This window comes from Rhinolophus sinicus, chromosome 18 (genome assembly GCF_057876585.1).
Source record: "Rhinolophus sinicus isolate RSI-liver-muscle chromosome 18, RSI-T2T, whole genome shotgun sequence".
Classification (NCBI taxonomy): domain Eukaryota; kingdom Metazoa; phylum Chordata; class Mammalia; order Chiroptera; family Rhinolophidae; genus Rhinolophus; species Rhinolophus sinicus.
The window spans coordinates 2,157,780-2,229,868 of NC_142518.1; positions in this window are offsets into that span (position 1 = coordinate 2,157,780).

The window sequence follows — 72,089 nt, forward strand, 5'->3', positions numbered from 1 at the left end:
TCTCTCGGGCACCTAATGCCAGTTGTATATCTGAACGCACTGCAGTGCCTCATATGGTGAAGTCACTCGTATTGCGCCAGGCATTTCCCACAACAATGCTTTGAGTACATCCATTGAGCAATGTGTCCACATCACAAAACACAGCATGATCAGAACTGGGAGTGTGGCCGGCACATAGTCGATGGATCATGACATTAAAGGCAGGCAGAGAACAGCTGGAGGGGACATTTTCGACTCAGCACCATCCATTCTCCAGTGAGACTCTCTCTGGAGAACAGAGAACCAGAATACAGAGGCTATAGTTTGAACATAAAGAGATGGTGACTGGAAATGACGCCACTGGAAGGAGACCCTGGTAACAAGGCTTTCAAACGCCACAATCTGTGTCATTTGATAAAATGACGCCCGTTCCGGCAGTTCAAGTGGGGTAAGCCTGAGTACAAGCTATTTTGGTAAAGAAGGAATTCTATGACACTTTGTCACTGCGCAGTTTGTAAAGGAAAAGGGGAGCCCTCTGGGTTTAAAGCCCAAAGCCTCTCATTTCCGATGTGCACACCTCTGCTTTGGGATGGGATAACGCGTGGTGCTCTTGTTCATTTCCCTGATATCCCGCGATACAATAAAAATACCTCCTTCTGCATGTCTTCACTGCTTATAACAGAGCATGCGCTCAACGGCCCACTCTGTTCCCATTTTGTTACTTTATTCTCACAAGTACCTTTGGATGTAAGTTCTAATGCCTGCACCTTCTACGTAAAGTAAATGAAGGCTTTAGTCAAAGGCTATTCCTCAAACTTCATAAGGCCTTATTGTCCAGGCAGTCGACGTACAATATTTCCACAGAATTTAATTCTACATAATTTATACAGTTACTTCTCAGATAAGTAGCACGTAGGCGACACGTGTTAAAACAGAGACAAATGCCATCATGGGTGAGAGAACCTCACAACTAATGGACACCAGGGAGGGAAAGAGAGTTCAGTGAAGAAAGTCAACTACGTCGAGTCAGAACGTAATAAAGATGCAGCGGTCCTCTGACAATGGATCCATCTACACACACAGACAGTGCGGACAGCTCTGGTCATCTAAGTAAGTGCTGGGGTCCAGCGCTCAGTGTTTGACCATATGAAAAAAATCTAAGACCAAACCCTCGGCAAGCCTAAGAAATTACTGCACCAATTTCACAGATATTTTTTTAAAAAATTGCCCATAGAAGAATGGCTTCTTCTGAAGTTTCAATCATGCCTAGTATTTTTTGTGTTCCAATTTATTATTAATGCATTTACTGTGTATCTATAGCAACACGGAAATAAAAATGCACACTCCATAAATTATCTAAAATTATGTTACATGTCCCCCTACTGACAACACTCCAAATGAAGCCAAGCTCTTTCCTTTCTAGGATAAGCTGCAGTTGTCTAACTCTCCTATGATGTCTTTGCCAGGATAAGTTGTCTCTTTAGGAATTCTTCACTGAGTGCTTTCTTTAAGAAACTGATTCTTTCTTTACTTCTCTCAATTAAATGGATTTTTTAAAAAAAGAAAAAGTTTGTTCTTTAGTTTCCTCTCTTAATTAAAAAAAAGGGGGGGGTTATTATAAAGATAAATGGCTCAATTCTAAAGGCAGTAAATAAATGCAGAGAATAAATTTGAGTTCATCATTCCAAATTAGAGAATTTTTGAAAAGTGAAATGCAAAAAAATAATGCAACAGAAAAAGGAAGACACTCACCATGTCAGTCTCTGGCTAACGTTTGAACTGACCACTCTGATATTTTTAATCGAGATGAGAAAGTAAGAGACTGATCCCTGTCAAAGGTTTGTGCTGTCAAAAGTGACTTTGGATTTTCTAGCCGTAATCCGCTGACACTGGATCCTGTACACTGGCTCTTAAACTTTCACTGTAGCACAGTGTCTATTCCGCCATTAGGTCCTGTGTCTCCCTTCTAAAGCTTGGGACAAGACAGCCAGACACTGTAATTATCTACATGTCCTTGCTCCGGACCTAAAAATACTCCTTTAACGTTGCACTTCTTCACCAGTCATGGATAACCCTATAACTTTGGTTGTTCTGTTTTTCTCTATTCTATTCTTAAAGTTAATACAATTCTGATCCATTTTTGTTTACCGGTGCGTCGGCACGAAGAGCACAGCACTTGAATGGCTTGCCCCTTTCAGTACAGAAAACAATTTACACAGTCATTAAATTTTTTCATCACAACTTCAATGAAAAATTGCATTTTTCATGAATTTAAGTATTTTTAGAGAACGCAGGGGAAGGCATTCCCAGCCAAAGTATGATTCCATCTCTCACTCCAGAGAATAAACATCATTATTTACTGGGGTTGGATGGTAACAGCATTAGCAACATTACCTGATGTGTTACATTCAATCAATTTGCTGTTGACAGCAAATTAACAGAGGCTCTGAAACTCAGTTCCAGTCATAGCGTTCTCGTTTTATTTTGTTCTGTTTTAATTTCATGATGTCTTTTTAGATACTGGTTGTGTGACTGGATGTTTGTGCTGTGAACAGTGGGAAATAATGTCAGGATTCAGTTAGGAAAAGCAATCTAGGTTTGGGAACAGCCTAGATTTATTGCCATTAGTTTGGTGGACACTTTTTGAGTAAAGATAAAGGGGTCTGAACCAGACGGTAATAGGTCAGGATTCACAGAAGACTCATAGTGATAGCCTTTTAAAAATAGAATAGTTTTACTTAATGTGCTTGTTTCCTCGTTTTCTGACTTTTCCACTAAAACAGAATCTCCAGGATTGATGGAACTTGTCTGATTCACTTTTTTGACCCTTGTTCCTAAGACCACAACTGAGAGAACTGAGACTCCGTGAACATTTGTAAGGTGAATGAATAAATCACTAAAATCACAATTTACAAAATACAAACTACACTAAAGGGTTAACGACCTGAAAAATGAGGAAGATTTGTGTCAGGACCAGAACCCAGCACGTGCAAAGGCCGTCCCCTAAGGCACAGGCGGTTTAACACCCCCCAAATTTCAGTCTGGCTGAAGCAGCAATGAGGTATCCCCAGGGCTACGTGGGTGCTGAAGAGAGACCGTGAAGGGGCCAGGGGACGAGACAGACTGTCACATATTTCAGGTCGCACATTCCCCAGATGCCAAGAGAAAGCATGAGTGTAAGCAGCAGACAACGCCCCACGTTAGATGGGCTCTGAGAACAGATGCAGAGCCCCCACCAGGAAGGCAGGACCGTAACACCTGAGCTGCCTCGCATGTGAAACAGAAACCCCACCATGACGCTGGGTGCAGGGACCCCGCATTTAAGGAAATGGCAGAGACGTTTCTCTCTGTGTCTCCAGAGAGAAAGCATTGCTTTCTGTCCTGTTTTAAAAATGTACTTGCTGGGGACTTGTGGTCAAGATGGCGGAGGAGGTAGACGCTGTGCTCACCTGCTCCCATGACCACGTCAATCACAACTAAACCACACAACAACCATCACTGAGAATCACCTGACGTCCAGCTGAACTAAAGCCCTACAACTATGAACAAACATAAGAGCCAACTTGAGACTGGTAGGTGGGGTGGAGACGCAGAATATGCTGGTCCCACACCCATGTGTGACCATTAAAAATTGGGAGGGCTACCTCAGCTGCGAGGTCCTCCCTGAGGAGTGAGGGCTCCCAGCCCCTCCCCAGCCCAGGGTTCCAGTGCCGGGGAGAGACGTCCCGTAATTTCTGGCTGTGAAAACCCACGGAGATTGTGGCTGAGTGAGACCAGGGTGGCTGGAGCCCTCTTCCTAAAGGGTCCGTGCACGGACTTACCCACAGATGGAATCACTCGCTCTGAGCTCCAGCGCTGGGCCAGCAGCGGGAGAGGCGCCAGGGACACGCGGGGAGGAACTGAGTGGTCTGGCCTCAGGGTGACGGCTGGAGAAGCGGCTTTCTCCCGGAAGGAGGAGCTGATTGCGGAAGCTGTTTCTCTGTGCAGACACAGGTGGGTGCTATATCTCAGTCTCCATCAAGCTGCCCAGGTGATTCAAGAGCCAGCCCCACCCAACTTTCAGGCACAGCCAAGCTGCTTCCAGTGGCTTTTTCGTACACACACCCTGCCTTGGCTCATGCTGCAGACTTTCCTAAAATCTCCAAAGGTTCCTGGAACCCAGACAAGAGCATCTGGCTTCAGCCTGTCCCATACCTCTGACTAAGCTGCCCTTAGGTCGGCACTAGCGGCAGCCGGCCTTGGTTCACGGCTTGGCCTCCGGAGGCACTTCAAAGCCCAGCATGGGTGGCAGCCATCTGCGGATTTCTCTGTGGCTCCTGCTGGGTGACCCTGGGTGGGGCACAGGCTGTGGCTGAAGCCTTCCTACCGCTGGGATGAAAGTGCAGAATGCAAAGCAGGGACCAGCTTTCTTGATGAAAAGCTAAATTGTAGCACTAAACAGAAGATGCTTTCCTCTGAACTAGAAAGGTCTACCGTGTATATAGTCTGCATTTCAGAAAACCATTTTGATTCCTCTGCATTTAAAAAAATGATTAAATGATGCAATGATTAGCTTAAATTTAAAATGAGATGCGACAGAGGGGTTCCTCATGTTCTGAAATCTTCTTGCGGAAATGAACTTAGGAAGAAAGCAAGCTTCCCGATGACACTGGAACCACTGGAGGCTACACTTCAGGAAACACCTTAGGTGAGCTACCCTGCACTCACGCCCAGGTGCTGTAGTGTTGGAATGAACTTCAACTGCAGTTTAATTGTCATGTCACGCATGCATGGGCATTTATTTACTTAGCAACAAGCTTGGACTGATGTTGTTTTGATTTGGTTTTCACACTTTTCTCTTTATAATGGACACCAAAAAACACTCTTTGTCCTAATGTGTTTTCCATTAGGGACTGACTGCTGTTTGATTTCATAACAATCGAAGGTCGTCACGTGTGTGTGTGTGTGTGTGTGTGTGTGTTAGCAATTTTCTTAAAATAAGACACAGCACAAATTAATATTTCAATTGTCGTTCAGAGGGCTTACTTGATGGATATTATTTAATATGTTTAATGTGTTTAGTAATGCTTCCTGAGGCAAAACAAAATCAATGTGTGAGGATACTGTTTTCATTTAGTTGTCATTAAGAAATTACCCAAGTTAGGCAGATAATCTTGGGGACAAATTCATACGTTTTGTTTTTTTACATCAAATGTCATTTTTTTACTTTAAAAATGATTCAAAATTTAGACTTCCCCATTTATTCATCCCGGGGTTCTCAATGTATGGTCCCTGGACCAGAATGGTCTGCCTCACCAGGAAATGTGTCAGAAATGCAAATTCTTGGGCACCACCCCAGAACAACTGGATTATATTGCCCTGGAAAAGGTACACCTAGTCCGATGAAATTTAGAAAATATTAGGAACGTATCAGGTGGTGGATTCTATGTCTGATGCTATCCTGAGTTTGCTGCTGCAAATATCCTGCTGGCCTGAGTGGAGGGCTTTCTCTACTGGATACCTGAGTACAGGTAATGGGAGTCCGGATGCTAAATGGCAGCACCCAGGCCACCCCAGGGAGCAACCTGCACATGGAACGGCAGCACTGCACCTTTTAGATACATTAGAGACCAGCTTTGTCACCCGGCGTCACTCACGGGGATCAGGAACCTCCTCGAATCCGCAGACCGGGAAAGGGAACGTGGACGTGGAGGTAATGATTTGAGAACTGTCGTGGTTTGTGATTTTTCAGAAGCAGCTTCTTGGTTATGTTTGTCTCAGAAACAGCCAGGCGACCGCCTGGTGCGGTGGAACTGCCTTCTTGTTACATCAGCGCAGAAATGTGAAGGGACAGCACTGTCTTTTACACTCGTGGACTCCATGGGCCGGCAGAGTTCAGCACTGCGGCTCCTGGACAGCAGACACGGATGTCCCCTTATTGCACCTTCCAGAATGGGCTGTCATTGCTTCCAGGGTAAGTTGGGGGCGCGCACACACTCACACACACACTCGTGCACACACGCGCGCACGGACACACACTCTGGGACAACATGCACTCGCCAGTGCCCCCATCTGCACGTCTTCGGGACGTGGGAGGAAACGAGTGCTGGCAGCAAACCACGCAGACTCCGGGAGGAAGTGCAGATGCCATGTGCACAGGGCCCGGGGCCAGGGAGCTGCCTTTTGTTTTTGTTTTGTTTTTTTTCCTCATCAACGTTACAACAAGGGACTTCGAACGGCGTTGTTCGAAGACCCGACAGGGACTATCGTCCCACAGATGCACAGCCTCGGTCAAGGTCCTGAGCCAAGGCCAGCTTAAAGAAGGCCCCGCTCCCTCTGGGGTGCACACCACTGCTGGGCCTACCCCTTCCCGTGGGACGAACTCCTCCCGTGGGAAGCGTGGTCCAAAGATGCTGCCTCCCCAAATCGTGTGCTCCTTGGGCAGCGCATGCCCACAATGACCAGTTATCCTCCCTCGGTAAGATGCTTCCCATGTGTGCACACCTGAGCCTTCTGCATCCTACTTCCCTTGTGTGCACACCTGAGCCTTGTCCATCCTACTTCCCATGTGTGCACACCTGAGCCTTCTGCATCCTACAATAACACCTCCACCTACAACAGTACCAGCTCCTGCGGGTGAGCAAAGCATCATCCATCGTGCAAGCCGACTGGAGGAAGTATTGCGATTTCCATTGTTTCTAGGAATTGAGTTGCTATCGACTGCAGTGTTAGTACAACTGGTGTCAGTGAGGCCCAACGAGGGGGCAGCGGCTCTCTGCCAGAATTGTCCAATTCTGTTCATCTTTCGGAGGCCTAATTTCAACAGCTCCCTTAGCATCTAATGGATTCAGTGGGATAGTTTACAGAGGATTAAACATGAATTAGGTGCTCTGCCAGAATTACGGATTATTTTGGTTTTATATTACAATGCTGATAAAATAGCATTTTAAATCCTTTCCCTTTTGAATGCCAATTTATATTCCATTTCCTATTGCTTGTAACAATTACAGGATTAGATGCTATATTTTGAAACTCTTCTCTTTTGTGGTAAATGTGTGTGATATCTAATTGAAACTGACAGGTTCAAAGGTTCATACTGATTAAAAGTTTTAAAATGATTAACAGTGGGTATGCAGAGCATTAAGGAACTTATTTGCCTTTTGGAAAGCAACTACTTCTTCTGTGCCAATATTTCACTTCATCAAACATTTACTAAATTCGATATTTCCTATTTTGGTGGTTTTAATAATGGTTATGAAGCAATGGCAAGAATTTATGGAAGCAATTCAAATTGAGGGTGTGGATTCGCCAAAACAAATGCTGTTGCTCACCTGGGAGATACCTCACTTCACACACACACACACACACACACACACACACACACACACACGTGTATCCTGGGCATCATGTTCGTGGATGGTTATTGTCATAATTAACCACTGTTTTGAGAGGGAGTGTGTTGCACGTGCCAGGAGTACTAGCATTATACAAATACAAGGCCGAGACAATGCTCAAATGTCTTTTTCATCATTAAGTTGTAAGACAGTGAAATTACACGTTAGAAACACCTGGGTCCGCTTCATGACTCTCACGAGACAGTTGCTTGACACAGCTGAGCTGCATACTCCTCAGACAAGAGTATGCATGTTGGTTTATGGATTTACAGGTCTCGAAACATTTTCACACACACCATCTCGTTTGATTCCAAACACATTCGAGTGCACACACACACACACACACACACACACACCGACACACACCACAGATTACAATGATGTATTTAAAAATAGAATACATTATGAGAAGTACAAATATGCATGCATGATTATTAAATTGAGAAAAACTATCTTCACAGAGAACAGTTAATTTCACTTTAGAGCATACAGATATTGATAGATGTCTGCAAAGATGTGAATGGGGGACCAGAGAGGAAACGGGTATTGATATATAGTCACCAGCAATATGTATCTATCATGGAAAGCTTTTCGTATAAAAGTCTGTGACACACTGTGTCTGAATACATTCAATTGTGCACATGGGAAGTTGACAGAAAGTCTCTATTAAAATCGCACTGTATGTGACTTATTTTCATTTCCAGCAACCCAATTTCCTCACTTTACTTTCAGGAAGTTTACAGGAAAGTCTCTATTAAAATCATGCTACATATCACACATTTTCTTTTCTACCCCGTGAATTTCTTCATTTTACTTGCAGATTTAAGGTTTAACTTGACTGTCTCTACATGGCTGCAGCTAACCTGAGTCAGTTCTTTTGATTGTTGGTTTTGTTTCAGATTTGGGGGTATCTGTAAGAATTATGGAGATGCCAATCTTGGCAGGTCACTGAAATTCTCAGTTGTTTTCTTTGATCATGAGGGTTACAGACTGATATTGGCTATGACTCTATAGCCCGTGTCACTGTTACCTGATGGAATTGTGGTAGCACTACTGAACCAGACACTTAAGAATGGTTAGGATGCCAAATTCAGTGGTTTTTCACCGTATTTAAAAAATAATTAAGCTTTAGGGAAAAATTAAAAAGAAAGCAGTCAAACAAAACTTTGGAAATAGAATATACTCCCTTTTACATTCCTGTTAAATGCAGGTATCAAGTTTACAGACATAATTATCATACACATAAAATACAAAGGATACAAATTATCCTTATGGGACCATTTTCAAGGACATTCCTTCAAAACATACTATCCAGGCACATATAAGGCGGTTATAGGTCTCTATTATAGTTTATTAAGATTGCCAAAGCAATAGGCAGAACATCAGAGAATAAAATATTCAGTAAAATTTCTTTCTTATGAATAGCCTGGCTCAATATAGTAATGTCAAAATGAAGTACTAACTGGTTTATAGGGCTATTAAAATAGTTGCATTGTTCCACTAAAACACAATCATGATATTAAATTGGCTACTAACAGATATTAAATTTTGCTTTTTGATTACTGCTGACTGAGCTAATTCACTAAAATAATTTGCTCTCAAGAGGACATTGATTTACATACATATTTCATTGTCCCACTTGTTCTAAAATCTTTCACATACCTTTAATTCTTAAGGCTACTCTCCTATCACAAATCTATTCCATAGCAGGGAGAGAAACAACCAAACACACATATACATACATATGTGTGAGTGTGTACTGGAGGTGTGAGTTATATAATTAGACACATTTCAGCACTGATTCATTGTGCTTTGCACTCTTTAAATAATCACTGGGGTACATGTTACAAGAATGTACAGAATACAAAGACAGAATTACTGAATCATCAAACACCTTGTGATATGTGAGTCCCTACTTTGTTATGTACAAAATGTCAACACCCCATGTTTCGGTAGCAGACATAAAATCATGAGCAATAAACTCAGCAAGGACAGTAAAAATTAAAGTAAAGCAAAATAAACATCTGTTTGCTGTTGTTTGGTGTTAGGTTAAGACATGTCTTGGGAAATCATAGAATCCAGTGACCCCAAAATTAATGTCCGTTTCATGAGGAGCCATCTCAGTGTCGAATGGTAGGCAGTCATTTGATTACACGTTAATCTTTCCTATTTTTTTTTAAACGACAGATTTTGGTGAGGTTCCTAAAACCAACGTATGTTTGCTAAGTCTCTGTTAGCTTTTAAATTTCAAAGTACAATTCTATAGTTGGTTTTATCCATTTAACCAAGAGGGAGCTTTGCTGTAGGTAAGCTAAATGGCTTTTTACTGAAATCTCCAGTGAGTGGTACCACCAGCACTGCAGCCACACCATCTGTATAAAGTCCAAAACCTAGAAATCAAGTAACTTTGCTATAGCTCAGTGTCATTAAATGCCCTCTACAGAGAAAGAATTAAATTGGTAGACATTTTGAAAAGAAACGTAATAGAGATTGAGTACTTAAGTGGATATTAACTTATAAAAGGTGCCTTGGATACTCAGGCAAAAACATAGAGAAGCTCAGAGACACCCAGAGTTTGAACAAGGAATGCTCTGACACAGGGGATGTCTGTACTCCCTGGCTTTCCATGACACAAAGAAAGACAGGCATGTGACAGGAAGCCCGAGCTTGAAGAAGAGAGACCAATTCAGGAGCTAATCACTTCTACTGAGAGACAGGGCGAGGGGCCAAAATTTTGCCACCCCAAAATGTGCCTTTTGGGATATTGATTTTAGGCTGGTTATTAAGAAGCAGAAGACTCAGAAAGAACCTTTGACCCAACCCCCTTTCCTGCCCAAAAGATTCCGATGGAAAGAACTGCTGCAGGGAGGGGATCTCAGCAGAGTCAGCTGAGCCTAAACTGAACTGAGGGGTGATACTGGGGGGGCTGCAGGCAGGGGCCTGGTGACTGGATCACCCCAAGTCGCGCTGAAGCAAGAATGTATCTGCCACGTGTGCCCTGCTCTCCGCCACTACCTGTCTGTTGGCCATTTTCACTTTCACAGTCTAAGACCCTGTTCTTCCCTTTTCTCCTTCGTCCAACATGACGCATAGACCAATTGCACCTCTTTCCCTGTGGAACTTTCCTGCTTATGTGACTTCCCCAAGTGCACGTATTAAAATTTGATTTTCTCCTGTGCATCTGTCTCTGCTAATCTGATTACGAGCCCAGCCAGAGGAACTTAGAAGGTGGGAGGAAAAGTATAGTTTTAGCCTACATAATAGAATGGATAAAATGCACAGATTGGAGCTCTAAAGATATAATTTAAAATGCTCAGGAGTCATGTTTCGAGAATGTCATTTTTAAATACAGTGCTCTAAATAACAAGCAGCGATAGAGATTTATGATCAGGAAAATGGACATGACAGCAAACCTGAATATTCTGGATGACCGAAGCCAGGAAGTATCGTATAACACAAGAGAAATACATAAAATGAACAACAACAGCATTTAAGGAAGTTCAGCCCTGAAGTTATTTTCTCAGAGAATTAAAAATATTAAAAAAAGAAAAAAATTGAATTCACTGAAAGGAATTCCATTGTTTATACCTGATTTAATGACCTGCACAATCATATGTGGACATATCTCTCCATACAGAGAAAATAAAACAGTGGAAAATGATCAATCTAAACAGATAAGGTTACAACCTATGAAAGAGTTACGAATTTTTAAAAGCAGGAACAGCACCATAAGGGAAATTATGATAATGGAGGGACTTTAACGCCTAAAACCAACTCAGTGAAAATTTAGGATTGGCAGGGCAAGAAGTTAATAATGATAAGACTAATTTTATCAATGGAAGAGAGAGTAGGGGTTGACACTTTTAGAGAAATTCCAAGGATAATAAGTAACTGCAATATTATTTGTAAACAGTACTTTAAAATGTAATTGCAGAAGGTAGGGGGGTTATTTCAAGAAAGAGAGAAGAATGGGGACATTTACAAATAGGCAAGGAGGAATATGGAATAAATAGAGACTGAACCAAACCAGCAAAGTAGAGAGAAAATAAATGACAGAATTTCAGGTTAACTCTGGCAGATTACTCTCATCACCAAAACTCCAAAAAAGCAAAAATTACAATAAAGGAATCAGTAAAAGCATTACACCACACGGGCAAAATATAATCTCTAACATCAGACAGACTAGGTCCAAAAATTTGCAAGCATGACATAAGAAATAACACCTTTAAATAAACAATTCTGTGATCTTTCCTAGAAATGCAAGACAGGCTATCCAGGAAAAAAAACAAAAACGTTTTAAATCCCCAGCATGTTAAATAAAATTGAGCCACACCAATATATGCTGACGAATGTTTGAGACCAAGATCATTACAGCTAGCAGGGGGAAAACTGGTGACCTCAAACAGCTTTGTGGTTCTGAAGGACAACGCAGGAAGTCAGAAAGCAGAAGAACTTACCTTTCTGAGGACTTTAATTGTTGACCTAGAAATGTTTACCTACCTCAAAGGACACTAATAACACAATGGCTGATTAGGACATTCTTTATTCAGAAATCTAGTGAGTATGCCTTAATATTTTAAAAATAATTAGAATACTAGGTATCAATCTAAATCAATCTCCTTTATTAGCTCTGAAAAATAAGGATCTCAGCCCAAAGATTTATTGTTACATTTCTTGAAAAGGCTTCCAACAGCCAGTAAGAGAAAACAAAGCTAAACGTAGAAGTAGCTCCAAATAATATGTTCCTGGGTGATATGTTCTCCTGTTGTGGCCACTTCTTATAAAAAGATGAGCTAAATTACTACTTATTACACTGATGAAGACATGATCAAGTGTATTTTAAATCTGATGCTCTGCATGTAATACTATCTATCTTCTAAAAAAGACGACTTGAATTAATGGTGAACGCTGTTTCAGTAATGGACCTGTAGTCCACTTTCTAAAAAATGTCCGAAACATAAATTGTAAGAGGCAGTCATGGCAACAATCTTTTCAAATGTATGTACAAAATAGTTGAACAGACGAGCATATGACTCAATTCATAGTGGCATTTCAGTTTAGAAATTCATATAATATCGATCTATCTGGGTTGAACAAAGAAACACAAATCCATTTTGCACCATAGGACTCAATTAAATACAGACTATTTTGTTGTCTGTGGTTGTGAAGAGGTAAAAGACATTTCCTCCAGTGAAATTAATATACTACTGCAAGAAGCCACATAAAGCAAACTCGTAAACATGCATTATGTGGACATCCCTTCAACAAATGCCATCTCCAAGTTCATTGCGCACAGTGCTTTCCATGTTTCTAGGTAATCTGCAAGGTGTTTTCTATTTCCTCATCTTCATCGAAGAGCCGTGTTTTACCTTTTCGTAAGATACCATTCCGTTATTACATTATTTTTTCCAAATGGAATATTAAAATTCTCAAACATTCAGGAAAGTTGAAAGGACTGGATAATGATCGCACATATAACACCAACAGAAAGGTACCTTTTACTCTAGTAGGTTTATAACACAGCTGCCCACCTGTTCTTTCAACTCTCCATGTATTGTCTTTTTTAGATATACAGAGGGTGCCAAAAAATGTATACACATTTTAAGAATGTAAAACACTGTATTAAAATTGTAATACTTGTTAGAAATAAAATCGATCATTTCCAAAAACATCTTTTGTGTGATATACTACACATTGCTACCGTAATTAAATTCAACTTGGAAAAGTAATGCATAGATAACATCTCTGAAAATGTGTATACTTGTTTTGTACCCCCAGTATATTTAAAGCTAAGTGGCTGACAGCGCACCCTCCGGCTCTCTGCCTTAGCACGCGCATGGCTGACATTTCCTGCTGGTTGCTTTGTATTGTTTTAGGTAAACTGTGCATACCTAAGTGAAGTGCATTATCCTGAGTGTACCTGCCTGAATCTGGACAAAGGCGTACGCACCTGTGTGACCTGAATCTCCACCAACACGCAGACTCACTGTCACTCAGCTCCTTTACGAAATTCCCGGTCAATAAACACCTCCCCCCAGATACGTAGGTGAAAGCATTCTGACCCTTTTCATCATATGTTTATTTTGTTTTTTTTGTTTTTGTTTTTTTCTCTAATTGCATATAAACAGAAGAATAATTCGTATGTTTGTATCTGGCTTCCTTCAGCTTCTCTTTTCTAAAGTTTCATCAATGTGATTGTATCAGTAGTTCAAAGCTTTTGTTACTGAGTAGAAATAGTCCTTTTTATGAATATATCACTGCTCTTTCACTATCCTACTGATAAAAACATGGATTTTTTTCTAATATTGGCCAATTATTAATAAACCTGCTATGAGCATTGTTGTACAAATACATTGTGAATATATTTCCATGTTTTCTGGTGAATTTTTAGGAGTAGGGCTGCTTGGTCTTGGATACGTATCTTTGCAGCATTATAGGTAACTGCCAGTTCCTCTCATTAAAATGTGGCGGTTATTTCATAATTTTATGTGTTCATGTAACTTTCTTAATGTGCACACAGAGTTCTTTCAAGTTAAACATTGCAAAATCTATTATTACCTTTTTAATGTCCACAATCTTCTTTGTTTTTCCTTGGAAATTCACTGTGACAGCTTGCTGGCCACTTCACAACCCGCATATATTATAATTAACTTTCTGCATTGTTTATACGTTTCAGCCTATTTTATTTCATGTGACACAGTTTTCTATACCAGCCAGTTAGTGTTCAATATATCAGGGGACAGATCAAGTGCATTTTGATACTGAAAAAGGATATTACGCTTTCTTACTTAGTAGACACAGGGTCACTCGCCTTCTCTTCTGTGATAGCACTTATGGAATCATCTAAGTCTCAAGAATATTATAATATAACCGAATTTAAAAGCAGTCATCCTACTGAGCTACTCAGTTTGGTCCCCGATTCTGGAGGTACAGCTTTTACAAGACACGACTTTGGAATACTGTCAGCTGGAGAACCAGATCGCGTGTGAAATGTGTGTGGCACTGCATGCGTGTGTAAGACACAGAGACATGGGGAAGCAGATTCCATCTGAGAGAATGGTGACGGCGCCCTGAGGTGAGAAAGTGCCTCTCACACCTCGTTGTATTTCCAAAGCTTTGCCATGTGTCTGACTGGGTCCACACTGCTTACAACTGTAGGCGAGTGTGTCACGACTGCACCTTCCAACCAGTGTGTTCTTGAAAGACAACTGCATCGCCATGACCCATCAGCTCAGAAGCTCCCAGAAGCAGTCCTGCCAGCCTCTGCCCCTTGCTCTCTGCTTCCTCCCCGCCTCTCTTCCTTTCCACCTTCACCTCCTCTTTCTTTCCCACGTACGATGTGGAAGACGGTGTCAGCAGCTGGTTTGCAACCTTTCCTCTAATTGCATGGAGCCCTGAAGCTGTGACCCTTGATCAATATTCCTGTATCGTTAACGCCAGGAATTTGGGGGGTTTGTGTACAATGAACCCAAGATAAATGAGAGTCCAGCTGAGGACAATGGAGCAGTTCATGACATCACGGATGACACCCAGTCAGTGTGGGGGGGCTGACCCTGCAATGGGGGGCTATCTCTTCCACCTGAGGGGACTGCTGGGCGGGCTACACACATAGATCCAGGTACCCAACAACTGATTCCTTACCGGAGTTGAGGTTGCCTTTCCCTGTTCAGCCTGGGAAAATGAATTCATGAGAGCCCTGATCCAATAGGACTGCGTCCTTATAAGGAGAGGAGGACACAGACACACACAGAGGGACGGCCATGTGAGGACACGGGGAGCAGACGGCCGTCCACACACCCAGGAGAGAGGCCTCAGGGGGGACGAGCCCTGGGACACCTGGATCTCAGCCTCCAGCCTCCAGGACGGGGAGAGATAATGACTGTTTAAGCTGGCAAACTGTGGTGTGTGCTCTGTGAGCCCTAGCAAATGAGTACAGCCAGATCCTATAATTTTCCTTATTACTTTATCACCAGCGTTTGACAGATGTCGCTATACCACTGATGGCTGCCTGCGGCCAGTCTAATGGAATGTGGCGAATGCAAGGACCCACACAAAACAGTCCCCAAAGAGAATCCAACCACTTTCACAAGCCTCCCAAGACTGCATCCCCACCCCGCACCCTTTTCCTGCTTAGGCTCGGTGGATTTAAAGCAAGCATTCAGCTGACCAAACTTTCCTTCTTTCTTTTGGTTTAATAAATGAATTCAGCACAAGAATTTATCAGTAGGAGACTCAGGAACTTGTGAACTCGTGTATACACGTGTGTGTTTGCATTATATGTGTTGAAACCATATTGATGATTTTTACTTCCTCAAGGCACATTTGAAAGATTTCTATGGGTATAGGTCGATTTTTTTTTTCCTGCAGCCACACCACACTGGGACCTAGACAAATGCCAAACCAGACAGATGAGGCCATTATTGTTTATTGTTTATTGGACATAAACAACTCAGACTATAACAATGTTAAATTCTTTATCAAATTTAAACCGTGAACACCAAATTTCAATGTGTTTCTACAGTATGTGGAGAAAAGTTAATATTAATGAGAGACTATCAGAAACTCTAGATAATCAAAAATAAGACAGAGAACTAAATCCTACTTTTTAAAGCTTTTGAAACCTTCCAAATGGGTGAATAACCTGACACTTTTAATACTATGCCCCACATCAATATACACATCATGTCAAAATTCTTACCTTTGGAAAAAGGTTAAGAAAAATATTTTTCAAAAAGAATGCCTAATTATATACAGAAATGATTTTCATGGTCCTACACAATCACACCTGGTATATCAAAGTCATAAACTTTCCATTGTATTATTCTTTTTTAATAGCTTTAAAGTCTTACCTACAAATGAGGTCATCAAATAAAGACACATCATGCTTTTTTTTTAGCATATGCACTCCTTATTTTTTTCTTTTGGTTTTTCTCTCTTCATTGTAAATGCATCCATTGTATCATGACCCAAACATGTGCAAATAATGTGAGTGAAATAAAAATATTAACAAAGATAACTTTTACTCAGTGTCCATAGAATTAACAAGCTGATTTATTTGTGTAGCCGAATAAGCTAATATGTGTGGCATTTTCCCCACTAATTATCTCTAGGGATGAACTTTTTTGTTTGTTTGTTTGTTTATCTGTTTTGTTTTTGGTTTTTTGGTGTGTGTTTTTTTAACGTGTTCCATAGCGCTGTGTTAACCCATGTAGGGTCATCAGCTCAGTAGATAAAATAAATGTGGGGGTGGATTACAAATTAAATTGTATGGACCACACACTGGAGCTTTGAATCAGCAGGTTTTGCAGGAATCTGTGCCGTAACAAGCTTCCCATACAATTTGTACCTACATAAAGTCTAAGAACCACTGTTCTAGCTGGTTATATTAGAACAGAGAGGGTATATACAAACGGATAACTTAAGAAAAAACGCTGTAGATAAGAGAAGGAAACTTTCAGACATGGCAAGGCTTTCCCCAGAAACGTCCATCAAATTGGAGACACACTATGTTCTCAGGCATTAACTGGGTGAAAGAAGGAAAGTAACTTAATTAATGCACAAGAGAGAAAACTAAATTTTTGGAATTATAGGTTGCCCGTGTAACCACAGCATCCTTCAAAATACTACGTATTCTTACTTACAGCGTGTTTGGTAAGGTAACTGTGCACATGGAGGAAATATTGGCAGTGCATATTGCACAGGGAATTAACTCTGGAGACAGTCAGGGGCATATTGTTCGTTACACACTCATGTACACTCTGCAAACTAAAAAATGAGTAAAAGTTAGGAGGAAATGCAGGGAGACAGCTTGCTTGTTCGTTTGCCTTATTCTGGGGTAAAGGTAACAAAACAGTGCTTTGACTGTTTGGTGAAAATCCTCCCACAGGAGCTGTGGGAAGGTTAATAGTAGAACGGTTTGCACATTTGGAAACTACACCGGAGGGCATACAGGCACATACCTGCATCCCCACACATTCGTGGTTCTCTATTTCATGCCGAAGATGGCAGTACATCTTAGAATTAGGAATGAAGCATTTGTGAATGGACAGGCAATTCAGAAAATAGACAAGTGACTATTATTTGTAAAAACTGTACACAGGGACTTGCATCCCTCTTGCATAATTGCCATGTGCAGATGTAGAAAAGGTATTTGAACTCAAATAAAAGCAGGTGGAACTACCGGAAGAACATAAAATGTCTCATGGTGAAAGGACGAATATAAAGTTAAAGTATTTGGCGAGCTAAACTAGCTCAGTGCATTTACCAGTTTGCACATGTAAATCCTCGACTATATGTTGTCATGTGTTTTAAGGACTAAGGCATAGATGTGGAGTTATGTCGCCTATTGTCTTTCAATCTCTTTTAACATATGGATCTATAGCCATGTGGATGCATCATGAAAAGCCACGAGGCTGATCTCCAGATGGATTAAGTAATCATCAGTAAACGTGCATTAGGTAACCATCTTGTCAATCACAGAGAACATTACAATCTGGCACGTAGATTAATGAAAGGCTTGTAAGAAATCTAGGCACACATTCTACATGGACAGTTTCATATTTGAGATGAGAATTGAAGATTTATATATAGATATATGTATATATGTGTATATATATATATATGACATTTGTATTCATAGCTCCTTGATTTGACTGATTCTTGGCCAACTCTTGAAAAAGAGTCCTGACATGATAACATTCCTTATTACATAGGCACTCAACACATGGATGCTGCTTGACAATATATGAAAAATTCATATCTCAGTGAACTGCGTTGCTCACAATAAAAAACAGAGAATGAAAAGAACCACTTATGTTGAAAGAAGGCTCGAGAAGAAAAAGTTACGTTAATTATGTCTCACATGAATGTGTTACTGTACTAATGAAGCTGGAAATCAGGTGTCCTGCGTGAGAACGGTTTCTTTAACTTCCAGATTTCTACAATTGGCAGGCACCTGAAGCAACCTGGTGTGTGCAGATAATAAAATGTTAACATCAGGACATGATTTTCACACTCAGCTGCTTTTAGTTCCTGAAATTTATAGCATCTCACGGGCTCCATTACGTGTATTTCTTCTCAAGAAGTATAGCTGCACTCCTGCTGCAAGCGACCACGGAGACCATCTTATTTTCCAGGACAATGAGGCATGCAAAAGGAAAAAGACTTGGTTGAGGTCATCCATTCGGCATGGTAGCATTATGACCAACCTGTGCGCTCGCGATGAGGCTTCTTTAGCTAAAAGGCTCTAAGCTTGTTTTCCCTTTTCAAGCACGATTGTAAAATCTCATCATTTTGAGAATGAGTTTAGAAAAAATAATGATTATTTCCAAGATTCCATTCCTACTGGCGTTTAGGTAAAAATCCGTATCTTATATTGATTTGCGATAAATGTTTTTCAAATGATACGTGGGATGAAAAATTGCTGATTGTTGTATTTTATATGGGATATGCCTAAAATTCATTCAGTGAAAATGATGATAGCAACCCAATGAATAATAAAATTGTTCAAATGCATACCTTCCTTTACATGAATATTTTTTAATGAGATGCTCCGGGTAGAACTTATGTTAGGATGAGGTAGTTCCAACAAACCCAAGACAAGAAAATAATCCTATATAATCCCCAAATTGCTGAGCATTACAGAAATCACAAAAACCGTTACATACTACCCAGACTTTGCAAAGCACTGGACACTCCAATAGGTAGAGAGTGGGCATGTCTTAACCTTAAGAATTCTACAATCTTATGGGTTGAGACAAGGTTGCTCATAAGCTGAGAAAGTAGGACAAACCTTGTGATTTTTAGATGCGTTGCAATGACTATGGTATTGTTGTTAATTATTGTTACATTAACTTACTAACAGATACAGTTGGTTCTCAAGAAATATTTGCTAAGTACGTGAATAAATCATGATGGGACAAACTTGCAGTGGATATTTCTAACCCCAAACTGTGCTTCTCACGCTTCGAAGAAAGTAGGTTGACATAGATATTCTGACATGTTTGCTGAGGCACTCATTAAAACATTGCGAGAATTAAACATCTTACTTTCTGGCGTACACCACAGTGATTAGACATTTATATAAGTCACAAAGTGATCCCCACAAAACGTCTAGTACCTACCTGGGAGTATATGTAGTTATGTAAGGGTGATGTAGTTTTCAAGATTTAACAATCTAGTTTATTTTCCTTTTTTGTTATTTTCTTTTCTTCCCTCCTCCCAGATTCAATGGCTCTGTGTTTCTCAAGGTTACATGCATACCTCGCTAATCTGGTTAATCTTCAGAACACTGACGTGAAAGAAACTGTTTCAGCCCTTAGACCTCTGGATACTGATAACCAGCTGCAACTCCCTTGCATTTTTCACCAGATGATGCATGAACCACTCCTATGACCGGGTCCAAGAAAACACCATCTTGAAGCAAACCAGACCCCCAGGAGGCATTATTTTCTGACGTTTCTCTGGACATCAGCACCCACGATTGGCCTGACTAACTTCCCCTTTTCCTTTGTTCTGCTTCTTCTTACATGCCTATAGAACCTTGTGGCCATTCTCGGAACTGGAACATGGCCTTTGACACGGCAATCTGCTATTTTCCCAAAATCCCGGCATTTTGAAAAAAAACATACTTTTCTTTCCACCCTCCCTTGTCCCTCAATCATTTCCTCATGAGTTGCAATAAGCAGAACCTGAGTTCTGTAACAGTTATTGCAACATTATTGACTATGTTCCCTATGCTGTTCCATCCCTGTGATAATTTTGTAACTACCGATTTCTACTTTTTAATTTCTTCCCTTTTCTCACCCATCCCCCCAACTGCCCTCCTATCTGGCAATCATCAAAATGTTCTCTGTATCAATATAATGCTGTATGTCAACTATAGTTGAAAAAAAAAATAACAATTTTCCATGGTCCATTTCCCAAAGACAATTATTATTGACGTGTTTTTTTCTATATATTTATGCTATTTTTTCCTCAGAACATATCATACAATATATTTTTAACTATTTCTCGTACAACACCATCATAAGCATTTTACCTCTCTCCTTTAAGTAACTATTAAATACATAACAGTATCTCATTGAAATAAATAAAAGAATTAAACATCTTGAGAACATCTGTCATAACATGAAAGACTCATGTCTCTTTCAACAACAGAAACTACAAAAAGGACACCAGAAAAATTTACAATTGCAATGTGAGACCCAGGAAAAAGACAGCACGTGTAAAAGTAACCCAGTGGTCAAAAAGTTACTGATCCGATTCTAATTTGGGCTTCTACTTTAAATTTCCTAAAGATATTATTTCATAAAGATATAACTTAGTCTTTACTTGCCTGTAGGAAATAGTTGGATTTTTTTTGAGCTATATTTTACATAAAACATGGAAGCTGTGTCACGTGTTGATTACATGCTATACCGCATTGCAATGAGTGTGGCATTAGCTAATGCCTCTACCATGTTCCATAATTGTCATTTCTTCTAGCGTTGGGAACCATTATATTCTTCTCATTTTAACTGCTTACGTTGGTCACAGATAAAATATTGACCGGGGTACTATTTTGAAGAATAATGCCTGAAGATAATAAACGATGTAATAATATCTAACTCATTGGTACACACTGACACTTAAATAATGCCATCAACTCAAAATGATGGTTCAAAGCACTAGTCTTGATTTTTCCCCTACCTTTCCACAGTGTCCTTACCCTAGGTTTTCATATTTTAGTAAGTGACTCTCACTTGCGTGATTGATCAGCTAAGTGACACAATGTCCTACTTACTCCTGAATCACCAATTCAGTTTCTCTCCACTCTCACTGTGCCAATCGCTCCACGTTACTACAGCTGCCAGAAGGACCACTTTGAAATGTAAATAAGAGCATGAAAACGCATACTTAAAGCTCTGAGTGCCTTTCCATCGCACTTTAAAAATTCCAAACTCTCAGTGTGCTTTATTAACCCTGAAATAATAATAACAGTGTACTTCTGTTACCCCAACACTTAACACATCTTATGGACTTTTTTTCATTTCTTTAAGTTACCATTGCCTGCTCTCAAAGCCATTTTTCTCAAATGTTCTTTTTCCTCCATTGGTTATTATGCTCTTCTGCTAGGACGGTGTGGGGATAACCCCATCTCTTCTTTTGGGGCTCAGCAAAGAGGTTCCCATGTAGACACTGCATCCGTTGCTAATTGTCACATGTATTAAGTCAGACCTCTCCTCAAATGTGCCTGGCTATTGGAACTCAAAGATCTTGGCTTTGAGACATTCACAGAAGCAACACGTTGACATCTGGTCTTATGGGCACCGACCAAACTATCAGCTTAATTTGTAAACAGAAGTTCATTCTTTTCTACTTTGTTTAACACTCTGAAAGCAATGGTGATGAGAATTGAAAGATGTAAATTATAGAATATAATTTATTGAAACATCAATTGGAATTTTGAACTACATGACTGATAAAAAACAAAACAAAACAGCGAGATCTCAGAAACCAAAGTATTACAAATGAATTGTGCGAAAGTTAAAGATTCTCTAGTTATATGATAGATGGTTGGATGGATGACTACATGGATGGATGGATGGATAGATAGATAGATAGATAGATAGATAGATAGATAGATAGACAGATAAACAGATAAATGACAGATTGATTGATAGGTAGATAGAAAGATACAATGCAGAAAAATACTTAAATAGATACATGCAAACAGATACATAGATAGAGGTATAGAGAGGATTCATGTTTGGACTGACAGGTGGGTGAATAGCTGCATGGATGGATGAGAGAGCGAGAAGACATAGGAAATAAATCTGTGTATCTGTGAAAATCAGAACACTGCAAGATGTATCATATTCTCTTATTTCAACACTCAAATCCAGAGAAGGCTAATTCAGATGTCAATTATTATTGATTTGAACAGACTGACAGTATATGTCATACTTTTCAACTCATTTTGTAACATGCATTTCAGTGTCCACCCTATCTTTCCGTGGCTTCAAAGCTTATTTCTTGGTAGCACTGAACAATATTCCATTTGCTGGAGGGCTCACAGTTTGTTTATACGTCACCTACTATAAAACATCATGGTTGTTCCTGAGCTTTGGCAATTATGACAAAAGCTGCTGTGGAAGCTACGTGCTGTATGATTCCAACTCTATGACATCCTGGAAAAGGCAGAACTATGGAGACAGTGAAAAGATGAGGGGTTGCGAGGGGTTAGGGGGGCGGGTGAACAGGTGGAGCACAGAGGATTTGAGGGCAGTGACACTACTCCGTGTGACACCACAATGGTGGACTCATGTCACCCAGTGTGACCCCACTGTAAACCATGTCCTCAGGTCATCATGACGCACCCATGAGGGCTCATTGTGGTAACATATATACCTTGTGCAGGGGATGTGGATGGGTGGTTACACATGGGGAGGGTCAGGGTACTGGGTAATCTCTGGATCTTCCTCCTCACAGTTTTCCTGTGAACCGAAAACTCTTCTAGAGAATGAAGTCTAAAAAGAAACTCAAATAAAATGATTGCACCATCCAACCGAGAAATCCCACGCCTACAGAGTCTCTCAGAGACATGACACCCAACAGACACACAAATATTAGACCAGTACATTCAAGTCAGTCCAATTGGAGAGAACTTGGACATTCGCCAAACTGTGACTAATGAAAACTGTCGTCCCCACAGCCAATGGAATGGGACCTATCTTTTGCAATGATTGACACTCAAAAGTCCACGACGTTCTCAATAAATAAACACAAAGATTTATATGCTACCTGGCCTCATATATTTGACATTATCAAAGAACAATCTAACTTATGATGCAGAAAATACCTCACAGGTGGCCTGGGGGAGGAACAGAAAGACACGGCACTGCAAAAGTCATGAGGGAAGGTTCTGGGGTTACTGGAATGTTCTATGCTTTCTTTGCGGGAAGCTCGTGGTGATGCTCATATAGACCTTCCATTCAGACTCACTGAACGGTGCCCTTTTTTTTGGTTGGGAATATTTTGTTTTCATTTTTCCATTTCAATGACAGTTGACAGTCAATATTATACTAGTTTCATCTATACAGCGCAGTGGTGAGGCATTCATACAACGTACGCAATGATACCCCTCCATAAGCAGAGCACTCACGCAGTACCATACCGTTATTACAGTATTATTGATTAGATTCCCTAAGCTGTACTTTACACCCTGTGACTATATATGTGGAAGGTGAGGACCAAATTAATGAACACCCAAGATGGAAACAACTCACAGATACAGAGAACAACTTGATGGATGACCTGTACGTTTTAAATACATGCTCTTCACCGTGTATCATACTTCAACAAAGTATATGAAAGTTAGAAAGGACTTAATCACATCATACATCTGTGTAATTAAGAGAGCTCATAAAAATTAAAATACAACAAGATATTATAGGAGATGTATATTCATTATAAGAATCCCTCAAGTTCAAAATAATCAGATGGGAGGATATGAAAACACTGGTCCTACGGTAGCAGAAGAAACTGGAGTAAAATCTGTCACAGTAGACTCAGGAATACAGGAGGACCCGTGATAATACAGGACATTCCCGAAGGACACAGGGGCCAAATCATCCACATACTTTGTACTTATTGACAGTGTATGTACACGATAACATCGAATCAACTAGACAGAGCAGGATTCAGGCAGATCTAAAAGCAAAAACAGACAAACCCATAATTACAGATTCAGATTTCAACCCTTGCCTGTCAGGAATTGGTATAACAGATTGAACAGAAGAAGAGGAGACATGATGTGGGCATCCAGCCAAACCACTGGAAAGAAGGAACATTGCAAAAATTCATCCAAAATATAGAATACACCTACCTAATCTTCAGTTACACATGGAAGAAAGATCAACCATATGCTGAGACAGAATAATAATCCATTTTCAAAAATTGAAGTTATTGAGTATATTCTTTGATCAAACAGAATAAAATTAAAATCAATAAAAACAATTATCTGGATAATCCTCGAACATTTGGCAATCTAAACTAAATATCTATTTCTGTGTAGCCCATGGGTCATAGAGAAAAGTTCAAAAAGTATTAAAACCCAACCTAGTCAAATGGGTGGTGTGTAGCTCAGGTAGCAGGTACGTGGATTTTTACAGCATTATATGTTGATAGTATATTTTTAAGGACTACCAGCAACGTGTTTCTTTCTAAGAAGCAAGAAAAAGAATGCAAGTTAACCCCAACATGTAAAAATGAAGAAAGGAAATGGAAAATACAGTTGCCCTGTGAATACCGTGAAGTTTACGGGCACCAACCCTCACATGCAGTTGAACATCCATGTATAAATTTTCCCTCCGCACCAATTAGCTACGAATAGCCTACTACGGACCAGAAGTCTTACAGATCACAGAAAGGGTCAATGAATACGCATTTTGTATGTTATATGTTATAAACTGTAGACTCACAATAAAATACACTACAGAAAAGTTATTAAAAATCATAACACAAGTATATTTATATTACTGTCGGTATTTATTGAAAATATTCCACGTATAGTAGACCCATGTCATTCAAGGGTCAACTATAAATGAATATAGGAAATAAGATATCACTGAAACAAATCAATGATGATACAGGTGGTTACCGAGTCACTTTTTAAGTCTTCTACGCTTTCGGAAAAAGCCTGAGACCTTGGAAATGATTCTGAATTTCAGTAGAAAATAAGCTGTGTGAGGAAGGAATGAGGAGAGAGCCCCGGGATAAATGGGCAGGATGAAGGGATAAGAGATAAGACTGGAGACACTGACATGGTCCTTCTCAGTGACCCACAGCACCATGGGTGAAGTTGCTGAAAGCCGACAGCAGTGGCCTCGTGTGGACCTGTGAGGGGCAGGCTTCTGCATCCAGACGGCCCTGTCACACAGCATCGTGCCTGTCTGGGTACCTGAGAAGCTCACACCGTAGATCTTTGTTCTTCTACACAGAGTAAAGAGGAGACATGTCGGGGGCTACAAGGTGCTTTCCTGGAAAGGTATCTAAGAAAATGGGGAGACGGGTGTTTTCCCAGGAATGTGTGGGCGTGGAAGACGTGATGTTACAGGAGACATGCTACAGGACACATGCAGGTGGGCTCCACACAAATGCACAGCCCCCGGGACAGAATGTCTTTTCTGGAAGCAGGAGGAAAGTCAGTCCTGTGCCCCAGGCCTGAAAGACCTTCAGGAAACGGTCCTGCCAAGCAGGATGTTTACTGTCGGTGTCGCAAAGGATCTGGTGATGGATGAGCAGGGATTCAGCAAGCGCCACCCTCACAGGCGGACATATATAAGGAGGCACCTTCACAGTTCCCAACAGACAAGCCATCTGCACAAGCGAGAAGGGGACCAGGCCACACCTGGAAATGAGGACTTTGCTGGTGACTCTCCTCCTCGGTCTGGCGTGTGCTGACCTGAAAAATATGGACGTCTCAATGGTAGGGGAAGAGGATGGCATGTGCGTGTGTATGTGTGTGTGAGGGTGTGTATGAGTGAGTGTGTACGTTTCTGTATGGCTGTATGTGTGTGCATGTGTGTGTGTGCTTTGTTGTCTGTGGGCTTGTATGTGAGACTGTATCTCTTTACATGGTGTTTGCTTATGTGTGTATGAGTTTGTGTGCACGTGGTGTGTGTATGCATGTGTGTACGTGGTCATGTGCATATGAATGTGTGTTTCTGTGCGTGTGTGCATGTGTGTATCAGTGAGTGGTTGCATGTGTGTGCATGTGCGTACGTGCGTGTACATCTCTGTGTGTATGACTGTGTGTGTACATGTGCTGTGCGTGTGCTTGCGTGACTACGTGTGCCTGTGCATGCAGACTGAGTCCCGTGGGGTTATATGTGCGTCCCAAATTCTGAGCACCTAACGCTAGCGGTCGACCTCCAACTCAGAATCGCGCTACTAATTGGCACTGTACTGATACCCATCATATGTGACTGATTTTGTCCATACGAACAATTAATGGCCCCTCCAACATTTCTACTGTAATTGTGAGAGAAGGTGCTTCAGATAAAGGACTGTGGGGTTGCAGTTCCTGCACTTGACAACATGCTCTAGCTTTTTAAAGAATATCTGTTTCCACTTGCACCACAGACTGCGTATTCCCATTGATTTATAAATTCGGGCTTTTTCAGTAGAGGCAAATATGGAGGGAAATTCATGATGAACCGTATCAGAGAAAATATAAAGGAGATGGGCTGTAAGTTCTGAGAGGAACTTTGTCTTTAGCTCTCAGGAGAATGGAAGACCCTTTATGAAGCATCCAGTGACCTAGAGAAGATAAGTGAGACTGGTCCATTCAGAGGTTTTCTCCGTAAATTAGAATTTGACTTGGAACACGACACTTTAACAGTTGATTTTTTTCTCAAGTAAGTACAAATAACAGAGAATGAAACATACAGATGCCCAACCGTAAGACAGGGTCTGACTTCTGTGTTTGCAGGGAAGTAACTGATTTAAGTTCACAAGCGTGAGTCCCTGATTTGTAGCTTAAAAGGGTCCTTGGATTTGTGACCTCAGCTGCAATCCTCTGGAGAAGGTTCTGGAGCATTTGCTAGAAAGAATCACAGGAGCTGCGCTAGGCAGAAGTGCCCTTACAGAAGAACAAACAGGAGAAGGGACAGACTCCTTCAGCCTTACAGCTCCTCACCACAACATAAATCGTGCACAGAGAAGGGCTGAAAGGTGATTTCCACTCAGGGGACTGTTCCTGAAGAGAGTGAGTGGGTGTGACATACAATGAGCTGCACCCGGGACAGCTTCCTCATAGCAATTTCTACCCAATAATGGAATCGTTCAAGCCTCATGACTCCATGATGTTACGGAAATGAGTGTTCACCACATCACTGGCATTGGGGCAAGAGCTCTGGTAAGAGAAGATAGAGACACATTTTCTTTTACCTCCACTAGTCAAATAGTCCGTGATACAGATTTATAAACGAATACCAAACCTGTGTGTGAAACTCTACAGGAAGGGCATGAATGAGATGGACAGAGAGCATCACAAAGTGGGAAAAGAGGGCCGTGCCCTGAGTCTGAAAAGGGACAGACGGACATGACAGGTTCAGGAGGCCTTTGAAGGTGGAGTGGGCATTTCAGAGATGGAAGGAGAAGCGAGGAATCTCGCAGAGTCAGAGGCATTCTGCTCTGTCCAAACGTGGGTTCAGGTAATATGGAATAGAGCCAAGGAACGGCATACAAAATATGCATAGCTAATTGTACAGTAGAGATGTAGAAAATACATTACAGTTCATCCTGAAGAATCATGCACGGAAAAGTATCATTTCCAACTTCCCCCCCCCCAGAAATGGAAGTCTATTTAAATACACAGAAGCACCTAAATTTTGCTTTGTGACTATGCTTCCCTATGAACTCATGAAATATAGAAGAAACAGGCTTTGATTCTCAGATATAATTCTACATTCCAACTTGACCATGTTCACCGTAGAAATGCTGTCAAAGAAAGAGAGAAAATGTCAAGAATTACCTATCCTTTTCTCTGTGTCACACAGGCACACACACGTTGACATATTCTTGCTAAATGGTGACACCCGAAATCATGTGGCTTGATGATTTCACCAAGAAATAACAGTTACTCCTACACCAGTACTTAAGGTGAAGTAGAAGAATCCTAGGGTAAAGATGAGAAACAGAGCAATTATTTACATCAAGGAAATGTGGGGTATCCAAAAACACTGAGTTGTGCTACGAGATCTCTTGCCCATAAGAATAAAATATATATTTCCATTATAGGTGGAGAGGACAGTGGTGATTGTTACATTTAGGAATACTTCAAATCCAGTTACAAGTCCATTGAAAAAGAAGGGTAGGCTAACATTCTTTCTAAATTGCAGTATAAATAAAGAGGAAATTTGCAAGAGAGTGACTCAAGAGGAAACAGCAGACATAAAGGAAATATTGATACACTTGCAAATACCTGGAAAAACAAAATGGCTGGAAGACACTTAGAAACAAAGGGTTGAATATAAGGAGTTATTACTCTGCTAGGAATTGGGAAGACCCTGAAACTGGGGGGAAAGAGGACGAACTCTTTCTCTGATAAAGGACTTAGGAACAGGTCCAAGCATTCATGATCAAAGGAAACAGAATGAAGCCCTTTCTGAAGACATAATGGTAAAGATAAACCAGGGATCCATTTGGCTGTAAGCAGGACCTGTTTTGTATTCACAGTCGATGTCTGAAAGTACCACGAGGATTCCTTGGGCAGACAATGACGTCCTTGCCCCTGGGGAGTTATTTTAATCTTAGACAACATATCTTTGCTCTTCTGAATGTCACTTTGACTGTAGGTACAAAAGTGATGCGTGACACACTCATGTGGGTGTGAAATGGTGAAAATCCTAATTCGACATCAATTAGCATGATATGTAGTCAATCAACATGAACATGTTTCCTTTTCAGGGTTAACGGAGAATGTGAAAAACACACTCTCAAGGGAACAAAAGTAGGGGAACACTACATTTTTGACTGTAAGTATGACCGTGTTACCCTTAATAGTATATTAGTATGGAAATCATGCTCCTCTGCTTCTCTGAAGAAGTCTGTGTATCGAATTCTACTTCTGCCAGGAATTACAAGTGTGACGAGGCGCAAGTCTCTAAATCTTCCCTCAGTTTTGTTTTACGCAAAGGGTTGAATGGCATCACCTCCACGGCCCTTTCCAGTGTTGACTGTCACTCAGTGGGGGACTGAGACAAGTGCTGAGAACTTTTATTTCAGAAGGTTGTCGGGTACATGCAAATATTTCAAGATAACTGAAGATTACCTTGGGGACCTAAGACTAATAGATTTATTGAGCTTATATATTCATTTCATTTTGCATTAAAATATACCATTTAAAGTATCATACAAATACATTTTCCATCCAACGTGGGGTTAGACTTAGGTAAGATATAAAGAAGTCCCTCTGATTTGAAACTCCAAGCACAAAGCTTCAGAACCAAAGTTGTTGTTCAGAACTACAGAGAGATTCCTTAGAGTTCTGTCTCTAAGTTATTTTTTATGGCCCTGAACAACACTCCGAATTTTAAATGGCCTGATGTCTACATATATGATTCAACGGGAAAGTGTAAATCTGCGGTGCCATCCCTTGCCTAACAGCAGAAACCCCACACTGGCCGTGCCACAAACACACATAACTGACACATGCAGACGTCTGGCCGTACACACTCATAATGACTCTCTTCTTCTATTGCCGGCACATTGTTATCAGTAGGTTTTTATTTTTCGCATTTCACATTATCATTGACATGGGGGTACCATCAGTCAATAACGCGATGTAAGTTTCAGTGTACCTCGTTACACCTCACCTGTCCACTCCTCTGTGTGCTCACCACCCACAGTCTAGTCACCTTCCCTCACCTATTTTTTCTCCTTGTATATCACGTTTCCCTTAGTCTGAATCATCAATGTTTTCTACATCTTTCCTGTAATTTCCTTCATTCTATCGTCCTTATTGCACAGGCTATGACATGACCAGAAGGGAGAAAAATTGAATAAACTGGCATTAGTGTACAGGACTCCCGGGAACTAGAAACCACAGCCTACCTTGATGTTGTTTATACAAAAGAAGGAGTAGGCTGGACAAATAGTACCAGCTGTGGCCTGGATAACCACCCTCAGCCACACGTGACATTTTAACTTTCATTGACTCCTTCACCTTTTTACATGTATAAACCTACTCAGGAAGATTTTCGGCAAAACACCTCCTTCGAACACCATCGTGAGAACATATTAGGTTCCTGAGAATCTAAACAGATGCATAAAATGTATGTAATTCGCTCCAACACACCGAAGGCTCGTGGTCATAGAGAAAGTTGGGGAAGATTCATACACTTGTTTGGGGCTATGAAACGTTGAACGTGTTTCAACTATACATGCTGTTTTGTTCTGGTCGATTGATGATGTTTCCGAGTTTCACACAGAGAACATGGTATTTTTGTGCTTCAGGAACACAGATGGACACAGTTTTAAATCAAATCCTGACAAGTGATTCTAAGCAATGGCTGTTATGCAATGGCTGGAAGAGATGATGGAGGCTGTAGGACTGACTGATAACGCACAGCAGATCTGTGCTGGTTCTTCTCCCTGTAAACATGGCAGACTAGATGGACGTACTCAAGGGATGAGACACAACCTCCAGGGGGATCGGGACGGGTTCATTACAGGGTCCCCATGGCATTTCCTCACAACTGCCTGGGTCTCTATACCAAACTGACATGTTATTGGCAGCTATCACTTTCCAAGAGGCAGACAGAGGACAGTAATTTCCACCAGGTGTTCAGAACGTTGCCTTGTATAGAGTAGACACTAGGTACATGGCCACAGTCATGCGATGGATGAATGGTACATTAGAAATCAATTCCTGTGCTGGGATGAGGGAAATACAGAGAATTTTCCACCTTGTATTTGAAAATATGTCATATGAAACAGGCTCATGTGTGTAAAGAAATGCTGGCCTCTTAGAACACGTTTTACAAAACGTTTTAGTATCATTGGAAGATGTGCTATGCTCTATGGAATAAGAAGATGGCAGTAAGGGACATTCCTCCCTACTTTCCCTGCTGGTATTATCAAAATTAACATTCACTGCATTGTTGGATGAGACAGAGATCAACAGGAAGTATTCTCACCAAAGAGTTAATATCCTATGATATAGCTAATTTATCATAAAATAATGAAGGCAAGGCTACTATTAGATGTATTCTCTCTTCACAGATGCAGGTAAATGTGATTTCCAGTTGTATTATGGATCAGAAAACTCTTTTCTAGCATATGCTGAAATTGTGGCTGAAAATGGTGCCGTCAGCACATTAATTGCCATGTATGGTAGGTATGTCTCCTGACCTAATCTTCTTTGTCAAAGTCATAGAACATATCCATCATCAGAATTAACACTCAGGAAATCCACTTGTATGCACATTATTCATTACAAGCACTAGCTGTATTTTTACTGACCGAAGGACCCTGGAATATAACCACAAACAAACCTGGAAAAATAACTGGTGGAGTGGGTTATCAGATCTTCAGAAACGAGATACAACTTGTGCTGGTTACGTTTTTTGTTGTTTGTGTTGTTGTTGTTAATTTCGATTCATCAGCAATAATTTTTTAAAAGGTCAACTCATTTTAAACCATGGCTCAATCACGTTGACCTCAATTCCTCCAGTTTACCACAGTTTTTCAAATACATTCTAAGCCGTGCACCTGAAATCTTTACATAAACCATCATCACATTTAATACTTCAGAGGCATTGGTCTCATGAGTGTTGACCATTTCTGCCCTGGAGGAACCCTATAGGGGATATGAGAGGTGTACATTAACCTAGTAGGTTTCTATGTGGAAAAATTATGTCTAGAACATCAGTCCACTAAACGACAAAGTTGCCTCCAACGAGCATGTGTGACCTGCCTGTTAGTCTGGAAAGTAAGAAGCATATTTCCAGTGTACGTGGGCCCAGAACAAGGCATGAATGATGGGTATGTTTTCTAAGCAGTGAGATGGAGGTTCAGTAGATGAGCTCATTTAGACGGATGGGGCCACAAACCATGGACTCCTGATATGTCTTTGGAGCACACACAATGGCAGAGGGGACTGGGTGAAAATCCTCTTTAATGAGCGAATCATGCTGCTGACAGGGTATGTTGTGAGTGTTAACTCTCTGAGACTCTGTCCCACTATACTATGTGAAACCTGATTTCCACATGCACTTGTCTCAGTCATGGATTCAGAAATTCTTAGGAGTTCTAATGGGCAAATTTCTGCTTTATGCTTTGTGGTTTTCAGGCAAAGGAAATGATGCTAATGAGGAAGAGTTGGAGATGTTCAAGGGGCTGAGTAGAGAAAAGAACATTCCAGAAGAAAATATTGTGAGGGCCATCAATTTCGGTAATGTGACTATACTTCACCCTGAATATGTCATTTCCCTAATGTGTAACTGTACTATCTGAGAGAAATTGATATCTTCTAAATTCCTCTTCCACGAATTATCTGTTGTAAAATATGTTATTTAAAAAATAAGAGAAATGGTTGGAAATATTGGGAAATCATACTGAACTACTAATTCTACTCCCATTCTCTTTGTTTTGTCCTTAGACACCTGTCCTACTAGTTAATGAAATCAGAAACTTGGACACTCGGAAGTCGTAAGTAAAAATGCCCTGTTATTAGCCCTGCACCGTCAGTCATTCAAGAAGCAAATTTTGTGACTAAGTACCCTGTGTTTTTTAAGTAAATATTCTTTTTCTTCCCAGTAAGTGAATACTTTCAGTAGATAAGTATTTTTGTTCTATTGGACTGTTTTGTTTCTCATGACCCCATTAAAGTGCAAATTGGGGGAGTGGTTTCATGCTGATGGTTTTGGGGGACAAAGCATTATCATGCAAATGATGGTCTTGAGGGAGAATGGGAATTACCAGGACTTGGTGGGGAGGACTGGAGAAGAATCAGTCTCCGGTCAGTCTGGACTTGATGGGTTGTCTATAGACATCAGTCCTCCAGAGGGACTGGGCTCAAAGGGAACTCACCTTTCCTGCTGCCACAAAGCCTAACTTTCCATAATCATCACACCCACACAGGAGAATTCTAACCCCACCATCTGACACACAGTGTTGGATGTAGATTCCCGTACAGTAGGTGAGTTGATTCACGTATGATTTTTAAACTTCCGTAAGTGAGACTGCTTCACAGAATGGCATTGCCACAGGCTAACCTGCCTTTTTGTCCTAATTGTTTTTGTTTCTACTCAAAAGAGAACAACCAAAAACATAACGTTTCAGGATGAATCTAATTGTGTGAATCCACCAAAACTGGAGGATTTAGAGGATGAAGTCAGGAATGCAACTCAGTCACAGATCTGAAAACCTTTTTTTAATGGACCATCCCCACGATCAGCCATGTTGAAATCATGACACTCCTGGATTGGATGCCAATCATGAAAGGTCCCACCAATGACCATCCTTGGAAATATTCCAAACACATCTCCCATGTCACAGAGATGCAGGGGATTAAGTTCCAGGTGGAATTTGTGCATTTCATTAACTCACAGCCTCCCTAACCCTTGACCCCTACATCCTGGGGCTCATCCTTGTCACGCTGTCATATGCTCACCTCAACTAAACCTTTTGTCTTGTTTCACGCTCCTACAGGACACGTCATGGAGCCCCAGGCAGCAAATTCTCCTTAGAATCCAGATCAATGAAGAAAACGTTTCTCGTTCTTGTCTAAATCATCAGTCTCTCCTCATGAACACATTCCTTTTTCCCCTCATCTCTCCCAGTCAATTCGCATACTGTGTGTTGCAACGGGATTTCTTTGTCTTGAAATAAATTGATTAATAGGTACACTATTCATGTGTGTCTTTGAAGGAATTTGCTTAATTGAAAAAAGGAAAAACACATAAACATCCATTTTGAATTCCGCATTCAGGAAAAGCATCCCAAAATAAGAACACATCCCATAAGAGACAGATTTGATGAGTATTAAATTAAGAAGCCCTAGACGTCAATGTGAAATGGAATAAAAGGGTTAAACCAACATGGGGAGGGGAAACTGGATACGGATATGACAACTGTCCTAAAATGAGGTGTCCTGGTCAAGAAAAAAGTCTCTAGGAAGAGTCTTCGTATCACAGGGAAGGGACCATGTGTGCCTCTCTAAGGTTTATAAGGGACAGTTTAGGTTGTCATGTATTGTGATTGTGGGGAAGTCAGAACTGCCACAGCATCACCACCCATGAAACTCACTAGAAGAACTGATATATACAATGGGATCAGCAGTGATCAAAGATAGGGCAGCAGCTGAGGCTTAGTCAGCCCATTGCGTCACGGGGTCATCCTTTGCCTGGAGGAACAATACCGTGGACAGAGATGAAGATGCAATCACGGTACAAAACACTTAGAGATGCTACACCTTTCACTGGTGCTTCAACACTCAGTGGAATTTCTAAGGATTGGCCATTCTCAGGAATGATGAGGGCAGAGCAAACGGATCCGCTTTCTATGATAGACAAGGTCTTTAACACCTAAGAGATCTAGAATTCGGGATCCAGAACGTATTCCCATGGTTGGGCTGAGGTTCAGAAAACTGGTCCATGCTCCAGAGATGAGAACTAGACCTAAGCAGAGTTAACAGGATAGATAATGTTACCACCACTGAGACACAGAGCCTTGCAAGGGCTACACTTTGAAGGTGCCGAGACATTAACAATGAAGAATATTAAGGTTTAGCTGGAAGTAAGGGACGTGTCATGAGGATGTGTCAATTCTTTCTTCTGCATAAACGAGTGCATGCACCTCACATTCTGACTCTGATCATCAGAGTGTGTGTGGAAATGCCAGATTGGACGGTGGCTATTTACACAGGGAACGGAGCACAGAGTGAGGGATGTGAATCTAACCCTAGTCTTTTAAGGACTTTTGAAAGAAAAGACATGGCATTATTATGCTAGCATATTCTGAAACAGTATATGTATATCCATATATCTACAGAGGCTTTGCAGACTTAGACATAGGTGTAGGTGTAGCTAGGTAGGTAGATACAGATACATAGACTCTATGTGTTTATGTGTGGTCAACATTAGTAAGAAAAAAGGGATTATCACCAAAATTCCTAATAATATGAAGAAAACTGTAAGAGAAAACTATAAACAAAGTTAGGCCCATGGATTTAACATGTTTGATGAAATGGACTACTTTCCTGAACCATGTTACCAGATTTGACACAGGCTGAAACACAAATGTTCTATAGTTCTTTATCGATCAATGAAATGGAATCTGCCATCACAGAATTTTCCACAAAAAAGTTGAGGTACAGAAGATATCAGTAGTGAATCCTTCTAACGTGTAGAAAAAAAGACCCGTCAACTTGGACAAAGTCAGAAGGAGATGGTGAGGGAAGACTGCCCTACCCATTGAGTGAGGCCAGCACACCCTGAAAGCCCTAAATCTGACAAGGACGTCAATAGGGACAGGACCACATGAGCTCATATTGAAACATGTCCCAACCCAGCTTGTTTCAGTCTTTACTGGTCTGCTATGCTTCTCACAGCCGACAATTTTGATACACAATTCAATGAATTTTTGCAATGTTTTCATAAACTCTGTTTGTTATTGGCTGCCCTGACCTCTCTTCATCAGTGATGTGTTCTCTCCCCTCAGAAAAATATTTAATTCATTTTGTACACTGCGATTTTCTTCATGGCATTATCCCCATGAACTTGGACTAACATGTCCCTGATTACAATTCTACTCTTGCCAAGTTTAACAAGAAATTTAGTGTTTGTTTGTTTCTCTAATTCAAGCTCAGACATTCTCGAGATGGCACACAGAAACACGCAACAATAATGACCTCCACTCAGCAAGACACCACCACATGTCAACATGAACACAGCCATGAGGCACTGACATACCAAGCTTATGAAACCTTACCGAGCTGTTTGTACAGTGCTGCCAACGTAAGCACACGGTGGCAAGTTTGCAAACTTAATTGTCAGACCTTGTATTTGTTTCAGTGATCTGTGGATTTCTTAGACTCTTGGGAAAAAGTTTTATAAGAGAATGATGTTGTATCTGGGTCTAAAACTTAACAAAAATAATGTCTTAGTGTTTCCAATAGCCCCTTGTAAAAACCAGCACAAACACACAATACTGAAATTGACTGTCTATAAAAGTATAAGCAACAATATTTTCACAAGTTTATGAACTGTGAACATTTTGTGTTTTTGACACTAATTTGTTGAGACTACTCATGACATCTCAGGCAATTCATGTTTTGTCTTTAAACATTTCCATTGAATAAATATTTTCTGGTATAAGGCTAACTCATTCATTCTGGGGTTAAGTTTCCAGAGACATCAGCTCTCTATGCCAACAAAGCAAAGACATTTAATTACAAAATATCCCATTTAAACATGTTCTACTGTCTATTAGAAAATGTTTCCTTCCAGCCTTACTTCCCCCCCCCCCCACACCATTAACTGCTTGTTCAATTTAAGAGCAACTAAGACTCTGTCAAAGTTCATTTGGCCATCTCCCACAATTTATCTCCTTCTGTTAAATACTCTGTACATGGCTCCTAGAGAAAGCAATTCAACAATTAAAAAAATCTCCCGACTCTATAATCCTTTGAACAACAACCCAGAATCAGAGCCCTTCAGTGACAAAAAAGAAACTGACAAGCATCTTTTTTTTTTTTTTTTTAAATTCTTTCCAGGGTCCTAATAAAGAGAAAACCAACCAACTGACCAAGAAATAAAGAAAAAAACACACAAAAAAAGCAAACAAAAACAAACAAACACAAGATGCCTGATATCAAATGTTAGCATTCTTTTCTCCCTCCCCCATAATCTAATTTTTAATAGCTCTTAATTGGTCATTCAAAGATATAATTATTTTAAAGACTGGAGAGAAAGAGGTTGCAAGACTTCCACACTGAAACATAAAATTTTTTTTTTATAGGTTCTCTCTTCCTTTCTCTCATTGTCTTTCTATAAGCGAACGCTGTTTATCATATTATTTGTGGCTGCAAAAAATCAAAATTGTCTTTTGAAATTAGGATCCAATTTCCTTTGTACTTTAGTTTTACTCTATAATGAATCTAGGTAAAAATAATGAATCTGGGGAAAAATAAAGTCAGTACAGAGTAAGTCAACTGTCAACTGCAGAAGTCTAATACCTTTTTGTGCCAACGTTTTCACCAGCCACCTCACATTTCTCATACGCCTGCAAACCTGGTGATTTGATATGGTGGAAAGGGGCATCTCAGGGCTTCACTTATAGCATGTGTAAGTATGTGCAGGTGAGTTATGCAAACGCTCCAAACACACAGTCCCAACAGAAACACATGGATACTGCCCTACAGACTTTCCATATGACAATTCAGATCATTCATCCTTGGAATAATACAGCTAACTAGTTAAATCGACCTCATTACAATTAAAGAGACTGAGACAATTATGTTAAATAATGACAATATATGTACATGGAAGCATACAAAATATACATATATTCAATTATGATCATATTGTGTGTGTGTGTTTTTTTTTTTTTTTTTTAATACTACGTTCCTATGAAAAATAAATGCAGAATATCCATAATGGCTAAGAAAGTTATGTGTTTTGGAAACCAGAAGGCTACTGATATTTGATCACCCCATTTCTAACTATTGGGAGATAAATGTCATTGAACACAAAATCTGTGGTAAGTCTTTTGGCATTATTGTGTCATGTGAAAAATGCCCTCACAGCATAATTAGAATGAGAATCTTTGACAAGTAGAAGGAGGGAGCTATGGTCACATTTTCTTGCAGTCCTGTTGAAGGTCAAAGAGCAGTAAGATGCAATTGTACAAGGCCCAAGAGAGTGAGTTGGTTTCTTATCATTACACAGCAGCCTCGTATGACTTTTGTTCAATGTAGTCAAACCACTAGTCCACACACTCTAAGCTCTGTCCACACGCCTCAATGCAGATGTTTTGTCCCCACTGTAACCTGGATAAGATGCTGATCTACCCTTCAGCATTTTACAGGTAAAGCCTCCTGTTTACAAGAGCTCCTTAGCATTTGCAAGTGATTGCAAATTACCCTGAACAGGCTCACCACCAACGTTATATCCTAGCAAACGGCCTCTTATATCATAGGCGAAATAATTTTTAGATGGTGGCTGAATGGTACTGCATGTTAGGGCCCCAGGGGTACCTGACTCATTCTTGAGTCCTTTTCACTGGAAAGAAGTTGCAACTACCAGAACTGTACGCCACCACAAGATAGAACCGACAATAATTATCCTTCTTTAAGAGCAACAAATTTTAGGTGGCTATTAAGAAACATCGTCAAATTATGGTAACCATTCATAAGCAATCAGTGCCAAACATTGTACTTTTACATGGAAGATGACCTTAAGCCAGAATCTTTTTAACACTGAATGCAGCACATTTTCATGGTTCATCAGTTCATACTATTCACGTGGACATTCATTCATGTAAATAGAGCATTTGATATGGTCAAAAAATAAGTGTATGTATTAGTGAAATGACTGGCCTGTTCAGTAATGTTCCCATGTGGCTGTTTGAATCATTCATCAAAATTTGTGAGTTGAGCGAGCTGATGTAGTCTTTTTGAGTGTCTGCCCTACAGTGTGCACAAAGAAAGTGAGCAAGGCACGGCCTTCTGGAGCCAGGACACACAACCATCAGAAATGAAGAGTGTTTCCAAGTTTACTGCAGGGATTTCTACTCCCAAACTTCAACTTCTGGAGCTGGTGGATGCCTTTTTCCTGCTGGCAGCTAATAGGTCTTTTTGTTGCACAAAAGTAAAATCACCGTTTGATTTTCCACATTTTTCTGTTCTTTCTGTTCACCTTAATTTTTTGTTCCAACCTAGCTCAGACAACAGCTTGAAGTGGAACATACGGAATAAAGAGAAAACATGAGTGAGAATGAAATGGGGAAAAGAATTGAGAAAGAGAAGCAGGTACAGTGTTTCCCCGAAAATAAGACCAGCTGGACAATCAGCTCTAATGCATCTTCTGGAGCAAAAATTAATATAAGACAGAGTCATAATATGATATAACTACTATAATATAATATAATATAATATAATATAATATAATATAATATAATATAATAAATATAATATAATATAATATAATATATAATATAACATACCAGGTCATATTAATTTTGCTCCAAAAGACACATTAGAGCTGACAGTCCACGTAGGTCTTATTTTCGGGGAAACACAGTACATACTCTCTTTACTGTGGATTTTAGAGTCTATAGATGTTAGAACTATGTACCAAATGATGTCGAAAACAATAAATTCTTTGCATGCATTGTATTCTGTTAGGACTCACTCCTGTCAGTGCATTCAGTCTTCCAGGTGGTCCCCACACCACGGTTTGGCATACGCACAGGGAGGCGAGGCCGTGTTACCACTACACATGCTGCGTGTGAAGGGTACCAGAACTTCGCCAAACTAAACAGCTCACCGTGATGTCGGTGATGCATGAGGCATCACTGTTTTGATTTGAGGATTTGGAAGCTCTGATTTAGGTGTGAATGTATTTTATGCAAAGTCAAATCCAGAAAATGCAAGACACAATGAATTTGGAGAGATGACACTTCAGATTTACATTCCGATCACCTATTTCTACTTCTTCCAGAGGGACTCAGTGAGTACACAGCAATAGAAAGACAGGGTCTGTGGACGACAGCTTGATCCGTGCCCATGAGCTCCAGCCTGCCTGTGGTGTGATTTTCCCATTGTGATACCCTGTTTATATACCTTAGACAAGTTACATTAGCCACCTGTAGGCTGTCAATTCTTTGTAATTAAAGACAGGCATTTTATAGAAGATATACACGTGCTGTAGTGGCTCTATCATCTCACTGAACCCTCACTGACTCGTCCACCGATATGTATTTATAAATGTGGGCTGTATTTATATATCAATACATACTGGATCCATGTATCTATGCACATAACATATACATACATCTCTGCGCATATAACACACACATAGACAAAGATATTAATATTAAACATACTAAAGGTATCTTTCTTTCTCCAAACCCACATCAACATCATTGGTTTTTGCAGTTTCTTCGAAACAGGAAAATGGCCCAGTTCTGGAAGAAACAGTTTCAGACAAAACACACTTTTTAAAAGAACATTCTCTCGGTTATAAGGGTGTCTTGTGTCTGAGCCTGCTGACTAAAGGAACCAGTACCTGCTTGCTGCCCCAGACAATCGCAAGCCCTACTGAGGTTTGAGAGAAGTTCTGTTAATTTATAGCAGCGTATTTCACTACGCTAGAACTTTTTCCTCAAAGATGAGAATGATCCAATTAAAATGCTGCTCTAGTCTTCACTGGAATAAGCTTTTGGAAAGCACCCTGAAGTTGCTGCTACATCCACTGGGAACCTAATAAAATATGAAGCCAACACACACCAAATTTAACCAGAAAAAATGTTTTAGAAAAAAGTGTTTTTATTAGTTTTCTGATTATATTTAATTTCTCCACTTAGAAGTAATAAAGATTATTCTTTCTCAAATTTACTTTCCTTTACAACAGCACAGACTTCCATACTTTCTTTCTTTTTTTTTTTTTTAATTTACACATTTATTCTTTTTTGTTGTTGTTAATTTTCTTTTACTTTTTTATAAATTTATTGGGGTGACAATTGTTAGTAAAATTACATAGATTTCAGGTATACAATTCTGTATTACATCATCTATAAATCCCATATTTTCTTGATGAAAGAAATGATTCTCGGTAAGTTCAGAATGGCACGCGATACAAAATAATTATATTGATTTGGAGAGACAATGGTATTTATATCGTATTTATCTCATGTCCCCTACCCTGTAAACTCAGCACATTGCAGACACCATCCCAGCAGTTTCACACATCCATTTTCAGTTGGGAAACGGAGCTGTTGAAGTAATTATTACTATTCCAATAAAAATTTGGGGTAGTATTTATAATTTTATTTTTTCTTATTTCTTCATGTTTGAACTTTCAACTTTGACATTATTCTTCTATTTTTAAGAACAATTATGCTTTTCAAGGGCACTTTCCCCAAAGTTCAAGTTGTTCTAGCAGAAAGTTGGATCTAAATGATCAATTAGCCACAATATAAAAAACTTCACTATACGCGGACCTTAGTTCTATCCATTCAGTGTGAGAAATTACTACTTTCTTGACACCACTAAATGTAGCTAGTTCTCCGATGTGGTTTAGCTTTAAAATAATTCCATTAATTCCTTGATATGATAAAATAATTTGCTTGCTAATAGCATCTTGGCCAAAGAAACTTACTTAATAGCCATGTTCTTTACATATATGAGACATAATTTTCTTTGGAAATCTTAGAATGAACTCCTTCTATTAAACATGAGTACCAGAGTTTGATATTTAATTTCAGCCAATAGTCATCTGTCTTTATGATAGATATTTCACTTTAACAAGGAGATTAAATAAAATTAATGTATATACCCTGGTCTGGAATTTTTAGAAGTATTCTATTATGAAAAAGAAAATGACAAATATAAACAATGTTTTTGTTTAATGAAAAATTCTGTTAACCCAAATTACCATGGGTGAACAAAAATTAATAGTTTTTACTTTGTGAAATTAATAAATAGTGAAAAATCATACTGGGAGGAAAACAAAGTCAAGAGTATGCATATATATGTATTGCATATATTGAAACATTACATATTTAATATATATTATATTTCTAAATATTTACATTATATTATATACCTATATTATCATATGATTGTATTACATATGTTATGTAATTATGTTCTATATAAACGTATTGTTATATAACATACATAATTATGTGTGTTATATATTGTTATTTATTATATATAATTATATAAGTGCTACACATGCATATATAACAACATATAACACATACTATACATTATATATAATTATATAAATTATATGTTACATATATAATGTATATATGTTCAGGAGAAACACTTTTTGCCTAGTCTTTGTTTTTCTACAAAATTGACTGACAACTAATAAAATAATACAGTTACAATTCAAAGAGCTTGGTGACATTCTGGGATAGCAGTTGACCAGTTTGATAAGCAACTGCTTTCTTCAGTCTTCAACTGGGGAACTCTTGTCCCACAGTTTTCTGCTGGGTCACCTCCTCCATTTATTATGGATATGCCCAAACACCGCCTTCTACTTACATTGCAATCCTCTCCACCCAAGAGAAGTACCCATGTCCTGTCTAAATGTCCATTTTCTTAGCATGTGCCCCCTTCAAATATAAGGTATTTATTCCTCAGCCAACGTACTAGAGTTTACTATAGTTTTCTCGTATAGCCGATGTGAAAAGGGATCATTCTAAATAGCCGAGTTCTACATGGGAGCGTCCTGCACGGGAGTGCTCTATGCAAGAGTGTTCTACGTAGCAGAGTTCTCCACAATGGAGTTCTGTACAATAGAGTTCTCCATACCGTGCTTCCCCGAAAATAAGATTTAGCCAGACAATCAGCTCTAATGCGTCTTTGGGAGCCAAAATTAATATAAGACCTGGTCTTATTTAATTATAATATATATTATTTAACTATAAGACCAGGTATGATATGATATGATATATGATATGATATGATATGATATGATATGATATGATATGATATGATATGATATAATACCTGGTCTCATTTTACTATAAGACCCCACATAATATAATATAATACAATATTATACCGGGTCTTATATTAATTTTTGCTCCAAAAGACGCATTAGAGCTGATTGTCCGGCTAGGTCTTATTTTTGGGGAAACACGGTAGTAGCATTCTACACAACAGCACTCTACCCAGTAGAGTTCTACACAATAGAGTTCTATATAGTAGTTCTACACAGTAGCGTTGTACATTGCAGAATTCTCCATAGTAGCCCCCAACCTAGAAAAATGCAAATGTCTAGCTCCAAGAAAGTGTAAATGAATGTTTGATCTATTGATGCAACTGAGTACAAGCAAAGTGAATGAACGAGCATTAGAATGGACTCAAAAACCACATAGAAAGACATGGACGATTCTCAGATCAGGCAGACTGCATCTATGATGGCAGATACCACAAGTAAGGATACGATGGGGCAGTTACTAGAAGAAGAATGAAAAGCAGTCTCACAGATGGTGGCAATGCTCTGTTTCTTAATTTCAAATCATTTGTTCCATAGTTTGGGTGCTACACATCACACAAAATTCACAGTACACTTGGGATAACACTGCAGCGGTCCTACTTTGGGCAGAGCATAAGAAAGCAGGGTTCTTTGAAAAAGACAACTATGCTGGGGAACCTGGAAGGCAGTGGGAAAAGAGGAAGACCAAATATGAGAAGAGTGAACCCCATAAAAGAAGCCACAGGCTGAGTCTTCAGGAGCTGAGCAGGGCTGGGGAGGACAGGACAGTGTAAGTGTCACTTATTCACAGGGTCACCAGGAGCTGGAGTCAACTCAACAGCATGGAACACATAACACAATAGTATTTGTAAGCTTATCTCTGGTTGTGCTAGAGATCAATTTAAAACATTTTTAAAATTGAGTATGAACAAGAAATTTTGAAATGTAACCACTTGAAAGTTCCCACTACCTTACCGAGAGTTCACTTTTACAGACAGGTGTTTCTTGCAAGCTACTGACTCTGTTCTCTGAGACAACCAGATCATACGCACACGAAACCCACAGTCATGTAGCGACCCTCACCACGTCATGGGGGTGGGCCTCCTGTCATAGGGGGTTGGTGGGTGTGCCAGCTCCATTCTCTGCACCCATCGGGGCGTGGCTGAGTTCCAGGTTTTGCACCTGGGACTCTGAGTGTGGCTGTATCCAAACTTCTCTGAAGCTCCTTTCAAGCCTAGCCCTGGACACTAGTAGGCACTTTTCTTTCCGCTTGTGTCTGATCCTCTCAGGGAGCCCCTTACCTCCAGTTCGTCCTTCTGTGCAGCAATGATCATCTCTGTGACTGCAGAGGGTCAGCTCTGATCATCTCTCGCTGCTTCCAGACCAAACCCTGCTTCTTGGACTTCAAACTCACCCTGTTTGCTTAGTGTCTCTAGGACATCTCTGGGCATCCTCGTATGATGTTGCTTTCATCATTTTATGTCCATTAGCCAGAGACGAGGACCCAAGGGTGAAATCACTGCACCGTCCTGATGGAGTTTCACACCTATGTGTGGGTGGAGGTGTTCAGGCATATTTTATTTCTTTTCATCTGATGCTATCCTCAATGACAGTACACCTGATTATTTTATAAATGCCACTGAACTCCATGGTGATGATGCCTGACTTATTTCTTCCTTATTGAAAGTGACAGTGTTGAGTCCAATCACGAGGACAGTCATATTTATTGTTAATTAAATGTAAAAAGGAAAATCAAATGAGCCCATCATAAAGGGTAAAAGAAGGCGGAAAAGGAAACACATAAATCTCCTACAGGTGTGTTCAGAACACCATTTAATGCCCTGGTTTTTCCCATTCAAAGATTTTAAGATATTTATAGACTTTTTTTAAATAAAAAGTTTTTTCTTTATTCCACAAATTATGATATTTAACATTCATTGGTTTGGGCATTTAATTTGTTGTTATTTGGTTGCTCCATCTGAACTCCTTTTATGTATTTAGGTATTTTATAAAAACATTGCTTTTAGTAACGAACTCAGTCCTAATAGACACCGTGACCATGATCTAAAAGACCTCACTAATTCTGAACCAGGATGTCGTGGATCTGTGTCTGCAAGGGAACATCACTAACCTCCATGAGAGACATAAAAGGAAAGCCCTGAACAAATACATTGGAATTCTCCAGCAATCTTGCATGGGAAGCGTTTGGCTGGCTCCAATATCATTTTTTAAAATCAATCACAAATACATTAAAGTAACATACGAGTGCTGAATACGTAAAGCACTAAGCGTTAGGGTCCTATTATTAAGGAAGCATTGTGTGTGTGTGTGTGTGTGTGTGCGTGTGTGTGTGTGTGTGTGTGTGTGTCTTCCCCCCAAAATCCACATTTTAGAAAGCAGTTGCTTTTATAACATGAACATATTGGGTGGCTTGCAATCCATTGCTTAAATTTTGAGTGATTGTAAGATGACAATAATATAGTTCAAAAAAGAATGACAAAGCTTAATATAAGGGTTTGCGTAATGAAAAAATGTATTAGTCTTTCAAAAGAGCATATCCCGTTTCCTTGGAAACGTTAATGTTCATATTCAACTGCACTAGAGAGGTAAATCTTATTTCAATCACTTTAATTCTGTTAGTTTGCTTCTTTTCTTGAATGTCTCCTAATTCACTCAAGTGTGGCCAGAATTTAAGACTCAGATTCCCAAATTATCCCAGTTTCCTAGCTAAGGACACAAGTTTTACTGGAAGTTTCACATCTCAGCACATTACAAACAACAGCTCAACGTGATGAAGCAATGCAAATTTACATCTTAAAAATGAAGACTTTCTCATCAAAAAACACATAAAATGTAAGTTTGGAAAAACATGCAGATAGCTTCTCTTATTGCTATTTCTCTCAGCGAGTTGTTTACTGCTCGTCCTACGGACACGTTGGGTTTTGTTGTTGTTGTTTTCCGTATCCTTAATACTTGTACCTCAATGTCAAGCACATGAAGAGGACACAGTGAAATTCAAGTGCCTCTTGTGAACTTACATAGCAGCGAGTAGCTTGAGGTTTGGGTGGAAATACAGTAACTCTAGGCTGTGTCATTTTTCACTGCATTCATTTTTTCTTTGACTGATTTGTTCATGCACTCAGTGAACAAGTATGAAGATTGGGGACTATTCCCAACCCTGATCTAGGTACCTGGGTTAGAGCAGTGAACCAAACGGGCAAGACCTGCAAGCCTGTGGGTCTCATGTTCAAGGTGATATGCACAGAGGGAATAATAAACACATAAAATAAACAACGGACAATGTAAGGAAAGTACAACTGCTATGGAAAAAGTACAACCTGGTGTACTCTTGCATTCGATGATGATGGCTTATTGTACTGGTTTTAAATTTCATTTTTCACACAGGGGAAATCTGTGAAGTCTGACATAATAATTTTCAAAGGTTAGTAATCCTTCTCATGTTAAAACTCTAAAATGCTCCCTGATAAATTAGATATTGAATTTAGCACTACGCCCAAGAACTATGTTATTAAACATTTTATTAAAATTAAATTCAGTGCAATGTTCATAATAAACTAATGATAAATTAGACGGGCACATTTATTCTTCATTAATCAGAATTAATAGAGAGTTAGAAAAATAGCACAAGAGACTGAATATTTGTTATTCGTGTTAAATACTAACAATCAAAGGGATGGTACTTGGAGGTGGGGTCTTGGGGTGATTAGGTCATAAGGATGGAGCCCTCAGAAATGGGATGAGCACCCTTGTAAGGAGACCCCAGAGAGCCCCCCTGCACCTTACACCATTGAGGACACAGCAAGAAGACACCCTCCCCCCATCCATGACCCGGAAGTGGGTCCTCCCCAGACACTGAATCTGCCGGGGCCTTGATCAAGGGCTTCCAGCCTCCAAACTGTGAGAACTAAACCTCTGTTGTTTACCGTCCACCTGGTCTGTGATATTCTGCTATAGCAGCTCAAATGGACCGAGACAGACAATATGGAGAAAGCTGTATTTTATGCCTGAATTACTACAGAAACCCAGAATGTAAAGAAGCGCCTGTGAGAATACGCCTTTAGACTGCAGTGCGATAGCATCTGCTCAGAAACTCATTAAACAGGCACGTTTATAGGCCATATCCCAGATGTTCCACAGGGCTGGGAAACATCACGTGTACTCCGGGAGGGACGGAGGGGACATGCAGTAGTGGACCCTTTCAACTCTCACACTCACTGTGATCCGGAGAGCTTATCTGCTACCACTGCACGCCAAGCATGGGTGTCCCACCTGCTTTAAAACACAGATTGGTTTTCAACAGGCCACCCGCCAAACTCAGAGCCAGTGCTTCTCCTGAGGCCCCCACCCTCCAGTTCTCACTGTGCCTGGGACCAGGCTGTCAATTAGTTCAACCTCTCTCCTGAATGCTTGATTCAGAATTGAGCAATGACTGGAAATTCCCACAAATTCCAGATCTCAGGGGATTGCAGAACATAAAGGCTTTCTTCGCACTAGAGTTGGTGAGTTGAATGATATAGTCCTAGAAGTGGTCATGACAACACACGCACAAAGGAATGGCCTGCCTAAAAGCAAAGTCACCATGGGAGAAAACGCCAGGAGACTGAGAGACAAACGAGTTCAGTGTTCTGAGGAGCATTTTGGGAGCCACTGGATGGAGACATGGCTGAATGCAGAGAACTTATATTTTTAAGTTTGGGGATGATTCTCTCTCTCTCTCTCTCTGAGTCTCTCTCTCTCTGACTCTCTCTGTCTCTGAGTCTGTCCGTCTCTGTCTCTTTCTCTTTCTCTCCTAGTTTCTTTATGTGAGTCTGTCTTTCTCTCTTCAGGTTCACCTCATTTTTCGTTACTTGCCTCCAAAACAATTCTGACCAATCCTGACCCCGCCCTGTGTAAAGCCATTCCTATCAAGCTGTTCGGAATAATTCAGTGAACATGTAAACACTTGAGTACAGACAGCCCCTGACCGCACAGTGTCCACGAAAAGGATCGTGTCACCTCTGCTCGTCATCACCGGAATATGGAGCTAGCATGCAAATAAACGTCACACTGTGTGACGACATGGAGCTCACAGGAGGGAAAACGTGTTATGTTAGCAAAGAGGCAGGACGGAGCCGCTCTGCTTCAAGGAGTCAAAATTAACGACATTTCTCTATTCCCATGACAACCCGGAGAAATGATTTGGCCTGATGCAGAATCCCTGAAACAGTATTAATTTCTTTGTAATGTTATTTTTGGAAGAATTTTTAGTCATTTTGAATATAAAGATCACAGAAAATATACTACAAGTTCATGAGATACAATATACTCTGCATGTATGTGTATATATACATATATATCTGAATGAATATATACATTTATGTAATATATAACCTGCATATATATACTTATATGTGTATACATGTACGTATATATCTGAACACACACACACACACACACACACACACACACACATTCTGTCATCTATATTTCTGAACCACTCATTTACCTCCAAGTGGTACATGTCAACTTCATGAAACAAGCTGAAGGTCCCTACGTAACTAAACACAAAAAGAGAGTTCTGCAGGTATTTAACTATTTGCTCCGCAGAACGTATACACAATTCCATCTGTGGCTCCCAGGATGCACAGGAAGATTACTGAAATTGTACCGACTGCCAGGGTAACAGCAACGGCTACTCACAGTCTTCCTGGCAGCTGTGTGGCCCTGCGTTGTGAAATGACTACTGCTGCTGGCAGAAAAAGCAGTTACTGCTACTGTCTGAAGGAATCCTGTCGTCAAATAAAGCACAGCTTTCTCCACTCCCCCACTTCAGAACGTGGAGTAGGTACAGGCCACCTGGGAACCTCAGGAGCCCACAGTGTTCATACCTGAAAATACACCATCACCTAATTTTCCTCCATGATCCTGAAGTCCTCAGCAGAACCTCTGTGACGAGAGTTTCTACATAGCTTTCGATGCTTTCTCCTGACCTTAGCTGTTTTCTAAATGACTCATAAGACAATATGCATTTATTTTGCATAAAAATAATTTGAAAAATAGCATATCCTTATGACAGAGGAGGTATTTTTCTGGTTTCTTTAAATATGTTAAATCATTTAACACTTACATAATTTTTATACAGGAGTATTATACCTTTCTACACAGGAGGCCGCCCAGAGCAATTATCAAAATAATACATTAGTGACAAAGCTGGGACACAAAAGCAAACATAGAATTGCTGAGCCCATGTTCTAAATTTCCTCCATTACTACATTACAAATATAATCACCAACATGTAAGTTTTAATACAGATACTAAAGATAAATTTAGGTACATACTTATATAGGTATGTATGCAAATAGATGAAAGATACATGTTAGAAATATTAAAAATACTTTTTAAAAAGTATTTAACTCTCCTAAAATTATTGAAGGTAGATAGATGGGTGAATGAAAACATTTTATTTGTGTTAGGGTTATATATCTTGATGGTAACGATATTAGAAATTGAAACTGAAAACAAATCTATATTTTTTCTTCACTCATTTACATATAACAAAAGCACATTGCAGTCTATCATTTATAACATATTGTTATGAAAATAACTACATTTGCTAAAATAAGAAAAAATAGTGATATAATTGGTATTATATTCCATTTTGCAAATCTCTTTGATGTTTGACTAAACCGAAAACAGGTGGACTCTCACCGCTGCTTTTTTGTTCAAGCTATTGCAATATAGCATGCCACATCATTTCTGGAAGGCTCCAGTGTAGAATGAGATTGAATACAAGAAAATTAAATCTTAGTTCAATAATGAAAATAGAACTGAACACACAGGCACGTAGAAGTATATGGGGAAACTCCAGCCTCCCTTGAACAAAAAATTTGCTTTGAGAATCTCTTTATCTGTCTATTATCATCTGTCTAATATGTCATTTATCTACAAATCTAGCTGTCTAGCCATCCATTCATCCATCCATCATCCATGCATCCATTCATCGGTCACCCATCCATCCTTCCTTCCAGCCATCCATCCAACTAACTATCCATCTACATACCCTTCAAACCTTCCTTCGTTCCTTCCTTCCCTCCTTCCTCCCTCCTTCCTTCCTTCCATTTCCATCCATCAATCCACCATCCATCTTTCCCTCCATTCATCCATCCATCTATCCATCCCACTTTCCTTACTTCCTTCCTTCCATTCACCCATCTATCTACCTACATACTAATGTACCTATCTAGATCAATGTAGTGATCTATCTACATATTTGTATCTGTCTGTCTGTCTGTGTGCCTGCCTGCCTGCCTGTCCGTCCATCCATCCATCCATCCGTCCATCCATCCATCCATTTATCTATTATCTACCTACCATCTATAATTATGTTTATGTTTGTTTATATTCAAATGTGTCTTTACCCAAAAATTCAAAGCAACTTCTAGAAAACGAAACTCCAAAGGAATACAATGCAGAAAATCAATAGCAACCACATGGGCAATACCAGAGCGTATTCTCAGAATTCTGTCCTTGCCCTTGTATTTCTCTCCTACTCGGGAAGGTGCTGCCGAGAGTAGAGGAGAGGTTTTCTTCAATTACCGTGACACTGGTTGCGACGTCTCTCTGACCACTCTGCCTACTTACAAGTGGCATGGGTGTGTCTGCAGTGTAGGCATCCCAAGTGACCCGCTCACTGTTCATTCACACAGCACTCTAACCAGAGCTCAGGGAAACAACTCATTCTGAGCGTGATGAGTTAGATGTATCCCCCTGGAAGTGCACATGTGGAATTTTTCTACTGTGCCCATTTATTCTCTTCCCTAATTGTTCTGGCCACTCTCTTTTCCTTATAAGTCTGCAGGAATTTCATATCTATCTAGATACTGTTTTCTCGGTTGTGAGATTAGACAATGTAAAAATGTACATTCAATTGATCAACTTTTATTTTTACCCATATTTATCCTGCATTTTGATGGTAAAAATATTTGTCAGTGATATCTTGTCTTATAGTTGGGTGGTCATGTTTTCCAAGAAGGAAATGATAATCTTTTTCATAATCACCTATATGTTCTTAGATAATTTAATCCCCAGATTTTTAATACTTTTAAATTGATATTGCAATGAAAATGATTTGCATTATACTTAGAACTTCATTACTGCAAGTTTGAAAAATACCACAAATTTTTAAGTTAAGCTTGCATGTTACTCTTTTACCTAGTAATCTTGCTTGGTTCTCTTATTAAAGCTGAGTCACATACCGTGTTTCCCTGAAAATAAGACCTAGCTGGACCATCACCTCTAATGCATCTTTTGGAGCAAAAATTAATATAAGACCTGATATTATATTATATTATATTATATTATATTATATTATATTATATTATATTATATTAAGACCCAGTCTTATAGTATAGTAAAATAAGACCAGGTCTTACATTAATTTTTGCTCCAAAAGACACATTAGAGCTGATGGTCCAGCTAGGTCTTACTTTCGGGGAAATGTGGCATATGTAATTTTTTCTCATGTAGATGATCACATCTCCTGCAACTGATGGTAGTTTTAACTCTCCCTTCGAATGTCTACTTAGCTGGTTTATTTTTCTTTATAGTGTTTATCAGGATTGGTGATACAACATGAATTACTGATTTTATTTCTGTGTGGGTATCATGAAATATGAATATATATGGTCTGACAAGTAAGTTTGCAAACTTGTTGCAATGATGTTGCTAAACTTTTTTGATATTAGAGGGATTATTCACTATGCATTTGTACCCACTGGACAAACAGTTAACAAGTTTACTATTTGGCAGTGTGAAAAGGCTGCGTGAAAAAGTTAGACGACCTGAGCTTTTCGCCAACAATTCATGGCTCTTTCATCATGACAATGCACCAGCTCACACGGCACTGTCTGTGAGGGAGTTTTTAGCCAGTAAACAAATAACTGCATTGGAACACCCTCCCTCCTCACCTGATCTGGCCCCCAGTGACTTCTTTCTTTACCCGAAGATAAAGGAAATATTGAAAGGAAGACATTTGGATGACATTCAGGACATCAAGGGTAATACGACGACAGCTCTGATGGCCATTCCAGAAAAAGAGTTCCAAAACTGCTTTGAAGGGTGGACTAGGCGCTGGTGTCGGTGCATAGCTTCCCAAGGTGAGTACTTCGAAGGTGACTGTAGTGATATTCAGCAAAGAGGTATGTAGCACTTTTTGTAGGGTGAGTTCTTGAACTTAGTTGTCTAACCTCGTATATACAATATGTACGATGAATTATACATATATATAATCCCCAAACAGTGAATGCCCTTAACATAAAAGTGTTATCCATGCATATGTATGTCTACATATGAGGAAAGCATATCAGAATATAATTAATAATAATATACAGATAATCATGTTTGAGTAGGCCTTGATAGTTAAAAGAGAACTGTCAGGAACCATAAAGAAAATAACTGAGATATATATATATATCTATATATATATATATCTATATATATATCTATATATATATATATATATAGATATATATATATATATATCTCAGTATATATAACTATGTAAAACCTCATTAAAAAATGTCTCCATGGCAAAAGACCTCAAATTAATCTCAAAACGAAATATGACACCCTAATAACGGCTGGGATTTTTTTTTCCTTTAAAGGTCAAGACAGTAAATATTTTAGCATTTGCAGGCCATATGTTTTCTGTAGCAACCAAACTCGGTTGTTAAAGCTTGAAAACACTCACAAATAACATGTAAATGAACAGACATAGCTGTGTTCCTATGGATATTTATGTATAGAAAATAGGTCCTAATTTGCTGCTACCTCCTTTAGAATAAGAAGTTTGTGATATATACTGGGAATGCCAAAAAAAGAAAGGAAAAAACTGTATTAAAATGTAATTATACCGATAACAAAAGATGAATACAAGTCACGCGTGACTTCTGCAATGACAAGAGGTGCTCAGAGTGGTTCCCATCAGCGTCCAGACACTTCTGATGACGGCGAATTACTGCTTGAGCCACGCTGACCAAAGTGTCCACCTGTGTACATTTTTTTGGCACCACTGGTATAAAAAACAATGGATAGGTAACACGAACATTCTAGGACTCTTTACAAACTGATCCAGTATAAAAACTGTCAGAGGAAATGATTTAAGTATTCATACATTCCTTTTGTACATGAATATTCTACGCTTCATGTGTTGGAATTGACAGAACATTTGCTCTAGTTTCTCTGTGGGGTGAACGTCGGGAATCACGGACCTAGAACTCCTAGGCCAAATCCTTGTTTTTTTTTCCTTTTTCTATTATTTGCTTTTAGCTCCTTTTTAAGTGCCCTGCTAAGACCTGCCTGACTTGGTGAAACAAAACCTACAATGTTTCATCTTCCAGGATATAATTTTAGCTTTGAAATCACAAAAGCAGCCCTTCTCTCATGGAAGCAGTTACATCATTTATCTAGTCCATGTCCAAATCTGTGGGACAAGTGACATTTCCTCTTTTACGGAGACCAGGCTGAGGGAAGACTGCCATCCAGTGCTGGCTACAAATTACAAGTGAGAGGAAGGACCCCAAAATTCAGCAGAGGTCCTCAGAAGGCAAGTTTTGCCTGGCTCACTGCGAGTCATGAATTTTTGTAAATTTGGGTCTTCGGTACATTTATTTTTCTCCATTTTTCTTGCTTTGACCTAACATTTTCTAACATGGTGAATATGCCATGTGGCCACAGCATAATAAATATTTAAAGTGATCCTTTTATAGCATCTTGAATGAAGTGTCTCATGACACCCTCTGAAGAAACGCAAATTCTGAACCATTCAACAGTTGGCAATGTTATCATTTAATTCTAAAATACAGCACTCTGCTTATAATATAAAACAATATTTACCCCAAACTGTTTTTATGAAGATATAAATTTCAATCCATGCAGCAAATTGACTTTAAATGAGAAAATTTTGAACAAACAGGAGGGAAAGAAGGATGAAAGGGAAAGAGGGAGGGAGGGAAGGAAAAAGACACAGAGAGAGGGCGTGAAGGAGGTAGGAGGGAAAAATAGATAAGATTTTCTTATGTTTTTAGGCGTAAACAAGTAGAAAAAATGTACGCAAATTTCTTACTTATTTCTGGTAGTTAGATAATTGGTTTCTGGTATACTAGCCATTTTACTGACAAGCTATAATTTTACAAACATAAATTACATCTAATGAAAGTAAATGTTTGACATAACTTGAATCCTTTGTATATTTTTCCATCCTAATGTTATGTTCTAACTGTGAAGTTATTTTTAAAATGTTTTTATTACAATTTGTATTACAATTTTGCTGAAATAATTTAATATTCTTAAATGTTTGGTCTGTACAGATGCCTAATGAATAATTGCTTTGGGAATCCAACGCTAAAATGGTTATTTGTTCTAAAATGAATCAATTTATTTTGAGGAGAAAATTTCCAAATCTGTTATTACTAAACTATTCGTTTTCATTAAAATGTGATAAACATTTTTACTCAGTATGACTGAAAGGGCAATTTTATTTTTAAAAGTATTGGATTCCATTTCTGCTAATTCCAGCTTTTTGCAGCCGTCATATTATTCTATGTGTACACCGCGAAACTGAGGGTGAACTCTACTGCTATCTGCTTTGGTATTTTCATGGCATGTATACTGCCCACAGAGGTTAGGAGAAAATTCAGAGAAATTTGGTGATGAATGGTGTATTCTCCAAATGGTCTTCAGTGCCCACAGACACACAGTTGAAATGCTAATAAAATATAGCTGACTGAATCTTCTATTTCGTATAATTATCAACTCTGATTGTTTCAGGACATAACTAAGTCTGTGTTGCTTCAAAAATAGCACAAGTAACAACACAAATCTGGTGAATTTGCTCTTTTTTCTTTCATGGGTCAGTACGTACTGGCCATCGGCCACTCAATGTTAGTCGTGCTAAACACAACCCTATGGAAAGTAGCTTTGCTGATTGAGTAAAGGATAAGTTTTCTTATGTAATTTAGTAACTTATATGGGTATTATAACATTAATTTATTTAATATTGAATTAATTTACACATTCAAATGCTTGGCAAGATGTACTAGTGGATAGAATAAGCTAACGTCAGACTACATTCAATAGGTCAGACAATGAACATTTGTATACATTTATGGAGAAAAATAAGTAATAATCTCAAAGGCATGCTTTATTTCTAAATCTCCATTTCTCGAAGTAGAAGCTTATGCAATATGAATCAGCAAGTAATTAATTGTGCGTATATTTGAATAGAGTACAACAAATAAAATTGATTAAATATGGTTTTATTTGTCATTTGCTTAGTAATTTAAAATGTATATCCTACAAAGATACTCTAGAAAAAGTAAGTTTTAAAATAAAAACTCAGGGATTTTAAATACGACTGAAAAAAATAGTTTCCAGGCTCATTTGTTCTTATAACATCTCTAAAATTTTTCTCAGTAGTTGCACAAATCCTATTATGACAATTACTTATATCCAACTTATTTTGCAATATCAGGATATAAAAATTACTGGCCAGTTTGTTCAGACTGACGTGTTTTAGCTGTGATACAAATAAAACTCACTAGTCTTTCTGGATCAACATTATTTTCCTCCAACTGTGAAACAACGTGGTGAATAAAATGATCTAAAGGGTCTTTCCTTCCCCAAGGTCATTAACATGTCAAGGTACATGTGCGTCTGTCTGTTTCAGAAAAGAGGACCCTCTAACACCTAGGTAACCTTGACTTAGATATTAAAATGCAACAAAGGGAGTCACCAACGCACTTGTGTGTGAAAGTGTTAACTGTAAGTACTGACGTGACATAAAACAAGTGACTGCAATGGGCTGGAATGAAATCAGTGAGAGTTGTTTCCTCGACAACAAGGAACCCCCATGACGCCCGTGGTCACGTCGGTCCCTTTTCCTGCACTGCCCAGCACGGGCCCTCCTGGGCCACATACTCTCCCAGCCCCACCTGGTCAGGATGGCACCCGTGAGATGTTTGCCAAGTCAACAGCAGTTGCCAGGGTGCTCTAAGGAACAAAGATTGTCCTGCTGGGAAACACAGGCAGACATCACTCAGAAGAGAGAAGATCAGCCAGTAGGTAAAGCAGATTTCTGAAATCTCAGTGGAAGCTTCTGGCAGCTTCTTCTGTTCTAGAGGCAAAACGTCTCACCGGGAACTTTCCCTGGTGAAGGCAGTCCCCACTGTTTTCTGTGTGATGCAGGGTATAGACCGGGAAAGAGACAGGTTGAGAATAGAAAATCTACCACCAAGACTCTCAAGCTATAGGACCAACCTTATAGAAAAGTCTGTTGACTTCCCAACAATGCACCTTTGGCTTTTGAAAGTTCCCTGACAAGAACTGTCTACCAATTCTGGATGCCAGTGTCCTGCAGACACCTTGAGCCGCGGCACGTCACTGAGGCAGCCTTTCACACCCTGACGGGACTGCAGCAAATGCCAGCAGAAAAACCGGGCTGTGCCTGTGGGGAGTGGTCCTCCCATCAGAACCAACCAAAAGCCATGGAGATTCATAGGACACAGAAGCAGCCAATAGACACATGAGGAATAAAGACCACTGCCCCGCCCGCCTCTCACAGCCACAGCCTCGATAGAATATGACCCCTACGCGTCTTCCCAGCTCTGGTAGCTGCAGTGAAAATCCCACATCATCCAGATTCCACTCACTGAACGGCAAAGCCATACACCATGCATTTCAGGAGCTATGGAGTGGATTTTGCTGATGACACACGCAACCAAGGTTTATCAAACCGCATCAATACACCAGCACCGTAAAAATATGACTTACTTCAAAAATCAACTCTCTTATAAAGAAGGCCGGCTTCCAGAGAACTTAATACTCTTAATACACATTTTCATTAGCTTTTAAACTTGGTTTGAAAGTTTTACACATTCACAGGCCACATTTTTATATTTCACTATTGTGTTTCCCTGAAAATAAGACCTAGCCGACCATCAGCTACCATGCATCTTTTGGAGCAAAAAGACCGGGTCTTATATAATATATGACCAGATATAACATAACATAACATAACATAACATAACATAACACATAACATAACATAACATAATAACATAACATAACATAAATAACATGTAATATAATATAATATAATATAATATAATATAATATAATATAATATAATATATAATGTAATACTGGGTCTTATATTAATTTTTGCTCCAAAAGATGCATTAGAGCTGATGGTCCAGCTATGTACATTGTTCTCTGACTGACAAGTATGGAACGCCCATTGTAGAAAACGTGGACAATGTGGAATAGTTTAATGAAGAAGGTAAAATATAACGAAACTCGTAATTCCAAAGCATGGTTTGGTGCATTTTAGTGTATTCTAATGTCGTTCCTCTATGCAACAATTTATATGTAGTATTTCACTTCTTCACTATTCTAAATGTTAACACAAAAGCACAATTGAAGTGGCCGTCTATATTCCATAGTGGGTAGATTCCATAATTAGTGCTCTTATTACATTATAAAATCGCTGTTTGCCTTTATGGTTGCTAAATATTTTATCTAATAAAGTGAGGCTTTCTTTCCACAAGTCACATATATGTCATTCACATATTCTTCCACATGCCTTAATTCCGTTCATCGTGTGTATGTTCCTCGCCCACTGGTGTGTACGCTAACATACAGCACAGAGTCCCCTATGGAGGTAACAGCACTTCTTACACAGACCCTCTCAGTGCCGTCCAGCAGAATATGATTCAATGATGGAAATATCCTGTACGGGAACTTTCCCACTTGATAGCCACACATCTACTGGGTGTTTGAAACTTGGCTAATGTGACTGCTGTACTGAATTGTAAATGTAGTTACTTTTCACTAATTTAAGTTTAAATCAAATACCCACTCGTGGCTCCTGGCTCCCACACCATATTCAAGTTAATTCAATTCAAGTTAACACTCTGAATGAAGAAAAGGCAGACATTGTAAGACCTGATTTAAAAGATCCAATCGCATGCTACGTATAAGAAATGCACTTTAAATACAAAGACAGACTAAAACAAAAGATTAAAAAACATATAGCATATGAACACTAATCAAAAGAAAGCTGGAATTTTCACGATAATATGAGACAGGCCCAATATTACCAGAGATAAGAGGGCACATTTCAAAATGATAAACTGATCGACATGTGGCGAAATTATAATAATGTGATCATTATTCTATGCATCTAAAATGTTTATGCATCTAAAAATGTTTATGCAACTGATAACAGAGCAGCAAAAATCGTAAGGCAAACATTGACGGAAACAGGGAGAAAAGGGCAAACCTGTATTCCTTGTTGTATATTTTAATCATCTTCCCCCAGTAATTAGAAACAGCACTTTTTAAAAAAATGGTTCAAGAAATGTGAACAACGTACCAAGCAACTAGACTTAACTAACACACGTAGCAGCTGCCACGGCAGAATTCACACTCCTTGCAAAGGTTCTCTGAACTTGCAGAAAGAGGGACCATCTGTTGTGACTCCCCAGGGTTGTGGCAGTTGTGTCTCCTTCGGTGACACCCCTGGCCAGAGCATTCCTGGTTCCAGGCTCCCTGAGGCCCCATCACCAGCCCAGCTTACCTACAACAGAGCCCCACTTCCTACCATTTCTAGATAGTTTGAAAGCAGGCAAATATTGTTGAAAATCCCATTTAACTAAAGTGGAAGGTCTCTGTGCATACTTGTTCTGGGATCACGACCCTGAAGGTATTTTCGTTTTCCACATGGAAATTTTAATTCATTTATATTTGGATATGTCAGTGCCAGAAGGCTTATGTTTCCCAAGTAATTCCATTTCCCTGGGTCTATATTAAAATAACAAATTACAGAACCCTTTGCACTCGTCTGTTACACGTTCTTCATCAGATATTAAATGCATTTGGATTTTTTAAATCAATCTCTCAAAATATTTTTGACCCATGACCAAAGACCTACACATTCTAACAGATGTGTGGCGATAGTTTGAGCCTTTGTGTGGGTGGTCTGCATTTTGAAAGGTCAACTTGACAAACAGCATCCACTGCTGTGGAGTATGACCTGTCATGATAAAACAAACGTGTGATCTGTTTAAAAACTGGGAGAACAAGCCAATGAGTCACTGACAGCAGAGACACTGGCCCTGCCTTTGCCAAGCACACGCTTGTACCCGCTTCACTTGAGGCTGACTCTTACAATTGCTTCATTACAACACCAGAGTCAATGATTTCCAGAACGGCAGTCAGTTCTGGGGAAAGTGGAGGGCTCTGCTTTAGGGAACAAATAGTTTGCCTTCACAGAACAACAGCAATTGTTAGCCCACTTAATCTGCTAATAACTCCTCTCTCCCTCTATGAACTCGAGCTGAGTGTTAGATACGGCGTTTTAATTTTAAAATGTGGTTTTTTGGCAAGAGTGGTTTCTTTATTCTTAATGTTTTTGAAGATAAGAAACTATCATTTAAAATGACAGTCAGTATCTGATACCAAGTCTTAAAACATTCAACATCTATTACTTTTTCAATTGTTTCTGTATGTAAATGAAATGATACAGTTATGTTAAAATGTTTTTACAAAAATAGCTTTGTGTGCAGATATATACATATAGCTAGCTAGATAGATAGATATAGATATATATTTGTTCATGAATATTACATTTCTAGTAAAATAATGGAAGCTTCTCATACCATTGGTCACAAAGGGTTTCCAATTCAATATGAAAACAACTGAAATTGGGGACACCATTGATCACTTCCCAATAAGGAAAACGTCTTTCAGAAAAGTCCCAATAATTAAACTGTTAATGAGTAAAACACGTGGGGGAAAAAAAAAGAGATTTTTAAAGGGAACATTCTAAAACTCTGGACAGACCGGAGCCCGATGGCATCCTAGCGAGAAAACTCTGTTCGTGAGGGAGAGAACTACTGTTGCAAATCTGAGTGGTGCCTGGTCAGCTGCCACCCAAGTAACCCACAGTGTGGTTTGCAAGGTCATCTGCGATTGTAAACGACTGCTTTCTTGAATTGGATGGGCAAGTAAACTAAGAAGTACGATAGAAGATCTATCCATTTAATTAAAAAGTAGAATAAAATTGAAATACAGAGCTGCGGAAATCCCAGTACGAATTTTGGTTCTAAACCCATGGGAATGTGTACAATTTTTTTAAAATGCGTTCTGTTTTTCAATCACATTGTTTTTGGAATAATATTAACATATCTGAATAGAATAGCTAATTTTAACAAATTAATTGATTTTTTTTTTTTTTTTTTTTTAAAGAGAGTATGTGTTCGTTCTCATCAGGGTCAAAGCTGTTTAAGAAATCTAGGTGAGAAAAGCTACAAATGGAATCCTCCAAAAGAAAAAAAAAAAAGATATCTAATACCAATTTCACTTAGAAATAGCTGAAGACAGTGGAAGTCTGAGCCTGGTTGAATCTCTGAGTGAAAGTGGACTCCAAATGTGGAAAGGTTACCTGTGAGCTAGGAAAGATAATATAAATGTCCGTTTTTATTGATTTATTATTATTATTATTATTTTTTGCAGGGGGGAAATCTAGGCTTTTTTTTTTTTTTTTAAATTACAGTTGACACTGTTATACTAGTTTGAGGTGTAGAGTACAGTGGTTAGACACATTTATATAACTTACGAAGTGATTTCCCCTCTATAAGTCTAGTACCCACCTGGCACCATACATACTCTACTTCTGGGTATTTATCCGAAGAAACCCCAAACACTAATTTGAAAAGATATATGCAGCCCTATGTTCACTGCAGTATTATTTACAACAGCCAAGCTATGAAAGCAACCTAAGTGTCCACTGATAGATGATTGGATAAAGAAGAGGTGTCACATATAGACAATGGAATATTACCCACCCATAAAAAAGAATGAAATCTTGCCATTTGCGACAACATGGATGGACCCAAAGGGTATTGTGCTGAGTGAAGTCAGTGCGTCAGAGAAAGACAAATACCGTATAATTTCATTTATATCTGGAATCTAAAGAACAAAAGCAACCAACCAACACAACAGAAACAGACTCCTAGATGCAGAGAACAAACTGACGATTGCCAGATGGGAGGGAGATGGGAGGAAGGGAAGAAAGGTTGAAGGGATTAAGAAGCACAAAAAAAGCATCAGTTAGAAAATGGTCACGGGGCCGTGAAGTACAGGACCAGAAATACAGCCAACAGTGTCCACTTTTAAACCACAATGGCTCATTTCTAAAGCAGGCGACTCCTGTACCAGACGATCAGTATATTCGGGTGTTGACTTCACTCCCAGAAGAGGAAAGATGGAGATTTTATGATGCTATTTACAACCTTTGCTGGACCAAATGTAATCACCTGTCTGCCACGTTGTTTGAAAAGTCCGTGGGGCCACCTCAGCATTCCGGTTGACTTTGGGGAAACAGACGTGCATTTATGGTGCTGCAGACATGAGGGCTGTCAAAATGAGTGAGTTCTTTAAGGTTCAAGGCCAAAGTTGCTGACAAACTCCTTCTGTCATCTTCTGGGAGGTGGGGGCAGGGGCGGGGAGGACAGCACATCTTTTGTCCCAGGGGACGACAGACGTCCAGGAGGGACCAGTGGCCTCCTCCCCATGTCCCCTCCGGTTAATGACACCGTCAGTGAGGGATGGAACGCTCCGACCAGCTGGCGGGGAGCTGGGAGCTGAGAACACTCTGCCTCCAACAGGAGGAAAGGGACGCCCCCCCCCCTCCCCTGCAATGCAACGACTGCCGTGGGCCTCCTTACATCTGGGATATTTTCTCAAGGCAGCTCTGGGAGAAACTGCTCAAGAGAATCAGGTCTGCATTCGTCACAGTCTGTCACTGCACAGGCAAAAGGTTTCACCTCGAATAGACGGACCTCATTTGGGGCTGTGTTTTTGTGGGATTACATTGCTGCAGGATGTGCCGTGTGCAGGTGACAAAACTCCATCTTGGCCACTGGAGGCTATTCACACGTCATGGTAATAAAAGTGAAATACTGAAGACATGCTCTGGAAAGGGACATAAGCTACTGTTTACACAGCTTTCTTGGAGATGCCGGTGTCGTGAGTAGGGAACAAACAAGATGGCTAGAACGCCGATTTATTCCCAAAGCGAACTGGAGCATTGGAATTGTAGTGCTTCGGGCTGAATAAAGATGTTTGCGATCACAATTCATTTTCAGTGAAATACGGCTGTCGGCACATTAAAACGTGTCTGCATGAGGACACATGCTCTCAGTCCAAGAACCAAGCATTCCTAGAGCGAGTCCCATTTCATTGACTCAGCTCAGGAAGGAGGGTGTGGCTGCTCTGACACAGAGGGTGAAATATTCCTAATGTACTTTTATAAACGGATGAAGTGGGTGCATGTATTTGTCAGGCGGCCAGGAAAGCCAACGCCCTTCCCCCTGTCCAACAAACAAACAAATAAAAATGTTTGTTATACTTTGGTCCTATGGCCTTTTTCCATGTAAAAACCATCGTATGCGTTTCCTTTTAAGCCTGAATGGAGAGACAGTGATATCTCAAAACTCTCATGGTAAAAATACCCAGGTGTGAACGCTGATTTCCATGTCACTCCTGTACTACTCACGCACAACACTTCACTTCCGACACTTCTGTCACCAAATGCGTGGCGTTTTTGTTTTTGCCCCCACCAAGCAGCATCCCTCTGTGACACCAGCTGGCTGACCTACCGTCCAACTCCGTTCCAATACTAATGGGAGTTACTGCAGACCCCACGAGTGGGAGGCCCAGATACAAGACCGCTGCCCCGTCACTGCCAATCACAAGTCCCAGCGGGTCGCCTGGACTTCTGGTCAACCAGCTATAAAATCAGGGTTCCTACGACCCTCCCGCCCACCTGGGTTCCATCACTTGCTAGAACAGCTCACAGAACTCATGGAAATACTTCCTTACATTTACCAGTTTACTGCGTAATAAAGGCTATGACAGAGGAGACAGATGAACAGCCCAATGAACAGATACACAGGGCAGGTCTGGCTGGGTCCTGAGTGCAGGAGCTCAGTCCCCGTGGAGTCGAGGGGCCACCAACCCAACGTGTGGCTGTGTCACCAGCCCAGCAGCTCTAGACACTGTGCTATCGGGGTTTATATGGAGGCTGTGTCACGTGGGCATGCACCACGCTTAATTCCGTCTCCTAACTTCTCTGGAGAATGGAGGGTGGGGCTGAAATGCCAAGCAGCTAAACAGGGCTTGGTCTTTCTGGTGACAGGTCCCCTCCATGAGCCCATGCGGAGTCACCTCCTTAGAACAGAATACCCTCCTATTGCCAGGAAATCCCAAGGGACTCAGGAGCTGTGTCAGGAACGGGGCTCAAAGACCCACCGTGAACACAGAAGAAGCTCCCAGAGCTTTTATCAGTTAGGAAACACGGGGGTGTTAGCAGCGCTGTGCCAGGAGCTGGGGGGCAAAGACCTTTATATATATTTTTTCGATTAATTTTTTCTATAGTTTCACACCGGGTATCTAGTTTCCTAAACTTCTTTAATACTCACTTACGATATTTAACCAGGTGAGATAGTAACACATGTTAAATATTTTCTTAAGTATGTTATTCCATTCTCAGGTTAGACGATAGCATTATAGGTACCTGGTAGCTCATCTGTTCCTACTTATAATGGCACAGAGAAGACTTCTCTCTCTTCGACTGTCATTTCATTCATCACAGAATCACACCCAAGGACAACCTAAGGTCACCCTCAGAGGGCTCCAGAGCAATGGGTGACAAGGTACCACACTGGGGAAGCATATTTGTCAGGTAGCCATTATCTTTACAACAGCAGCAACTCTTCCTGCTTCTTAGTAACTCAACTTCTGTGACACTAACAACTCAATGTTGTCAAACCGATTTCACGTAAACACAGACCCTGAAATAAACTCATACCCCAGGCCTCTGGGATGTACCCTACATCAGGTCGGGGATCCTGTATGCTGTATTCAAAGGTCTACATGATGAATGTTCCTCACCCATGCATGATATTCATATGTAATCTGTAATTACCCCACACGTATAGAATCATGAAGTTTATAAATAGACATTCCGGAAACTTTTTAAAAATTACCAAATGATATGAGTCAGATAGCATTGCACTTTACTCTGTAAAATGAAAAATAATCTTTAAAAGTCACTGAAAATATTAAATAATATTTTGGTGACACAAACTGAAGCACTGGCCAAAATAAATAAACAAATAAGAAGCAACGTGTTGAGCAAAGGTTGGAAAACCCAGACAGAAGAAGGACTCTTCGTGTTTCAGAACAGTTGCTATATTCTCTGTCTGACTCATTTCGCTTTGCAAATTACCCCGTGCCGTACACCTGAAATGAACGTAACATTGAATGTCAACGGTAACTGAAAAATAAAATTTAAAAAATAGAATTAATATAAAACAAGAACAGTTGCCATTCATTTTCCTGCACCCCCAAGGTTAATTAAAACGCTCACCCAGGTACATTAGGAACTCTCAGCAACATTTGGTATAAATTATGGCTCTCACTTTGAAGGTCTCGCAATCGATGTTGAGTGACAGTGTGACTGTCTACAGGATACTCACACTTCACCTATTACTCCGGGCACTTGGACACGTGCCCAGAGCTGATAACTGTGCCCAGAAATGACTGTAGGAAAATGACTCAATGTGGGGAGGGGGTTAACAGTGCATTATTGAATTTAAATGAGAAATTGGTTTGGCAATTCTCTCCACGGCACTTCTGAATGCTGTACTTAAAATGTGTACAACTTCCATTGTCAATTTCTGCAGCCCCTGTGCCCTCAGCTTCTTAGCACAGGTTAGCAGGGCCTCCCTGCAGGTAACTGGTGGGCAGGGACCATAAGGAAACAGACAAACAGTAACAAACCATGAATCGCCCCAGTGCTCCTGGTACTTCTGCTCTTTCGCAAAAAACAAAGGTCAAGAACATTAATGTAAACTGCCAGACCAAGAACACGTAACACGTACTGTTTTGGACTGAACTATGTCTCCATGCCCCAAATTCCTAGGTGGAAGCCCTCACCCCAGGACCTCAGAATGGGACTGTGTTGGAGACGGGGCTTTAAAGAGGGGACTAAGGTAACACGAGGTCACCAGGGTGGGCCCTGATTCAATAGGACTGTGTCCTTATAAGGAGAGGAGATGAGGACACAGACACACACAGAGGGACGGCCATGTGAGGACACGGGGAGCAGACGGCCGTCCACATGCCCAGGAGAGAGGCCTCAGGGGGGACCAGCCCTGGGACACCTGGGTCTCAGCCTCCAGCCTCCAGGACGGGGAGAGAGAAACGCGTGTTGTGTGAACCACCCTCTCTGGTGCTCTGTGACTGCAGGCCTAGGAAACTCACACACACACACAACTGAAGGCCAAGTAGTTACATTACCCTTCCCAGTGGGTTCTCCTTACTCAGTCATTACGTCCTGTGAAGCTTCTGGGGACCCTCACTTAGTGAATGCTGAATGACTGCTCCCAGGACATAGCGGGAGCGTCCTACAAGTTTCTGGCCACCACGGTTTTTATCAGCCCAGCCACGCCTGGCCTTGCATGTGTGTTTCTGTTTAAAGACACCTTAGCGAGGATATGGGCATTTTTGTGCTTGTTGCAACCGAGAGCACTGTGACTCATGCCTGAACAAAGCCCACCGAGCGCATGTATTTCCTGCATGAGGGAGGTGTACCCCTAGTCTCCTTCACAGTCAGGGGCACTAGAGAACTTCAGCTCTGAGCCCAGGGAAATTTGAAACAGTAGTCACACACACACACACACACACACACACACACACTCAAACACAAGCACAGAAACAGGAAATACAAGTCACAAAATACACCTCCCTCCCCCTCCGTAAAAATAAAAAACCGTTTACAGTAAGGGAATCGAAACAAGACACAGTGCCTTTGTCCCACCTCACTGGGAGCTGGCAGGACAGGTGACTCAGATTTTTGCTGCTCTGCGCACATTCCAGGATGACCGAGAAAGTGCAAGCACTGCTTTGTGGCTACAGATAAATTTTAACCAGCTGGCGATTCTGTAAGTACGCGTCCTATAAATAATGAGGGCTGTGCATACAAAGCAGCCTCAGTGCCGCTCTGCAATGCAGAGTAGATGGCAGGTGTGGCCCTAGCCTCATACCTCTATCGCAGAAGGCTGCTGAGACCCAGAGATTCAGAAATTTGGTACTAGAAATGTGTCTCTGAACACAGCAAATGACAATGTGGAAACTTTGGGATTTCCAGTGGCACCCAAATCGCCCTGAATTTGTTTTCAGGATTTTCCGTTGAAAACAGGCTGTCTAGGGTGTAAGTGGACCAGAGTAGCACTAGTAAAGATTTCCATTTGCACAGAAAAGATTAGCCGAGAGGCTGACTTCCGTATAATCACACGTCCTCAGCTCAAGCACGGAAGACCTGACAAATGCCTGTTGTCTCCAGGGTGCGTTTCTATCGCCTGAACAGAATCCTAACCATGGTGCTCACATGGGAGCGCGGGGCTTGTCCAGAGGGGACTGCGTCGTACGTGAAGGTGCAGCAGTTCCTTGTTAGCGACTGTTCTCTCCCCTTCCTCCTCAGAGGATAAATACCTGCGTCATCTGGGCCCAGTGAATGTCCACGAGGTTGCAGATGGGAAGCACACGCCAGGGCCGTGGGTTTAGGAAACAGGCATCCGCTTTGGGCTGTGAGACCATTACAAGCTCTGCAGGGCCCCCCTGCAGGGATCGGTGCGCCACTGCACCCCACGGCTAAAGCGTGACAGAAGTGGCTTCATGCTTTGCAGACTGTTGCGAACTACACTGCATTTTGACAGCTTTATACAGTGTGGCATTAGTGGAAATACGAGGTGTACGAAGCTATGCCCCGCCCGAAGAGTGGATCTTAAATGGCACCAACAGTGATACAGATTAGTCATATTTGCTGGGATATAAATGATGCATTAACCTTTCTTGACAATGACGCTCTCACTAGCCACCGCTTTTCAGAAATGTGGCTCAGCGATAGAGGCTGAGGTACAAAAGGCGGACTCATGGGCCACCCAACCCTACATGTTGAGGACACTGTCATAGGTGTGTGGTATCAGAGAGAGCAAACAGAAGGCGTACACTACATGCCCAGCCCCCTTGGAGAGTGGACAAAATCAACCAATTCATACGAATATGCGTTTGTTCCCTTCCACTCTCTTTCGCTCGCCCTCCACCAGCCCCCACTTTAATTACATATTCAATTCTTCTAATTCACAGCAATGGTCTGCCTGATTTCCACTCTGCCGTATAAACCAATCTGGAAATCCCATAATCTATTACTTTATGCAGTCAGGTACCCTTGATTGCTATCGACCAACCTCCAAACCTGATTATTTTTGTGGAGCTTTTATTTGTAAAAATACTGGATAAATTCTGTCATCAGCTTATTTGGTCATAAAATGCTAGTGTTAGTTTTTGAAAAGAAGAAAAAGAAAGGCCAAACTGCTTTCAAAAAGAATAATATATTTCAATATGGTTAGGTATAATGAATTTAATGGCAGAGTATATTTAGTAGCGTATTTCAGAGAAGTAAGTTCTGAAAAACCAGTCAGTAGTTCAGAAGTCATCTCCACTTCCTAACGTCTCACAAGTGGGCTCGAGCCCTAGTTGCTAATTGAAATGAAGTTTTAGCTGAGCATTTACTATTCGTTAGTCTGGAGCCCCGACGATAAATCATTGTAATAACGAGGCAGGAGGGAACAGGAACGTCCTATTATGTGCTTTCACTGGACACGTTTAAATGCCTTTACCTGTATATTATTTAAAATACAGTAGCAAGAGTCTTTGTGAAACACAATCCCACTATTATAGCAACTGTGCCAACTGACGTTTCAATTTGTCCAGGTTCTGCTGCGAACGGGAGGCTAGAACAAGGAGTCATTGTTCCGTTTCAGCATGTTCCGTAGGGTCAGTCCAGCCAGGACGCAGAGGGCCAGGCTGATGGGAACGACGGGCAGATGGAGAATTGAGCCAATTCATTGCAAGGTTCCGTGATGGCACGACAGTGCAGGAGGGGACGGCAACTGTCTCTCGTTCTGCACTGGTGACAGAGGTTTTAGGGGAATCCTCATGTCCAATTTGAATTGGGCAAGTTCTGGGGAAACTATAGTAAGACATGAGAAAAAAAGAAAAAGGAATGTTTTGTTTTGGATTGGTCAAAGTGTCGAATGAGTAGAACGTGAGTGATGCTGCAGAAACGACTGGAGACTCCGGGCACAAACTCCCCACCTCGGCACTACTGACAGGTGGGGCCAGCGGCAACCTGGTTGCAGGGGGCCGTCCTGTGCGGTGTGCAATATCCAGAAGCATGCCTGGCCTCCACCCACGAGAGGTCAGTAGCACCCCTGCCCCCAGTGATGACAATTACAAATGTGTCTCGCTGTTCTCTGAGGGGCAAAATACCCCAGTGGAGAACCAGTATAAATTCAAAGGTGAAGCATGTAGCTTTCAATCAATAGCGTCTGTGACAATTCATAGTTCTATGTTATCAACAGTCTATTGCTCTATCTGCCCAGGTTTTCTGAGTCCATGTGCAAATGCATTCAATAACTGATACAGTTAACCTGCAAGCAATTCCTGGTTATTTCATTTGATAGTCAAAGTTTGAAAGTAAGGTCATTTCTGATGCAATTCTTATTCAAAACTCAAATTCTTTTTCCTAATTCCCAGTGTGTCTCCCAAAAATGAGTTAAGTGGTCATCCCCACCCCCACCTGCTGGCCGCATATATTCTCACATATAGATTACGATTCCATTTTTAAATCTGGAGAGAAAATAACAATGAGTTGAATTGTGTCCTCCCCGTGCAAAAAATTCGTATGTTGAAGTCCTAACCCACAAGATCTCAGAACGTAGCTATATTTGGAGATGGGTCTTTAAAGAAGTAATTAAGGTAAAATGACGTCACTAGGATGGTCCCCGATACAATAGGACTGTGTCCTTATAAGAAGAGATGAGGACACAGAGACACACAGCAGAGGAACGACCATGTGAGGACACGGGGAGCAGACGGCCGGCTGTCCACACGCCCAGGGAGAGGCCTCAGGGGGCACCAGCCCTGTGACACCTGCACCTCAGACTCCAGCCTCCAGGACCCGGAGAGAGAAATGTGTGTGTGTGTGTTTTAAAGCAGCTCAGTCTTTGCTGCTGGGTTCTGGCAGCCCACGCAAACTAACATACCCGTGTTGTGCCTTAACAATGATTTTTGATAAATACTCTTGGCTTAGTTTGGAATAAAACAGAAAAAAAGAGAATGTAACATTTTTAGCTGAAATATGTATTTCTTCTCCATCAGTGATTCTTATGGAATGAATGAGGCATAGGAGTAAAGAATTATTATTGTTCATGTTATGTTAAATTTAAATTTATCTGAACTAATTCATGGTTCCAATAGATACTTCAAAATCCTTTTTCTTTACATTCATAGTGGTAATAAAATTCCACCACATAATTGTTGTGTTTTTTAAAGTAAAGCTGTTGCCATTTTCTTAATACCCTTTATTAATCACGTTTAGATTTGCTTCCTGTCTTTAGTCAGCTATTTTAAAATCCGGCTGACAGAATGCCAGACAATCGTATTTCAACATTATAATCGAAAAAGACTTCAGCTAAATATTGAAATAAAACCTTCATTGACTTCAGCTCTTTTTGTGTTTACGAATTCAGCCTATAAACGGTTTAGAAAACAAATGTCTATACGTGTTATGGATTTCATTTAGACACATCGTTTGCTTACACAGTAAGTCAGTGGAAGAGTCCTTTTCACCTTGAAACACGGAAAGGTGTCAATTAGGCTCTCCGAGATGAGGGGCATTGCAGGCTCGGGAAAACAGGATGATTTAAAGGGAGCTTACTTGATGTTTATTGTATGATAGTCATTTGACAAGCAAAATATTAAAAATCAAATATTTCCAACATGTTCTTGCAGTGCTAAACATTATCATAAACTATGTAAAGTAATAAATTACCCGAAGCGAGGGGCTGAAGAGAGAAAAATAATTCCCAAGTGATAATCCTTGAGAGTTTCCATTTTGGAACCAGAAGCTGTGAGAGGAGAGGCGAACTAGTTGTTGTGAAAATTGACTGCGTTGTCTATCGGAATTCCTGGTCAAGCTATTTATGCTCATTAAAGGGAAGACCTCATATTCAAGTGAATGTGTTTGGTTAAGATACAGACTCTCCTCTCCTTAGCACACGGGACACAATGGCACACCCACTGTATCCAAGAAGTTGGCGATCGAGATAAACAAGGATGGAACGTACAGGAATGACTGGGGCTCCGCACAATGGGTTTTCTATTCTGTGACGGGAAATTTTCTCTAGGTTGTAAATACCGGGGGTGCCAAACAAATGTACACAAGTGGACACTTTGGTCAACGTTGCTCGAGCGGTCGTTTACCGTGATCAGAAGTGTCTGGACGCTGATGGGAACCACTTTGAGCACCTCTTGTCATTGCAGAAGTCACACGTGACTTGTATTCATCTTTTGTGATCGGTATATATTGAGTACTGCAATTTTAATAGTTTTCCATTGTTAAAACGTGTACACATTTTTTGGGCCCCGTCTGTATACACGTGAGTTTACCAGTGAGTTTATCGGTGGAATCAATCATAATTAACCCTTCTCTCCACTGTCACAGGGCAAATATTCCCAGGGAACCTCACTTAAATTTAATTAATAACTTGAATGCTTGGAAGAGGATAAACGTATTTTCCTGAAATCAATGCTTGGTGTTAATTGAGGTCACGAGAAATCCTGGTGAACTGAAAAGTTGTAAGTCGGTGATTGTGTTCTGGGTTTCCAAGATCACCCTCAATGTTTGAGAATTTGCTGGAAGGACTCCAGGAACCCCAAAAAGCAGTTATTCTCCTGGTTGTGGCTTATTCCATGAAAGGACAAAGACTAGGAACGGCAGACGTAAAGGGGCACGGGGTGGACGCCAGGAGGTCCAGCCACGAGGTGCCCGCTTCCAGGGGGCTGGTGTAGACAGCACTCAGTTCTAGCAACCACATGGGGCAACACGTGTGAGTGTCACCAGCTAGCACAGGTCACCAGAGCCTCGAGCCAGGGCTTCAAGGCGAGGTCAGTCAGGTGGACATGAGCCCCAGCACGCGTGGCTGACCTCAGCTACGCAGTCTCCCAGTTGCTCAGAGATCAAAGTGATGTAGTGCACCCCAAGCCCCCCGTTAAAACACACACACCAAAAACAGAGAAATGAACAGAACAGGTGCCGACCATAAGCCACGCTGTCAGCATACCTACGGGCGCGGCTGCAGGCTCCAGGCAGGTCTACGGAGACGCTCCTGTCAGCAGACTAACCCAAGGGCTCCGAGAGGGGCCAGGCCGGGCACCAGTCCTGCAGACCAGGGGGACAAGTGGGCTTTGAGCCACCCAGGGCTGCTGGTGAACCCTTCCCTGTGCAGTCACATACGCACAGGGCTTCACGCAATTGTGCAACAGAAAATCTGATTTACAGACCTCAAAGCACTTCATTAAGAACTGTTAACGGGACAGCAGTTTCTAAGGTCCCCTATTGGGGCTCATTCTTTGATGTTAATATTTACTGAACACTTACTAGCCTCACATATGCTGCTAAATATTTTACACACACATGCACGGGGTTTACTCTTGTACACAGTCTTATGGCATCCAGACTGGTGTTATCTAGTGATGAAAAACACAGATGTCGAGACACTGAATAATGTGTTTAATGGCACATGCAGCTACCTAGGTGACAAAACAAGGATGACTAACACCAAATCCACAGCATTAAACTCACTCTCTTAGGTCAGATGAGGGCCTAAACACATAAAACAGGACTAAAAGTATGCCACGGTTTATGTTGAGTGATGACTTAATTAGTTAATAACTGAACTGTGAGACTGACATAATTACAAGGACAGCATTAAATCACCCCTAGTCTATAAAAATAATGAAACTGTTTGCCCACGAGTGGCTAATACTGGTTATGGATGACAGCACGGGGCCGTCCCCCGTGGATCCTGGCTCATCAGGTTGTGTGTGTCTGTCTCGTCATATCATAGGCTGGCCATACCTTAGGACTAACTGCATCATTTCTGCAAATCTGAGCTCCAATGTCCCACCCTTTATTGAAACTGCAGCCCGCTTTTCCTGTCTGGTCTCACCAGCCTCCTTCCTGGCCCTCTCTCCCATCCACTCACCACGTGGCTGAGACTGTGGTCTCGCTGAAGTGCAAGTTCGGTCCCGGGCCTCCCTGGCTCGTCTGTGTTCCCAGGGTGGCACCCGGGACTCCATGAGCTGCCTACCAGTTCTCTGCCTCATGTTCTCTCCCCCAGCCATCCCAAGCCTCCAGCATTTCCCAGAGGGCATTTCCTGCCTCCACATGTTCCCACACAGCAGTCCCTCCACTAGGGTGTCCTTGCTGGCCGTGGTTCTTCAGTCAAACTAAGCATCACGCCCCCTTGAAAGGGGCTCTCTGATGCCTTCAGAAGAAACTCAT